The sequence below is a fragment of the Xenopus tropicalis genome, chromosome 5 (assembly GCF_000004195.4).
Source record: "Xenopus tropicalis strain Nigerian chromosome 5, UCB_Xtro_10.0, whole genome shotgun sequence".
Taxonomy (NCBI): domain Eukaryota; kingdom Metazoa; phylum Chordata; class Amphibia; order Anura; family Pipidae; genus Xenopus; species Xenopus tropicalis.
The window spans coordinates 142,085,050-142,157,138 of NC_030681.2; positions in this window are offsets into that span (position 1 = coordinate 142,085,050).

Consider the following 72,089-nt stretch of genomic DNA (forward strand, 5'->3'; position numbering starts at 1 on the left):
AGGCAGGGAAATAGGATGATAGCAGAGCAAGGGGGCGGTAGTAGGTATAATGTGGCCATTCAGTATATGTCCCTTCCACCATTATACAGCCATGAGTTTTATCTTCTGTAACAGAAACTGCCACAAATCTGGGCCTGTGCCTGGATCAGCAGCTTGGAAATACTGTAAGTCAACTACCTTATGCAGTTTGCTCATGTCTACAAAAAACCTTTGGACATTCCCTCTTCTCCAGTCCTAGAGATTGCTGCCACCTAATGACCAAAGTGAAAACTACACTTTACTGTATACAAAATATACCTCCTTACCGGTGCACTAAATATGTCTTTTTGTGTTTTATTCCCTTATACATGATGCAAAGTTTTTGTTTGCCCAGGGGGACCAAAAAAATCTCTTGGATGGGTACATCTCTGGAGCGCGTGCACTTCTGAGTAACCTGAGCTTTACCACCCCCCAGCTGTCATTACCAGGCTCCCTGTTGACTGGTCCCTTGGTCATGGGGGCTCTGTTCCCCCTATAGTTACCGCAGTAGTTAAACTGCATGCTCTACCTTTTGACAAAATGCTTAATCTATTAATCTATTATTAAAATGTAGGGGACCCAAGGCTAACTTTCCCCTAGTGCTCAGGATGCCCCTGGTTATTAAAGGGGATGTCAACTCAAAACATAATTATTGCCTAATAAAACAAAATTCAAGGAAACTTTGCCTTATACATTCATTACAAATTTGTAATGGTTTTTGAGTTTTTTGTATGTATTATTGCAATTAAAAGCTGTGTTTCTCTGTCCTCTTCTAATCCCTGCCCTGGGCGCTATGACTGTTGAAACAGACCTGCCTTGCTGGAGGAGACTGATCTTTGCAACATTGTTTAAGAAGTAACAAGCAGGAGTTCAGCAAATGCTGCTTTCAATAGCAATTACATTTACAAATAACTAATTTTTTTAAAAATTTATATTGATTCATATTGAAAAGTTGCCTTTCGTTTCCTGCTTCATTTGCATATCTTTGATACCATTGGCTGGCAAGATTCAGCCAGTCAGATTAAGGCAGTGCCAATGAAGCAGGAGAGGGAAGCCATGAGCAGTGACCAGTGACCAGTTCAGTGTCAGCGTCCTGGTTTGGGCAGAAGGCAAGATGGAGTCGGCGATCCCTTCAGAAGACAGAGCCTGTTAGCAGCACTGATCCGGGTCTGTAGTTTCAAAAAGATGATTTCTAAAAAATTTTTTTCTCACAGGGGACCTCACAGACCCCCCCTCCCAACCTTTTTCTCTCTGTGTAGGGATAAAGCTTTAGAAAACAATAAACCTACTGGATAAACCTAAAGGACTCCTTCCTGGGTATCAAACCTTGCACCAGAGGAGCGGGTCTTCTATGATAATTTCTGCACCCCCTCATAGGCTAAAAACAGAGAGCTTGTAAGGTGGGGATCACCTTTCCTCCTTAGAGTCAATATATAAAAGAAATACCCATTATCCAGACCCAAGTATTCCTGATATTAGATCCCTTACCTATATATATATATATATATATATATATATTTGTTCTTTCCATCTTCTGAACCCAGGATGATTTGGGTGTTCTATTTTATTAATTATTTTATTTTATTATTAGAACTCTATTCCCCATATGTAATAAAAGTCACTAAGCTTGCCCAGTAGCGGTAGCCAATAAGATTTTTGCCAGTAAATTCTACCTGCCGATTGATTGCCATTGGCTACTGATCCTGGACGAACTTAGTGCCTTTCATTACATAACCCCCTTTGAGTATAAACTTTACTTAGAACCATATTTCTATTTATTTGTACTTATATGTAGGGTTATACTACAATACCTGATGAGATGCATGGTCTTCAATAACTAGCAGAATCTAATATAAGGTTCTATAATATCTGTGTGAATGCATGAATGGAATGCAAGGAGTAGAGATTATTTCCCTTAGGGCTGTTGGTATCAGCACAATAAGTCTCTGCCCGTGGGTCTGGCCATTACTTATTGCTTCTGTTATAGACAATTTACTCTAACATGGTCACTATTGATTCTTCAAACTCTGCTGATACGGAGCAAAAAAGAAAAAAAATATGTGTCTGTGTATATATATATATATATAATATATATCAAACCCAGTTTTTATCTCGGGTGCAGGGTAAATGATTTAAATATTGAAAAAAAGACCAGCGACACCGAGTTTATTCAAAAAAAATCAAGCGGGTATTAAAAAATGCATAAACAGCCAACGTTACGTTTCGGTTCTCAAGATGGGAAAGGTCCCGATGGGGACTGAAACGTAACGTTGGTTGTTCATGCATTTTTTAATACCCGATTGATTTTTTTGGAATAAACTCGGTGTCGCTGGTCTTTTTTTCGATATATATATATATATGTGTGTGTGTGCTGATATCATGAAACATAATGGTTTAATGAGGTGTAAGAGTAAGAGGGACGGCAATAAAGCAGCAAACACAATGGGAAGCAGAGAGGCTGGGATGTAGAATGAGACTAGAGGTAAGTGCACTTATTTGGGTAACTTTGTACTTCCATTCTATGAAGTGTGACTCAGTGTTCAATCTTGAAAATGAAACACATCGTGGTACCATCGAACCCAATGATTTGAATTGATTCACACTCACTTGGGATTCAACATTTATCTTTGTTCCTTTTGTTCTTACATTGTGTCTCTTCATCATCTCAGTTTTTCCACGATTCCCCTTTTCTCTCAGCCCTTATACCAGTGGACCCCAACCAGTGGCTCTCAAATAACATGTTGCTCCTCAACCCCTTTGGATGTTGCTCTCAGTGGCCTCAAAGCAGGGGCTTATTTTTAAATATCTGGTAAGGAGACAAGTTTTGGTTGCAAAAAAACCCAGTGTAATTGCCAAACAGAGCCTCCTGTAGGCTTTCAGTCAACATAGGGGCAATTAAGTAGCCAATTATAGCTCTCCGGCACCATCAGGAACTTCTTTCATGCTTGTGTTGCTTCCCAACACTTTTTCCATTTGAATGTGGCTCACAGGTATAAAAGGTTGGAGTACCCTGCTTTTTACTATTCCTACCATAACCCTCCCCTGGCACCGTGTGACATCACTTCCGTACGATTTACATCACATGTGCCGTGTCGCACAGCCTAACCCCTTCTCCCAACAAGCTCCAGCACCTGATTTTCTGGCAGGCCTGGGGGGATTTTTAATTAAAAAAAGAAAGAAAATCTATAATATAGGCTGCCTCCAAAAGCTGCCACCCTAGGCACAGGCCCTTGGGTGCCTATATATATACTGTATATATATGTATATGTATATCTTTATTTATAAAGTGCTACTTATGTACGCAGCGCTGTATAGTAGAATACATTAGTACAAACAGGGGGTTATTAAGATAATAATAGATAAATACAAAGTATTACAATAAATATACAATACAATAAATATATAAATATGAGATAGCATTTACAACTTTACTAGTCCTGGTCAGTGTTGGACTCCGGTAAGTGACAGCAGCACAGAGAATGTGATGGGAAAGAGCAGAAAAGACAAAGGGGTGCTTATGGGGGGCAACTTGTGAGGCACAAATCAGCAACTGATTTCAGCCCTTTTTATGCCCTGATGAAGCTGAACGATATCAGTTTTATGCATAACAATCAGAAGGGTTAAATTCTACTTGAATTAACAACTGTTTTAGAATATTGAGTATTCCCAACAAATACAGGCCTGACAAAAGTCAATTCAAATTAAAGCAATTCTAATTGCACAGTTTTTGTGCTTCCCAGTTATTTATGCTCCCTGCTAAGAACCCTGTTCCGTTACCGTGATATAAATCCACAGAACTGCATAATGAATGTGTTACACGACATATTTATTAGCACATTAACTGCAGAGGGGACCGGCTAAGCGAATCTCTATCATCAGCACAACTGTCACACGTTACAATTTGCAGCCCCTTAAAAAGTCTATTGGCGGATGAGCTGCAAATCTCTCCCCCCGGCCGATAACTTTTTCTTATTTTAAAGAGATTTTACTTCTGTGAAATGAAGTGAATACTGTGCGGCAATGAGGAATCCCAGGCAGCGCAGTTACTGAAATAATTAGGAGGAGAACAGACAGGAATAAATTGGGTCTCTTGCCCATTTTGCCTTCTCTTGTGCAGCTTTGGGTCTATCGTTGAGTTTTGAGCCCATAGATCACTGGACTGGTGTTGCTGTCTGTTCCCTGTAGGCTTGAAGGGGCTCGAACCGGTGCGGAAAGAGACCCAGATATTTAGAGGGTCATACAGACCAGCCCTTTCTTGACAGGATGCACATTTTGGGGTACGTTAAATTACTTCTCTCAGTTGATTCAAATGAACCAAAGTACACTGTACAGGTATGGGACCCGTTATCCAGAATGCTCGGGACCAAAGTTATTCTGGATGAGGGGTCTTTCAGTAATTTGGATCTCCATATCTTAAGTCTACTAAAAAAACAATAAAATATTAATTAAACCCAATAGGATTGTTTTACCTCCAATAAGGGGTAATTATATCTTAGTTGGGATCAAGTACAGGTACTGTTTTATTATTACAGAGAAAAGGGAATCATTTAACCATTAAATAAACCCAATAGGGCTGTTCTGCCCCCAATAAGGGGTAATTATATCTTAGTTGGGATCAAGTACAGGTACTGTTTTATTATTACAGAGAAAAGGGAATCATTTAACCATGAAATAAACCCAATAGGACTGTTCTGCCCCCAATAAGGGGTAATTATATCTTAGTTGGGATCAAGTACAGGTACTGTTTTATTATTACAGAGAAAAGAGAATCATTTAACCATGAAATAAACCCAATAGGACTGTTCTGCCCCCAATAAGGGGTAATTATATCTTAGTTGGGCTCAAGTACAGGTACTGTTTTATTATTACAGAGAAAAGGGAATCATTTAACCATGAAATAAACCCAATAGGGCTGTTCTGCCCCCAATAAGGGGTAATTATATCTTAGTTGGGATCAAGTACAGGTACTGTTTTATTATTACAGAGAAAAGGGAATCATTTAACCATGAAATAAACCCAATAGGACTGTTCTGCCCCCAATAAGGGGTAATTATATCTTAGTTGGGATCAAGTACAGGTACTATTTTATTATTACAGAGAAAAGGGAATCATTTAACCATGAAATAAACCCAATAGGGCTGTTCTGCCCCCAATAAGGGGTAATTATATCTTAGTTGGGATCAAGTACAGGTACTATTTTATTATTACAGAGAAAAGGGAATCATTTAACCATGAAATAAACCCAATAGGACTGTTCTGCCCCCAATAAGGGGTAATTATATCTTAGTTGGGATCAAGTACAGGTACTGTTTTATTATTACAGAGAAAAGGGAATCATTTAACCATTAAATAAACCCAGTAGGGCTGTTCTTCCCCCAATAAGGGGTAATTATATCTTAGTTGGGATCAAGTACAGGTACTGTTTTATTATTACAGAGAAAAGGGAAAGGGTAAATGGGTGAAGTGGGTGGGGAAATAGGTGGGGCAGAGGTGGGCCTGTGATTGTAAAGGCTGATTGTCAGTGGAGAAGGTGAGGGAAGGGAGGGATTTATAGGGCAATTACATTGCCAATAAATTTGTAATACTGGTTCCGGCCCTAGCTGGTTAAATACCGACCAGGTGGCAACTCTATACAGAACTAAAAGTGCAATAAAATTACCAAATTTGATGAAAATGCATGCTTTGTTATCAAAGGGGGATCTTCTGCCACAAAATATCCCATTTAGAGACCCTAACCAATCCCCTTGTGTCCTTGTGTATGAGCGGAGCTACAATCAGCAGGGTACCATAACAAACAATGTTGAGATAAAGTAACATGAACAGAACTGTCATGCTTTAAACCCAGTCATCTGCAATAAAGTGTTTTTTGTAGGGATATAAATAGGCAATTTCACTGTATTTGTATTTTCTGATAATATATTACGCTGGGCCTGTTTGACTCAGCGTGTTCTGCGGCATCACTGGAGCTGAAATGATTAAGTACGGTGACAGGAAGGATATTTTGGGAAATACAAGCTCCTATTGATTTGCTCTTCACAGATTTCCGAGTGATGAGTTTCGCAGGGGCATGACATTTACTATATTTTCTATATTTTATTTCTATTTGCTTTAGTGTTTTTCTTGGGGGGAAAAGAGAAAAGGATTTTTTTAGTTCATTTTGGAAAAACCAAGACATTGTGGCCCCTATTGACTGGCATGGTGAAACGGAGAATAAATACATATGCAACCTATGGCCTTCCAGCTGCTGTTAAACCAGTCACCCCTTCCCATTTGATGCCATGGTTATACCAGGATGTGAATGGGAACCTATTGCAGGGGTAAAACAGTACAAGCCAGGGGCGGGCCAAGCTGACCGGGCGCCCTAGGCAACCCGGTCGGCCAACTCCGCCCACCTCCCCCCCCCCGTCCTGCCTGGTGCCCCTCAATCGTTGCGCCCTAGGCAGCTGCCTCTTCTGCCTACCCCTAGTTCCGGCCCTGTTACAAGCTCCAAGGATAATGGAACGATTGGGTGCCTAATATACAGCAAATGTACCGCAAATCAGGGCCCTCCAGGGGGGGCCATTTATTAGCGTACTGGTCAACTGGTTCCCCTTGCTGATGAGTCCTGCCAACAAGTAAAATGGGGTCCCAATTAAAAAAAAATGCCCCTCACATGTATGGCCATGCCACTTATCTGCCCTCGCCATTACCAACTGTGCCATAACTCCACCCAAAGTCCAACAAACCCCACACACTCCATTGCAAGCCTATTTTGTGCTTTTCCATCTCAGGGCCCCCCTCTGCCATAAGGCCCCTGACTGCAGTACCCCCCTTATGGCGACCCTGTGCCTTGGTTAGGGATAGGGTTGGCACATTTGTTGGGGCCAGGACTCATGAAAGGGGTGGGACAAGGACATCAGTGGCAACATCTGTAAAGGGCAAAGTAAATTGTTTCATTACTACAAGTCATCCCCTGGCTTTTCAGCATGTTGGCTGTGATTGCCACCGAGATGGCTGCATGAGAATCTAAGGAGATAAAGTGCCCTATAAATCAAAATATTATTTGTACTGTATATATATGAGATAAAGGAGTTGGGGCGCCAGCAAATGTACCAGGCTGGATGATTAACCGGCAATTTATGCCTGAGATGCCTTGGAGCATAGACTTGCTATTTATTTTTATTGCTTAATTTTCAGCATCAACCATGTTATGGTCACTGCGCCTCCCCTATCCAAACACACACAGTAAATTACTCCCAAGCACTAAACTGAACAGAAATGTGAAGAAATATAGAGAATATGTGTGAGCCAATCTCCAGGTAGTCACTAAAGAAAGAAGTGTGTTCTTAGCAGGAATGAAATGCTCATGGGCGCAGGGCTTTGTGGTTTGGCTCCCGGGCTATAAATTGATATTGACCACGAGACAACTGACAATTTACAATTTACTTAAAGTGCCGTCATGCAACATTAACGCTGACGCTCATTGATGGGAGGGCAAATGATGGGGGGTGAGCTAGCGAGAGAGCAATAGTGAGCAGTGCTAATCTGTCTCTTTGGTCTGAACATTGTCTATTAATAACAGCATTCATTAATATTAATAGTATAATATAGTGTAGTAATAATAATAATAACTATTAAAATGTATAATAAATAAACACATAAAATAAATAGAAAACAAACATACAAATTATTATTATTAATAACCTGGGGTTTTCCGGATAAGGGATCTTTCCGTAATATGGATGTCCATACCTTACGTCTGCTAAAAACAGGTACAGGTACTTTATTATTACAGAGTAAAGGGAATCATTTAACCATGAAATAAACCCAATAGGGCTGTTCTGCCCCCAATAAGGGGTAATTATATCTTAGTTGGGATCAAGTACAGGTACTGTTTTATTATTACAGAGAAAAGGGAATCATTTAACCATTAAATAAACCCAATAGGGCTGTTCTGCCCCAATAAGGGGTAATTATATCTTAGTTGGGATCAAGTACAGGTACTGTTTTATTATTACAGAGAAAAGGGAATCATTTAACCATTAAATAAACCCAATAGGACTGTTCTGCCCCCAATAAGGGGTAATTATATCTTAGTTGGGATCAAGTACAGGTACTGTTTTATTATTACAGAGAAAAGGGAATAATTTAACCATTAAATAAACCCAATAGGGCTGTTCTGCCCCCAATAAGGGGTAATTATATCTTAGTTGGGATCAAGTACAGGCACTGTTTTATTATTACAGAGAAAAGGGAATCATTTAACCATTAAATAAACCCAATAGGGCTGTTCTGCCCCCAATAAGGGGTAATTATATCTTAGTTGGGATCAAGTACAGGTACTGTTTTATTATTACAGAGAAAAGGGAATCATTTAACCATTAAATAAACCCAATAGGGCTGTTCTGCCCCAATAAGGGGTAATTATATCTTAGTTGGGATCAAGTACAGGTACTGTTTTATTAAAAAAAAAAGTAAATTAACAAAATTAGAATTATTTGCATATAATAGACTCTATAGGAGATGGTCTTTCCGCAATTCGGAACTTTCTGGATAACGGGTTTCCGGATAAGGGATCCCATACCTGTACTATAATTACTTTTATACAGTTTCATTTTTTGACTGTTACTGTTCCTTTAGCAGTATCTACGCTAGGGGGCTGATTTACTAAGACACGAATTCCGACCGAATTGGAAAAATTCCGATTGGAAAACGAACATTTTGCGACTTTTTCGTATTTTTTGCGATTTTTTCGGCGCCTTTACGACTTTTCGGAAATTATCGCAACTTTTTCGTTACCAATACGATTTGCGCGAAAAAACGCGAGTTTTTCGTAGCCATTCCGAAAGTTGCGATTTTTTCGTAGCGTTAAAACTTGCGCGAAAAGTTGCGCTTTTTTCGTAGCGTTAAAACTTAAAAGGCGCGACGTTTTGCGCAAGTTTTAACACTACGAAAAAATCGCAACTTTTTGCGCATGTTTTAACGCTACGAAAAAATCGCAACTTTCGGAATGGCTACGAAAAAGTCGCGTTTTTCCGCAAAAATCGTATTGGTAACGAAAAAGTCGCGATAATTTTCCGAAAAAAAATCGCAAAATACCGATCATTACGAAAAAAACGCAATCGGACGCATTCGGCCCGTTCGTGAGTAAGTAAATGGGCCCCTAGGTCTGTGAACAATTATAATCCTTCATTTAAAAAAACAGCATTTATACCAACAAAGGCACAATTTTACAGTTTACACAATATTCAAATTGAAATAATTGGAAATTGTATTTTTTTGTTGCACCCATGAAAAACACTAACAACTTTGAGAGGACGGAGATGGAAATACGAAGACAGGGCAGAAGGCCGGGGTGGTGGGACTGCAATGCAGACAGTTATGACAGAGATAGATGGAAGGAGATAGCAGCTTGTTCAGCAGATCCATAGTCTGGTCCCATATCTCTGTAAAACTCAATATTAATTTCCCCAGTGCTGTGCAGTCAGATCCTGCGCCGAAGCAGCTAGAGACACGACCAGATACAAGTAGTGATGAGGCATGGGTTCGCGGCAAATTTCTGCATTTTCCCATTGGCAGATTGTTTAGTGAAACGGGCGCAAAAATTTGCCATGGAAAAATTGGCTGCGCAACAAAAAAAGTCGCTCGCAACAAAAAAAAATTGTCGAAATGTTGAAAAGATTTGCAAAGCAGCGAAGAATTTTCGAAATGCAAAAAATGATGCATGCAGCAATTTTTTTATTCATGTTTTTACCGAGTTTTTCACATTTTTTACTGCTTTGCGAATCTTTTTAAAGTTTCGGCAAATTTTTCGGTGAAGCGAAATGGGACGGATTTGTGATAGTTAAAAAAAGAAAAATCCGCCAGCCACTGTAAACTTAGGGGCAGATTTATCAAAACACGAGTTCGAATCCCAAATGGGAAAAATTTGGTTTGGAAACGAAAATTTCTGAAGATCGCAAATATCACGAAAATGCTTACGAAAAAATTGTATTAGTCACGATAATATCGTATTGCCGAACCATTGTAAACAGCGAACCATTGTAAATAGAGATGTAGCGAACTGTTCGCCGGAGAACTAATTCGCACGAAAATCGGGTGTTCGCAGGTTCACAAGTTCGCGAACTTTTAGCGAAGTTCGCAATTTTGGGTTCGCCTTAGCTGGAGCCAAATTATGACCTCTCACCCCAGAGCCAGCAGATACATGGCAGCCAATCAGGCAGCTCTCCCTCCTGGACCACCCCAGGACCACTCCCTTCCATATATAAACCGAAGCCCAGCAGCCATTTTACATTCTGCCTGTGTGTGCTTGATGAGTTAGCATAGGGAGAGAGCTGTGCAGGGGTTTGAGGGACAGTTTAGGTAGCTTTGCTGACTAGTAATCTACTTTCTACTGCTCTGTATGTAGCTGCTGTGGACAGCTGTCCTGCTGATCTCATCTGCTGTAACCCAATAGTCCTTGTAAGGACTGCTTTTATTTTCTGATTACTGTTACTCTTCTTTTCATTGTGTACTGCAGCTTCGTCTGTGTGTGTTGGAGACAGGTGTGCTGCTCATAGTAGTGCACTAAGCACCAACCACACATTCACATCATTTTTTTTTATTTGTGTTTTTTTACTTTACTACTGTAATTTATGTAGATGCCAGACGTTATAAAGCAGTTTATTACACAAGTTTAGAAATGTAGTGTGATTTCTGCCCTTTACAGCACAAAACGCAACACTGTGTCAACAACGTATTTTTCAGAGAAATTTTTGCCCTTGATCCCCCTCCTGCATGCCCCTGTCCAGGTCGTGGCACCCTTTAAACAACTTTAAAATCAGTTTTCTGGCCAGAAATGGCTTTTCTTGGTTTTAAAGTTCGCCTTCCCATTGAAGTCTATGGGGTTCGCAAAGTTCGCAAAAGTTCGCAAACGGGTTCGCAAACTTTTTTTGTGAGGTTCGCTACATCTCTAATTGTAAACATCGCCAGAGCCTTTCCGAATTTTTCGCGCGAGCACTAAAAAATCGGCCAGAATACGCTCGGAGTGTTCGCATGAACGCTCCGAGCATTCGGTTCTTGGTAAATCTCCCCCTTAGGGTTAAATCCAGCGGCTTAGCAACGGAGGACAGGGGTAACTATTCATTTGACACATGCGCCAATCTCCAACGGAAAGGGCAGTCTGATCCATCCTTGATACCGGACAAAGAAAAGCAAACTAGAAGAGGAACAATATAAGTTTAAAGGAGAAGTAAAGCTAAAAACTAAGTAAGCTTAGAAAGGTCAGAAAGGTAAATGTAAATACAGCCATAAGCACTCACAGTAATGCTGCACTGAGTCCTCTATCAAAAGAAACACAGGATTTCTTGTCTCATTTTTTGTAAACATGTTCTTCGGTAGCAGACTTCCTCTCAGAAAAATCCTTTATTCCTGGAGTCTGCACAGCTCTCTCCTGCTTCCCCCTCCCATAAGAATTCATAAAACTCACCCCCTCCCTTAGTAATGTGTAATCTGAGCTATCAAGGGCTAGAGATGGAAGCTACTGAGACCAAGCTAAAATGGCAGACTTTGAACTCTGCCCATTCATTGGCTGATGGGGCCTAGCATGTATGTGTGCCTTGGTTTGTTTGTGTGCACTGTGAATCCTATGATCCCAGGGGGCGGCCCTTAGTACTTAAAATGGCAGTTTCCTATTTAGGATTACCCAATGGCACATACTGATAAAAAAGTATATTTTATGAAAATGGTTTATTTAGATGAAGCAGGGTTTTACATATGAGCTGTTTATGCAATATATTTTTATAGAGACCTACATTGTTTGGGGGTATAGTTTTCTTACTGAGAAGCTTGTGAAATTCTGCAACAATATAATAAAAAACAACTAAATATGCCGTTCTAAAGAGCTGACAATCTGTTAAGGACATCCAATAATACTGTAATAGCAGGAGCCTTAATTAAAAGGTAAATTGAATGCTGGGAATTGCATCAGATATGGCAAAGGATGATAAATAAATTAAGAGTAGCACAATTTATAGTGGGACATAAAGTGATTGGGGGAATCTCTTACCCTACTGCTCTTGTTTTATTTCTTTGGTTTTATACATTTCTTGGTTGAGTGGGGAAGGAACTGTGGGAGATAACTACCCTATAAATCACATGTAACTGCGTTTGAGGTAAGTATTTTGTTCCTCTGATTAAGTTAAGTGAGAGATGAGCATAATGGAAATCGGAAAATCCATCCCGGTAGGAGGACGTTAACCGAGTCAACTCAATAAACAATAAAATGGTTTATGAGGCGTTCCTGCAGTGTCATAACACTGAGCTTTGTATAAATGGAGCCGTGGATTCACCAAGACACATCTGTACATTTCTATATAATCTCAGCTGCTTGAAAGGTAAGATTAATAATGTATGGGTAATGTCCCATGGGGCAAATTTCCTGCCAAACGCAACCAGGGCCAGGGCTACAGGGTAGGCAAAAGAGGAATGTGTCAAGGGCACTAAAGCTAGGGGGCGTTAGGCCAACCCTGAGTTACATAGTAACATAGTAAGTTAGGTTGAAAAAAGACATACGTCCATCACGTTCAGCCATAATGCCTATATATAACCTGCCTAACTGCTAGTTGATCCAGAGGAAGGCAAAAACCCCATCTGAAGCCTCTCTAATTTGCCGCAGAGGGGAAAAATTCCTTCCTAACTCCGAGATGGCAATCGGACCAGTCCCTGGGGCAACTTGTACTAAGAGCTATCTCCCATACCCCTGTATTCCCTCACTTGTACTGAGAGCTATCCCCCCTACCCCTGTATTCCCTCACTTGTACTGAGAGCTATCCCCCATACCCCTGTATTCCCTCACTTGTACTGAGAGCTATCTCCCATACCCCTGTATTCCCTCACTTGTACTGAGAGCTATCCCCCCTACCCCTGTATTCCCTCACTTGTACTGAGAGCTATCCCCCCATACCCCTGTATTCCCTCACTTGTACTGAGAGCTATCTCCCATAACCCTGTATTCCCTCACTTGTACTGAGAGCTATCTCCCCTACCCCTGTATTCCCTCACTTGTACTGAGAGCTACCCCCCCTACCCCTGTATTCCCTCACTTGTACTGAGAGCTATCTCCCATAACCCTGTATTCCCTCACTTGTACTGAGAGCTATCCCCCCTACCCCTGTATTCCCTCACTTGTACTGAGAGCTATCTCCCATAACCCTGTATTCCCTCACTTGTACTGAGAGCTATCTCCCCTACCCCTGTATTCCCTCACTTGTACTGAGAGCTATCTCCCCTACCCCTGTATTCCCTCACTTGTACTGAGAGCTATCTCCCCTACCCCTGTATTTCCTCACTTGTACTGAGAGCTATCTCCCCTACCCCTGTATTCCCTCACTTGTACTGAGAGCTATCTCCCCTACCCCTGTATTCCCTCACTTGTACTGAGAGCTATCTCCCCTACCCCTGTATTCCCTCACTTGTACTGAGAGCTATCTCCCATACCCCTGTATTCCCTCACTTGTACTGAGAGCTATCTCCCCTACCCCTGTATTCCCTCACTTGTACTGAGAGCTATCTCCCATACCCCTGTATTCCCTCACTTGTACTGAGAGCTATCTCCCATACCCCTGTATTCCCTCACTTGTACTGAGAGCTATCTCCCCTACCCCTGTATTCCCTCACTTGTACTGAGAGCTATCTCCCCTACCCCTGTATTCCCTCACTTGTACTGAGAGCTATCTCCCCTACCCCTGTATTCCCTCACTTGTACTGAGAGCTATCTCCCATACCCCTGTATTCCCTCACTTGTACTGAGAGCTATCTCCCCTACCCTTGTATTCCCTCACTTGTACTGAGAGCTATCTCCCATACCCCTGTATTCCCTCACTTGTACTGAGAGCTATCTCCCATACCCCTGTATTCCCTCACTTGTACTGAGAGCTATCTCCCATAACCCTGTATTCCCTCACTTGTACTGAGAGCTATCTCCCATACCCCTGTATTCCCTCACTTGTACTGAGAGCTATCTCCCCTACCCCTGTATTCCCTCACTTGTACTGAGAGCTATCTCCCATACCCCTGTATTCCCTCACTTGTACTGAGAGCTATCTCCCCTACCCCTGTATTCCCTCACTTGTACTGAGAGCTATCTCCCCTACCCCTGTATTCCCTCACTTGTACTGAGAGCTATCTCCCCTACCCCTGTATTCCCTCACTTGTACTGAGAGCTATCTCCCCTACCCCTGTATTCCCTCACTTGTACTGAGAGCTATCCCCCCTACCCCTGTATTCCCTCACTTGTACTGAGAGCTATCTCCCCTACCCCTGTATTCCCTCACTTGTACTGAGAGCTATCCCCCCTACCCCTGTATTCCCTCACTTGTACTGAGAGCTATCTCCCCTACCCCTGTATTCCCTCACTTGTACTGAGAGCTATCCCCCCTACCCCTGTATTCCCTCACTTGTACTGAGAGCTATCTCCCCTACCCCTGTATTCCCTCACTTGTACTGAGAGCTATCTCCCCTACCCCTGTATTCCCTCACTTGTACTGAGAGCTATCTCCCCTACCCCTGTATTCCCTCACTTGTACTGAGAGCTATCTCCCCTACCCCTGTATTCCCTCACTTGTACTGAGAGCTATCTCCCCTACCCCTGTATTCCCTCACTTGTACTGAGAGCTATCTCCCCTACCCCTGTATTCCCTCACTTGTACTGAGAGCTATCTCCCATACCCCTGTATTCCCTCACTTGTACTGAGAGCTATCTCCCCTACCCTTGTATTCCCTCACTTGTACTGAGAGCTATCTCCCCTACCCCTGTATTCCCTCACTTGTACTGAGAGCTATCTCCCATACCCCTGTATTCCCTCACTTGTACTGAGAGCTATCTCCCATAACCCTGTATTCCCTCACTTGTACTGAGAGCTATCTCCCCTACCCCTGTATTCCCTCACTTGTACTGAGAGCTATCTCCCATACCCCTGTATTCCCTCACTTGTACTGAGAGCTATCTCCCCTACCCCTGTATTCCCTCACTTGTACTGAGAGCTATCTCCCCTACCCCTGTATTCCCTCACTTGTACTGAGAGCTATCTCCCCTACCCCTGTATTCCCTCACTTGTACTGAGAGCTATCTCCCCTACCCCTGTATTCCCTCACTTGTACTGAGAGCTATCTCCCCTACCCCTGTATTCCCTCACTTGTACTGAGAGCTATCTCCCCTACCCCTGTATTCCCTCACTTGTACTGAGAGCTATCTCCCATACCCCTGTATTCCCTCACTTGTACTGAGAGCTATCTCCCCTACCCCTGTATTCCCTCACTTGTACTGAGAGCTATCTACCATACCCCTGTATTCCCTCACTTGTACTGAGAGCTATCCCCCCTACCCCTGTATTCCCTCACTTGTACTAAGAGCTATCTCCCATACCCCTGTATTCCCTCACTTGTACTGAGAGCTATCCCCCCTACCCCTGTATTCCCTCACTTGTACTGAGAGCTATCTCCCCTACCCCTGTATTCCCTCACTTGTACTGAGAGCTATCTCCCCTACCCCTGTATTCCCTCACTTGTACTGAGAGCTATCTCCCCTACCCCTGTATTCCCTCACTTGTACTGAGAGCTATCTCCCATAACCCTGTATTCCCTCACTTGTACTGAGAGCTATCTCCCATACCCCTGTATTCCCTCACTTGTACTGAGAGCTATCCCCCCTACCCCTGTATTCCCTCACTTGTACTGAGAGCTATCCCCCCTACCCCTGTATTCCCTCACTTGTACTGAGAGCTATCCCCCCTACCCCTGTATTCCCTCACTTGTACTGAGAGCTATCCCCCTACCCCTGTATTCCCTCACTTGTACTGAGAGCTATCTCCCATACCCCTGTATTCCCTCACTTGTACTGAGAGCTATCTCCCCTACCCCTGTATTCCCTCACTTGTACTGAGAGCTATCTCCCCTACCCCTGTATTCCCTCACTTGTACTGAGAGCTATCTCCCATAACCCTGTATTCCCTCACTTGTACTGAGAGCTATCTCCCATAACCCTGTATTCCCTCACTTGTACTGAGAGCTATCCCCCCTACCCCTGTATTCCCTCACTTGTACTGAGAGCTATCTCCCCTACCCCTGTATTCCCTCACTTGTACTGAGAGCTATCTCCCATAACCCTGTATTCCCTCACTTGTACTGAGAGCTATCTCCCATACCCCTGTATTCCCTCACTTGTACTGAGAGCTATCCCCCCTACCCCTGTATTCCCTCACTTGTACTGAGAGCTATCTCCCCTACCCCTGTATTCCCTCACTTGTACTGAGAGCTATCTCCCCTACCCCTGTATTCCCTCACTTGTACTGAGAGCTATCTCCCCTACCCCTGTATTCCCTCACTTGTACTGAGAGCTATCTCCCCTACCCCTGTATTCCCTCACTTGTACTGAGAGCTATCTCCCATAACCCTGTATTCCCTCACTTGTACTGAGAGCTATCTCCCCTACCCCTGTATTCCCTCACTTGTACTGAGAGCTATCTCCCCTACCCCTGTATTCCCTCACTTGTACTGAGAGCTATCTCCCCTACCCCTGTATTCCCTCACTTGTACTGAGAGCTATCTCCCATAACCCTGTATTCCCTCACTTGTACTGAGAGCTATCCCCCCTACCCCTGTATTCCCTCACTTGTACTGAGAGCTATCTCCCCTACCCCTGTATTCCCTCACTTGTACTGAGAGCTATCTCCCATAACCCTGTATTCACAGCCATCCAGACCCTTCTTAAAGCTAAATAATGTATCAGCCTTCTGGTACTTCAGTTCTGACTGACTTCTTCCCTGGTCCCCAATCCGTGGTTGCTATGTAGTGTGGGTAAGGAGGATATTGGAGGGATGTCAAGCACCGTTAGAGGAGAGGAACATGAGGGAGGATGAAGACGGGGGCGTAAGAATCTGGGTCCTACCCTCTACATTTGAAAAGTTTGGCCCAGTGCTGAATGCAACAATGTACCTGGTACAGAGTGAGGAACCGACAGTTGGCCATACTCTCACAGATATAAACATAAAAACAAACTTTCATTCAATTTTATGTGCATGTACGGTGGCCCACTGATACCAAACGTTAGTCATGTACTATGAATGGCATTTGGTTCAAGAATCAGGCAGGTTTGAAAACCTCATCTGCGCCGTTGGCCATGGGGCATGGGGCATGGACAGGCGAGGAAGTGAAAAGAAGCCACGGCTCCTCTTTACTCATTGTGTCTCTTTGCACAAATGTTTGGAACAACAGAATGGTGGTCTTGGCCTGTGTGGCATCTAACGCTCTTCCTCAACTGGGGTTCAACTGGGGTTTCATTTAGATACATGGCCCCAAAGGAAAACGTATTAGTAATCAGCCCTGCAGCATGTGTATATGAAATGAATGTGTTGCAAACCATAAGTTGCACAGAGGAGAAGGTTCCACCTGTTTATTAGTAAAGAACCAAGCGCTGCACTTTATTCCTTCAGCTCAGACTGATGTGGCCTTCACTACATAACGCTTGTCTTTTATTTGCTTTAGTTTTTGAGTTATTGTCCTTCTTCTTCTGACTCTTTAAAGCTTTCAAATAAGGGTCACTGATCCCGGCAGCCAAAACCTATTGTTCTTTGAGGCTACAATTATATTACTTTTTATTTATTATCTTTCTGTTCAGGCCTCTCCTATTCATCTCCCAGTCTCTTATTCACACCACTACCTGGTTTCTAGGGTACCTTGGACTCTAAATACATGACCAAGTACAGGTATGGGACCTATTATCCAGAATGCTCGGGACCTGGGGTTTTCCAGATAAGGGATCTTTTCGTAATTTGGATCTCCATAACTTACATCTGCTAAAAATCATTTAAATATTGAATAAACCAAATAGGACTGTTCTGCCCCCAATAAGGGGTAATTATATCTTAGTTGGGATCAAGTACAGGTACTGTTTTATTATTACAGAGAAAAGGGAATCATTTAACCATGAAATAAACCCAATAGGGCTGTTCTGCCCCCAATAAGGGGTAATTATATCTTAGTTGGGATCAAGTACAGGTACTGTTTTATTATTACAGAGAAAAGGGAATCATTTAACCATGAAATAAACCCAATAGGGCTGTTCTGCCCCCAATAAGGGGTAATTATATCTTAGTTGGGATCAAGTACAGGCACTGTTTTATTATTACAGAGAAAAGGGAATCATTTAACCATTAAATAAACCCAATAGGGCTGTTCTGCCCCCAATAAGGGGTAATTATATCTTAGTTGGGATCAAGTACAGGTACTGTTTTATTATTACAGAGAAAAGGGAATCATTTAACCATTAAATAAACCCAATAGGGCTGTTCTGCCCCAATAAGGGGTAATTATATCTTAGTTGGGATCAAGTACAGGTACTGTTTTATTAAAAAAAAAAGTAAATTAACAAAATTAGAATTATTTGCATATAATAGACTCTATAGGAGATGGTCTTTCCGGAATTCGGAACTTTCTGGATAACGGGTTTCCGGATAAGGGATCCCATACCTGTACTATAATTACTTTTATACAGTTTCATTTTTTGACTGTTACTGTTCCTTTAGCAGTATCTACGCTAGGGGGCTGATTTACTAAGACACGAATTCCGACCGAATTGGAAAAATTCCGATTGGAAAACGAACATTTTGCGACTTTTTCGTATTTTTTGCGATTTTTTCGGCGCCTTTACGACTTTTCGGAAATTATCGCAGTTGGGATCAAGTACAGGTACTGTTTTATTATTACAGAGAAAAGGGAATCATTTAACCATGAAATAAACCCAATAGGGCTGTTCTGCCCCCAATAAGGGGTAATTATATCTTAGTTGGGATCAAGTACAGGTACTGTTTTATTATTACAGAGAAAAGGCAATCATTTAACCATTAAATAAACCCAATAGGGCTGTTCTGCCCCCAATAAGGGGTAATTATATCTTAGTTGGGATCAGGTACAGGTACTGTTTTATAATTACAGAGAAAAGGGAATCATTTAACCATTAAATAAACCCAATAGGGCTGTTCTGCCCCCAATAAGGGGTAATTATATCTTAGTTGGGATCAAGTACAGGTACTGTTTTATTATTACAGAGAAAAGGGAATCATTTAACCATGAAATAAACCCAATAGGGTTGTTCTGCCCCCAATAAGGGGTAATTATATCTTAGTTGGGATCAAGTACAGGTACTGTTTTATTATTACAGAGAAAAGGGAATCATTTAACCATTGAATAAACCCAATAGGATTCATTATATCTTAGATGAAATCATCACTGATTTATTATTCCAAAACAAAGTACTTCACAAATCAGAAAAACAAGGCTGGCACTATAAAAGACTGGACCAATTAGCCAAACGTGGTGCAGCTCTATGCAGCCTATGATTAAGTGCCTGCTTTTGGCATGAAACGCGTCAGGCTGTCTATGCTTGTTTAAATAAAAAACAAACGTGTTTTGACGGCACCACTTTTTTCTAATTGGTCGAGTCTTTTCTAGTGCCAGCCTTGTGTTTCTCATTTTTGAGATATTTTGTTTTGCAGTTTTCCTGTGGGCTGAAGGTTTTGGAGGTTTGAGCACTTGGACCCCAAATACTAAAGGGTGAATATACCCCTAAACTAGTCCAGTCGGAATTTTTCTTTATTAATTTGATACTGTTTTATTATTGCAACTTTCTGGATAACGGATCCCATACCTACATATCCCTAACCTACTTAACAGCACAGCAGATTGTCACTGAGCCAGATTAGCTGCACAATAAGCAAGAATCTGAATTCTAATTAGATTCCATAATTAAAGTAATCAAACACAGAGATGCGCGGATCAATACTCTACTGCACGGAAATGGGTTTAATAATTTATGCCATGATGTAAGGGGACATAGAACCTGAGACACTTCTATTGTATCCAAACTTCCAGCCGCTTCAGCGGAGAGAATTGATTTTCGAAACCAATTATTTATACGAATAGAATGTAAGGGAATCAACGCATCCCTTTACATTTACTAATAAATCACTTTGCAAGATTTTGTCCGAATTCCTTCAGGAATATCTCTTTGCTTTGATGTATCAGTGAATAGAGCTCATTTTTTATCATTTGTCTCTTCCGTGTGTCCTTGGTCATTGTGATTCCTGGTGCCTTGGAGGTCTTGTTTGTAAGGTTCATTGGCAATAAGGGTAAAGACACATGGAGCTACTAGTAGCAGCTACTTGTTGTAGCTACTAAAATACTGTAGACAATGCTAATCATTTACTGATAATTGTCTCTATGTGATTCCCTGTATTGTCTATGGCAGGGGATTTTCTGGTGTCTAGTAGCCGTGACAAGTAGTTGCAACTAAGTAGCTCCGTGTGTCTTTGCCTTAAAGGTATGGAATGGTCACCTTAGACTGAAACAATACTAGTGTCTAAAAAAAATTATTTGCATGGCAATAGTGGTTCCCAGGTTTGGACTGGGGGGTGCAGGGCCCACCAGGGCTACCACCCCAAGGGCCCCGCACCCCTAAGGTACCTCTGCCAGACGCGTCCCCTACAGGGGCCCCCGCTGCGCACCCCTACCCCCCCCCGCAGGGGTCCCCACCTGAGGTCCTCCCCTGAATGCGCGTATGTGAAACGCATCAGGGGAGGACACCAGTGGCCAGGGGAAGTGGCAACAGGGTCGGGTCTGGGCCGCTGGGGCCCACTAGGGTAATGTCCCGGCAGCCCAGTCCGACCCTGGTTGTTCCAAAACAGTAGGGCTGGCCATTAAGGAAGAGCCTTGAGAAGTAGGTAGGGGGCTCAGTCTAATAAGATAAGGAGTTTGACTTCCAAGGAGTGCTTGAACCAAAAAAGTCTCAAGTCCAACCGCTGCCTTATAGGGGCAAAAGGGACAGTTCTGCCCTCAACAGGGGGTTATAAAACTAGTTTATTCCCGAGCAGAGTGAAGCCTCCTGGTTAAAATATTCCCGGGAGAATGTAATCACAGCCTGTATACGGCCAGTAGGCACGTTGTACAGCTGGTGGAAAAGTCAACAATTTGCAGTCATTGTTCTTCTCATTAGGCCAGCCTCCCAACCTATTATACAACTGAGATTTCAAGTGTGGCCAGAAAGCGTTAAGGCTAATGTCCCACGGGGCAAGTTAGTCGCCGGCGATAGCATTGTTTCGGCTTTCCAAAGTTGCGTGAAGTTGCCTGCAGAAAGAAACTTTGTGTGACTTCGGAAACCTGAAGTGCTGTGTAGGCCTTTCCACCAGTGACTCCGATTGTTGGCGGTGGAAAGGCATTTTGGAGCGGTTAGTCGCCCGCGGTAGCAGAGATCTATAACTGGTAACTAATACGCTCCATGGGACATTAGCCTTAGAGAGACTGGGTACGTGGGGGCAAAACCATGAAAATCATGTAATTTTCTATAATGTTATTCATTTACAGTTTAAAGTTACAAGTTTAAGTCACACTACACTATAAAAGTGTCTTTATATTCCCTGATAATTCTTGTTTAATATTCACGAGCTTCATCCAATAGGGAGAAACACTTATTATCCCCCTCTGTGTTTTATTTCAGATGTTTTTTTTCCCACAGAGAACTCTGCTAATGTGACAGTGACAAATGACATTCCCCCCAATCCTGCCCAGCCGCACTCTTATTACCAATACCCAATGGGGCTCATTTTATCAGAGCCTGGTCTTGCTTCTTACAGGTATAGAAGGAGGTGGCATAAAACGCGGACGGTGGAATAGATCTATCCCCGGGTCTTGAAAAGTTCACCACTCATTTCTGCAGGCTGCTAACAAAAAATGGGCAATATTTTCTTTGCTCCAAATCTGTCATAAATAAATTTGTCAAACGACAGCTTTTGCATACACATTAGACACTGCCGGAGGAACAGCAATGAGAGTTATTGTACTATATTTCCCATAATCCTTAGCTACTCTTCAATGGCAGCTGGGCGTATTCATTATATGAAGATGTTAAATTATTTTGTTATTATTTAGTTAATGTAACTTCCATGTAGTCGGGACCAGCAGTGCAGAGAATACCAAGGGGTTGAAAATCACTGCTGTGGCTGTAAGAGATACTTACTGTTTATCCGCGCAGTCCCTAAAGGATGTGACTGGATAGCAAATTGTGCTATGGCAGCAGATCCATCATACAGAAGAACCCTATGAAACCTGTCAGGGGCTCGGCAGCACATCAAGAAACCATCTTCAGCTTTAAAGATGTTTCCCAGATAGGAAATCCAGAAACCTGTTATCTAGAAAGATCCGAATTATGGGAAGGCGATCTCCAATAGACTCCATTTTAGTCAAACAAATCAATTTTTAAAATGCGTTTACTTTTTTCTTTGTAATAATTAAACAATATCTTGTACTTGATCCCACTAAGATATAATTACCCCTTATTGGGGGCAGAACAGCCCTATTGGGTTTATTTAATGGTTAAATGATTCCCTTTTCTCTGTAATAATAAAACAGTACCTGTACTTGATCCCAACTAAGATATAATTACCCCTTATTGGGGGCAGAACAGCCCTATTGGGTTTATTTAATGGTTAAATGATTCCCTTTTCTCTGTAATAATAAAACAGTACCTGTACTTGATCCCAACTAAGATATAATGACCCCTTATTGGGGGCAGAACAGCCCTATTGGGTTTATTTAATGGTTAAATGATTCCCTTTTCTCTGTAATAATAAAACAGTACCTGTACTTGATCCCAACTAAGATATAATTACCCCTTATTGGGGGCAGAACAGCCCTATTGGGTTTATTTCATGGATAAATGATTCCCTTTTCTCTGTAATAATAAAACAGTACCTGTACTTGATCCCAACTAAGATATAATTACCCCTTATTGGGGGCAGAACAGTCCTATTGGGTTTATTTAATGGTTAAATGATTCCCTTTTCTCTGTAATAATAAAACAGTACCTGTACTTGATCCCAACTAAGATATAATTACCCCTTATTGGGGGCAGAACAGCCCTATTGGGTTTATTTAATGGTTAAATGATTCCCTTTTCTCTGTAATAATAAAACAGTACCTGTACTTGATCCCAACTAAGATATAATTACCCCTTATTGGGGGCAGAACATCCCTACTGAGTGTATTTAATGGTTAAATGATTCCCTTTTCTCTGTAATAATAAAACAGTACCTGTACTTGATCCCAACTAAGATATAATTACCCCTTATTGGGGCAGAACAGCCCTATTGGGTTTATTTAATGGTTAAATGATTCCCTTTTCTCTGTAATAATAAAACAGTACCTGTACTTGATCCCAACTAAGATATAATTACCCCTTATTGGGGGCACAAGGCCCCTGCCTCTGTGCCTGTCTCAGAGGGGAGAGATTTCACAGGATGGGGAAATGCCCTGGTCTAAGGCATCAGGGTGTTAAAAACTCACAATAACTTTATGGAAGGCTCCAGCACAATTTCAGGGGGCTGCACTCTATGTAAGTGGCTGAAGGAGTATCCAGACCTACTGTCTCTCTCCCTAAGAGAAGATGCTTCTTACCCTGTCACTTACACTGCCAGAATGGCCAACCCTCTCCGTTTCTGCTTCCCATTCATTGCCTTCTCTTTTCAATGAACTTTCTTGTTGTTTCTCATTAGAAATCTTATCCCACTAAGCAGCCTTATGCAACGCTGCCACCTACTGGCCACACTGATTATAATGGAACTATTAACACAATGAAATGACATTTCTCCACATTACAAGGGCGCAGGAAATAGGCAGGTCAGGGAGAATGTAAATAGTTTAAGAGGGGAGGGAGGGTTTAAAAGGCAGACTTTAGTGGCAGAAAGCTTTAGGGCCCGGCCCTGGCTCTAGCTGGTAATTATCAGGCAAAGGCTGATTGGCTGAGTGACAACCCTAGTTGGGGTTATGCACCTTTCTATATAAGCCCATCAACTTTAAGTTAACTTTTAGTATGTTACATAAAGGCTAATTCTAAGCAAGTTTTCAACTGGTCTTCTTCTTTTTTATAGTTTTTTTTCAGTTATTTGCCTTCTTCTTCTGCCTCGTTCTAGCTGTCAGATGGGGGGGGGTCACTGACCCCGGCAGCCAAAAACTATTTCTCTGTGAAGCTACAATTTTATAGTTACTGTTACTTTTTATTATTTATGTTTGTAATCAGGTCCTCACCTATTCATATTGCTAAGGTTATTTGGCCAACCCTAGCAACCAGATAGCTGCTGAAATGCCAAACTGGAGAGTCGCTACATAAAAAGCTAAAAACTACAGATAATAAAAAATCAAAACCAATTGCAAATTGTCTCTCTACGTCACACTACGTTCATTTAAAGGTGAACAACCCCTTTAACAGTTTCAGGGGATGTTACTGTTTCTAAAAGTATCTGTTTTGGGGCCCTTGAGGGCCCTGTGATTGTGATACTAGGAATGGCCTATCAGACTCTCCCCTTCACAAGCTCCCTAAGGGCAGGTTCCTGCAGTTCTACAACATGGGCAACATGTGCAATAGGGAGACAAGGCCACTTCAACTGTTCTGAACTACAGCTATGAGTATCCCGCTGGCAGCAGGATTCTGGGAAATGTAGTTCCATATTTGCTGCATTTTTCATGTTGTCTGCACCAGAGTAAAAAAAAAAAAAAAAAAGTAAAATATTATTATATTAAAAGAAAATGTCAACAAAAAAATAAAGAATTTCAAACCAATTTTTATTTTTTATTTGGCCTCCATAACCATTTATTTTTCATCTTCTGGGGAGGGAATGGAGATGTTATACTGCCATCTAGTGTGGAACACTGGTAAAGCCCCATAAATACAAGAATAAACTGCAATGGGGACATAAATATATTTCTTGCTCTTTGCAGAATATATATATACAGGTCAGGAACAGAGCAAACCCAGGGCTCAGCTATAAGTTTATTTCATTTATGGCCAGAGAGTATGAGGCCAATATGTCCCATGGGAATTCTGATGCCGTTACATTAGTGACATGTTCTTGCCCAGTGAATGTAATAACTGCATAAACAGATTTTCAGAAATTAAGTCAGGTTATATGTGGTTATAGTAAAGTTAAAGAAGAACTAATAAACCCTGAAAATGAACATGGCAAACATTGTGACATTAATGCGGGCACTAATGCCCAGTAGGGGCTCTTCCATTACAGACTGGGCTTTTAGTGGGCTAAACAGTTCAATGTTAATGGATGAACTATATCTCCATAGAGTCGGCAGTTGCATTAAAACCCATAAAGGGCTTTGAGACCCTCAGTAACTCACAGCAGCCAATCTAATGTTTACAATCAAAGAGCTGACCAATAAATAAGCTCTGATGATGGGTTGCTATGGGTTACTAGACTGGAACAAATGCTGCACATGTTCTTACCTGTGAGAAATGATCAGGTACTGAAAAAATGTGAGTCCAGTATTGGTTAGAAGTGCTGGTTACCGCCCATCTACCTTCCCAAGTCTAGTGGTTGGTGACCCTGGCCCATGGGCTGTGAGGGTCTCTCAGTAGAACAAATGGAGCTAAGGAAACAGGGGCTTCACTTTACTACCTCTCATCTGTCCTTAAAGGGGAACTCCACCCAAACACAACTTTTTGAAAATTAAACATACAGTAATTTCAAACAACTTTGCCATATACATCAATTAAAAAATATGTAATAATATGGTTTGGAACAGTTCCCTAAGCCCCGCCCCCTGTTCCCCTGCTGATCTGGCTGACTACTTTGTGACTCAAATAAAATGTAACAGTAGTCACCTATCCTCAGCCTGCCTTCAGCCTGCATCCTCCCAATCCCACAATTCCCTGCACACGTGATGTCAATAAGGAAAGGAATATCACAGTGCAATGCATTGTGGGTTATGTAGTTCCTGCATGCTGTCTGTAAGCTGTGGAGAAGTTGTTACAATTTGTAACATCAGTGTTTTAGTCCCTCCTCCCCTGCCAGGATATCAAATGATGCAGAAAGAGTAGAACTGATTTGCAGCTGGATTTCAGCATATAAAAATGGTATTTATTCCTACTTTTTGAAGGAACAGATTACAGTGAAAGGTAAAAGTTCCCCTTTAACAACCACCTTTCCATTTGGATGCTCTTTCTTTAAGTCTGATGCTGCCAGAATTTGGCATAGGCTCAGTCGTGTCCCACGGGCCATTTCCCAGAAGGATATCAGAAACTTGAGCGACATCCAAATAACTGGTATGTACCATATCTGTATCTGTAAGTGCAGTGTGCAAAGTGCAATTTCAGATGCAAATTACAAGGAAGGAAAGATTAATCAGGGAAAAAGATAATATTATGATCTGATTTGCGCTCGCTGCCTGGGTGGAACAGAAGGATCTGCTCTCATTGTATTTGTAAGAGAAAATACATTTGTAAAAATCAGAATACACGTCTCCTAATTACTGGAATGCACAAATGAATAATGAACAATGTATGAAACCCACCTATTGTACAGCGCTGCGGGATATGTTGGCACTTTATAAATAAATGTTAATAATAATAATAATAATGAACATAGAGCATGATATCTCCCTTTTTGATGAATATGAGTGTTTTGAAAGAATGCGCTTCAAACAATCACCACTAGATGTCACTCTTATTATGCACCAATGAACACCCCGGTGGCAGTGAAGACACAATACACAGAATTACTGGAGTAATACAAAAAACACTTCCTATATATACTGTATATAAAGATGAGTGCCAGTTTGCTTGTGGGCCCTGTGTTCACTGTCCCGGTATATTTTGGGCCCCATATTATTATTTATCATTCATTTGGATACGGAATGCAACCAATTTCTTGAGAGAGAGCATCCTCTTATCCAGGCAAAGGTTAAAGGCTACTCTTTGATAAAAAAACCTCCGTTCCCCCACCCAGATCACTGCGTTGAACCAGTTTTCAAAACCCGACAAACACCATTGGTCCACAACCCGCGTCCTGACCTGAACCTGCATTTTAACTTGCTTGGACCTGCAACTGCCATATTGGCAACCTGATCTGCGACCCACTGACTGCCATTAAACAGACTGGGGTAGAAAAAAATGTTTAAAGAAGTAATATAGATAATATAATATAAGAAATATAGATGAGACCCACAGCCCCACCTGCAACCCGTGTCCATTCCCACATCCAAAAATCCTACCTGCACCCTGCAAGGCCCCCCTTTTTGGTGGGGGGGGAGTAACTGGAGGTTACCCAACCCGATGCAGGACTCTATCCCCACCCACAGCAGGGTCCTTTTATATCTGACCAATCAGATATCAGCATTCCACAGGGTAGGACCAAATGCAACAATACATGCACCTAGGGGTTTTCAAATGGGCTGAGCCCAACCTGCCCAGAAGCTAAGTGCCAGAATGATGAGGTCCCAACACTCTGGAAGACAGAAGGGTAGCTGAATAGTGGAGGGGGTCAATAGATATATAAGCAACAAACCCCCCCAATAACACTGAAGCCTCACAGTCAGTGACCCTGACAAAGCAGTTTCAATTGCACCCAGGAATGAGGAACACCAGAAAGGCTAATCGTTAAAAAATGATATACATTTTTAAAAGATATAATAAATAAGGTAAAAAAAAATGTCAAAATAGGTAAGTTGTTCCTTATTCAACTTTAAAGGTGAACCTCCCCTTTAAAGCAGCGAGACCGGCGCAGCTCCGTAAGCATAGAGAAACATAAATGTGGTGGATTGTAGTGTGTGTCGCATAGTCAGCAGGGACACAGCAGCGCTTACGGGAAAGGTAAATGCTCCACACGAATGAATGTAAAATTGCTCAGAGCACTTTTGTAGTTTACCTTCATTATTTTTTATTTCTAGTTTTCAAAATATTAGCAGTCTAATTAATTGGAAACAACAGTGCCACCTGCTGTTTATTTTGGAAATAGCTGGTAGGAAATGACAGGGCTAATATACTCCTGCAGCTGCAGCTGTGGGCAGCAAAAATGATGCAGTTGGTGCCAATACTGAAGGTGCTTGTGTCCAAAACCGTCCTAGCACTTCCGTATAGTGGCACCAGTGTGTCTGTCTCACCTCCTGCTCTGAATGGCACATCACTGTGTATATTAGGGCTCATTCACTTACCCTGACACCCTGAGCACGGGGCAATTTCAGACACAATTGCCTTGTTTTTTTTCTGACAATGCGCCAGGCTTCCCTAAAATTCAAGCATCACCGTACGTGCGATGCAGGAGCTGGATCTGACTGCTCTGTGTCTCATTCTTGAGCTCTGCGCTGGTGCAACTGCGCGCGGGGGGGCACTTCACCATAAATCGGACACAGCCAGGCCCGGATTTGTGGAAAGGCCACAAAGGCCTGGGCCTAGGGCGGCACAAATTTGGAGGAGGCATGCCGCCCCGCCACACAAAAATGTTAAACTTTTCCTCCCATACGGAGCAATGGGGACCTCTCCCCCACTGCTCCGTATGCGAGTATAAAGGGCATGCGCGCGGGGGGGGGGGTGACGGATAGGGGGCGCCTATTGATGTAGGACGCTGAGGGAACCCTGGAGCTACTGCCTGATTAGGAGGTGATGGTTCCAGGATTCACACAGTTCTGTGCGTCTATAGGCGCAGCAGCGCTTAATTCAGAATGGAAGGCAGGAATGACTGATCGCGGCTGAGCTAGGGTTGCCATTATTTGACCAGCCCAGTCAGTAATTCACCAGCTAGGGCCGGGGACGGAACTACAAATTTATGTAATTGCTGATAAATTTGTAATACCCTACAAATACCTCCCTTCCCTGACTCTCTCCACTAAAGGATTACTCCTTACAAGTGCAGACCTGCCTATAACCCACCCATTGCTCCACCCACTCTCCACATACCCCACCCATTTCCACACCCTGTGACATCATTGCCCTGCCCCATGTCACGCCCCTACCTACTCCTCCGACCCAAGAAAAAAAAGGAGGCAACCTTGCGTTGAGCACAACTATAGAGAAGGGCACAAAGCACATTTGGATGTAATTACCTTAAAGAAAGTGGTTTCAGATGCAACTCACTGCTTGGAAAGGTACTCACTGCACCCCTAAATGTGAGTAAGCTATAATGACTTAGGGCAGGGGTCCCCAAACTTTATTATTCATAAGCAACTTTTAAATATAAAAAAGTTGGGGAGCAAGCATGAAAAAAGTTCCTAAGGGATGACCAGTAAGGGTTGTGATTGGTTCTTTGGTAGCCCAACCAGGACTGGCAGCCTACAGGAGGTTCTGTTTGGCAGTACATCTGTTTTTTATTCCTCCAAAACTTGCCTCCAAGTCAGAAATTGAAAAATGGGCACCTGTTTGAGGCCACTGGGATCAAAAAGGTTTGTGAGCAACATGTCGCTCGCGAGCCACTGGTTGGAGATCACTGACTTGTGATGTTGTTCTTCTTAGAACCATAGAGACACCCGATGACTCTTCTTTGCTCACTAACTTCATTTATGAATAGAGGCTTTGTTAGTATGGGACCAACAAATGGAACAAACGTTGTTTCCACATCACACAATGCACCTCTGGAGAATAGGCAACGGTCTCCATCTAGATAGAAGGATCTATTTAAATGGTGTGCCATGTGGGGATATATGAGGCATCTGAGCTGAATGCCTGAAGTTTGTCCCATCTGTGGCACCATAGAACCCATCAGAAGTCCCATAGGGGTAGGAGGTGGAGGCACTATATGTGATATCATGGAATAAAGGCTTCTTGAGGACTGTGATATATGAACCTCTAAGTTCTTTCTCTAGTTGTAATAAAAGAAAACCTTACCCCCCCCTGTTCTAAGTTGAATGAAAGATTTATACTTACATAAAAAAGGGCCGAGCACATAAATCACAGACTTGAAAACCAAAATAAATCCAGGACCCCGGGCTAAAAGCAACTTGAAAGTTAGCACATCGAAAACAGAAGCTGAGAACAGAAAGCCTTATAAATCAGTGGCTGTAGGCTTCTCCGGCCCCAGAGACCAAGGGGAGATACTCCCACTGCCCCTTGCGCACACACACTTCTGTTTTCAATACGGAATGATGCATTTAGGCATGAAAAAAAAAAGAAAATATTAAAAAAAAACAACTTTTGGGGTGAACATCGAGCAAGAGGCATGAAATTCTGAAGCTACTGATGCAGAAAGGCGTTCACATGACATAGTTTAACAGTCTGATAACTAGAGAGAATGCTTGGGAAAACAGGAGAGAGCGTTTGGGACTCCTTCGTCTGCTATAAATCATGGCGCCATGTTTCTAGACTGAAAATGGAAAGGCAATAAAGCAGTTTTTACTTTTGTTCTTTATTTCCCCATTGTTCTGTTTCTTTCAAGCTTCCTTTTGTGGTTTAAAGGAGAAAGAAAGGTAAAAACTAAGTAAGCTTTATCTATGTAAATAGAGCCATAAGCACTCACAGAAACGCTGCACTGAGTCCTCTGAAAAAAGATTCCTTGTGTCTGTAATTCCTGTGCCAGAGACACGAAGCTCTCTGCTATCTCCTCTCTCCTGCTCCCCCCTCCCTCAAAAATGCTAAGAACTCACCCCCCCCCCCTTAGGAATGTGGATCTAAAACAATCATCAGGAAGCTGACTCATAAGAGCACATTTACTAATCCACGAATCCAAATCCCGAATGGGAAAAAAAATCGAAAATTTCGCGACTTTTTCGTATTTTGCCCAATTTTTCGTCGCCTTTATGACTTTATCATATTTTGTGCGACTTTTTCGTCGCCGTCGCGACTTTTTAGTATTGAGCAATTGTAAATGGCGGAAAAAACAATCCGATTTTTTAGCGACGGCAACTAAAAAGTCGCGGAAAATATACGATAAAGTCTTACTAACTGAGCATGTTCACTTGGTCTGGGTGTCTGTACAGGAGTGAGGCATTATGGGAACTTTCTTTACACAGCTCAGCATTTTTTCTTCCTGTTTGGCTTCTGATCATCTGAACGGGAGAAAAATGGGGAGACTTAAGGGCACTATTGAGAGAACTGAAGGTATGCCTGCAGCTTGATATTAACTCTTTATTAGCCTTTCCTTCTCCTTTAAAGGATAAGTAAGCCTTTTATTTCTCCCTGCATGCATATTTACTTTGTTTCTCTGTTGCAAGCAGCTGAACAGTATCTCTTTTACTGACTTCCATGTCTAGCGCGAACTCCGCCCCTTTTTGCTTTCTGAGCCCTCCTTCTGTCTCTGACTATGAAGACCTCAAAGTGGTGCCTACTGTGCATGTTTAATGCCTCCACTCCAATTAAAATCAATCGGTAGGCAATCGGTCTTCATAGTTGGAGAGAGAAGGAGGGCTCAGAAAGTAAAAAGGGGTGGAGTTCACTCTAGACAGGGAAGACAGTAAAAGAGATATGCCTTAGCTGCTTGTAATAGAGAAACAAGATAAATCTGGATACAGGGAGAAATGTAAGATATTCTGGGGGCTGTAGAGAATAATTTAAGAGATTTTTAAGTAAAAAAGGTTTACTTACTGACAGTTGTTCAGGCTCTTAAGGTCCTACCAAGCCCACAGCCACACCAAAATATTATGTATGTATGTATATATTTATTTATAAAGCGCTACTTATGTACGCAGCGCTGCACAGTAGAATTCATTAATACAAACGGGGTTAAGATAATAATAGATAAATACAAAGTATAACAATAAATACAAATAAATACAAGATACAGTTGCAATAAGTTAAGAGTCAAAGAAACAAGAGGATGGAGGTCCCTGCCCCGTAGAGCTTACAATCTATATGGGAGGGTAACTTACAGACACAAATAGGCAAATGCAGGTTACATATATATATATATATATATATATATAAAACGTGCATGATGGTAACTCTGCTGTCATTCCAGGAACATCATGGTAAATCGTCCAAAACATGTGAGGTGCTAAGCATTCTTTACATTAGATTCCATACCTGGGCAGAAACCTGCATACCCATAAGGGAGCAAAGAATGAAAGAATCAGTGGATATTTACCCAGCAGGTATTTCACAAGTCTAGCTGGTAATATACCAGCCAGGGCCAGGGCCAGTATTACAAACTTACCGGCCCAACCCTGATCCTTCCCAATTCCACCCCCTCAACCTCTATCCCCCCCATTACCTCTTTCACCCTGCCTCCTAGCTGATTCTCCCATCTTTTTGTCCAACAGTGTAGCAGCTCTGTCCCCTGATTTGGAGACATGCTGAGCAAAATTGGACTGATCTGACTGTTGGGCCAACGATCAGATTATGGAAGAGGCCTGCGCCGGCTCATCAGGAGAGGGCCGCATCAACCATACTTGTCCCATGGGATTTTTAAACCTGCACCATAGATATTTAGCCGACCTTTAGGGAGTCAGGAAAGGCCCATACATGGGCAGATAAGGTGCCGAGCATTGTGCTTTTGTGCAAGGTGTACTGGGCAACTCTTAGATGCCACTGCTGGGGCAGGTTCACAGAAATAAGAGTTGATTGACCATTTAACCCAAATTAATTTATCAAAGTTTTGCAAATTGTACCCAGCCTTTTATATCTAACAGTTTATTTTCCAAGATTGAACAAATTAATAATTCTGCAAATGGGACACGCATCGAAAGCAAGGGTTTGCACAGGCAATAATGCTCAGTGACAACACCAAGATCCCCCATAGAGGAGGATGCCGTCGGGATGCTGAAAGCACTCAGACACATTCTATCCAATAAGAACATGAATCCAGTTTGATAAATGTCTCAATGCATGAAAAACGTCAGGAAAGTTTTGACATATGGGAAAAATATTCTCAATTACTGGGAATCCCTCCAGTTCAATATCTAAATCTACCCTACGAGAAAGTAAATATGTAACTATAAATTCTATTTACACATACTGTTCCTTATTAACAAAACTCATCAACTCTAAAATCCTTGGCATAGGAGCAATGGCTCCAAATATCACAGACACCAGCCATCTACAACACCTTGTAGAAGCCTGCCACCATAGTCAGAAGGGACTAGTTACACCAGTGGTCCCCAACCAGTAGCTCGTGAGACCACACCCTTTGACACAGGGTTTAAGATGTCACAAAGGTGTTTATTGGCAGACTAACCTTTTGACTGGGTCCCGAGCCTTTGTCAAAGACTTGGATAACTTCCATTATGAACTGCACCCAGGCCTCCTGTGTCCACATATACAGAAGGGCCTCCACTGGCTAAAGGTTCTATACTGTGTATATGTTACAACATTTAAAGTTTGTTCATCCAGCACCTACATACAGTATACACAATTTGTTGACAACTGGTCCTTTGTGTCCCAAATGAGTTTATGGCGGTAGAGTGAAGATAAGTGAGACCTGGCTTCTGTATTTATAGAGATCTAGCTCTACTGCTTAGGAAAGGCCCATCTTTGCCGTTATAGCCAAGTTTTTGCTTTTTCTGACTTTATCCACAGAGGCTTTAAAAATGTTTCTCTTCTAAAAGCTCCAGTCAAACTACAAGGTTAATCATACATATATTTGTGCCTTGTCAGGAGAGGGGAATTAAGCAAACCAGCTGAGTCGGAGAAACCTGTGGAGACCTCAGCAGGAGAGCACTCCTGTGATAATGATACGCATGCTTCTGGTTTGGGGGAAGAAAGAAAGGGAAAAGGACAATGCCCCAGTATCATTTATCACTGCTTAATTTCAGTTTAGGAGACTGCCAGTATAATCTCAACAACTGTAAAAGGGGTAGGGGGGGGAAATGTTATTTTTTTAATGTTTGACTACTGGTGTGATATGACGAGTACAAATCTGCCCTTGGAGCATTCGGTGGGACGTTGTGATAACAAATCATGGGCTCAGGTATTGCTTGCGTTACATCTTCAGGCTCTGTTACTGCTCCCGACACGCCGAGTCATTTACGGCTCCTATGGGAGACTTTTCATGTCATTTAGCACTCACCCAAAAAACAGCATTCCCACTGTTCTCCAGAAATAGCTAGATTAGGAAAATGTGTGTCGTATGAGTTTCGCTGACACGCTGTTTGTTCAGGTTTCAATGCTCGGCGCAAGAGTTTAATCCTTCAAGAACTCAAAGGTGGGAAAGAGCAGCAGGCGTTGGGTTACACCTCAAACAAACAGGGAGTTGCTGTTAGATCATCATATAATGTGCTCACTAGAGGAACTCATCACATGCTTGCTGGCTATTGGTTGGTTTGAGCAGTGATAAAAAAGTAAATTAAATAAATGATTGCCCTGGACAGAATGGTCTATTCTGCAGTTGTTGGGTACTGTGTTTACTAAGGCAAAATGGTACCAGGGGAAGTAACAGTGGAGTGTGTAGAGTAAAGCAAGATGGTGTCCAGGGAAGTGTGGGTAGAGTAGGTATAGTAATTAAAGTTGTGGGTCAAACCAAGAGCCTCCTACCAACTAAAACAGACACTAGATCAGGGGTCCCCAGTCTTTTTTTTTTTTTTTTACCAGTGAGCCACATTTAAATGGGAAAAAAGTTAGGGAGCAACACAAGAAGGCAGGACCAGTCGTGCCTGGTCCTGTTCCTGTCTTGCCGCAGTCCTGCCTGGTCCTGTTCATACACCAGTCCTGTTTCTGCTCCAGTCCTGTTCCTGTCTTGCCGCAGTCCTGCCTGGTCCTGTTCATACACCAGTCCTGTTTCTGCTCCAGTCCTGTTCCTGTCTTGCCTCAGTCCTTCCTGGTCCTGTTCCTGCTCCAGTCCCGTTTCTGCCTTGCCTTGGTCCTGTTCATGCTCCAGTCTTCTGCTCCAGTCCTGTTTCTGCCTTGCCTCAGTCCTGCCTGGCCCTGTTCCTGCTCCAGTCCTGTTCCTGTCTTGCCTCAGTCCTTCCTGGTCCTGTTCCTGCTCCAGTCCTGTTTCTGCCTTGCCTTGGTCCTGTTCATGCTCCAGTCTTCTGCTCCAGTCCTGTTCCTGTCTTGCCTCAGTCCTTCCTGGTCCTGTTCCTGCTCCAGTCCTGTTTCTGCCTTGCCTCAGTCCTGCCTGGTCCTGTTCCTGCTCCAGTCCTGTTCCTGTCTTGCCTCAGTCCTTCCTGGTCCTGTTCCTGCTCCAGTCCTGTTTCTGCCTTGCCTTGGTCCTGTTCATGCTCCAGTCTTCTGCTCCAGTCCTGTTCCTGTCTTGCCTCAGTCCTTCCTGGTCCTGTTCCTGCTCCAGTCCTGTTTCTGCCTTGCCTCAGTCCTGCCTGGTCCTGTTCCTGCTCCAGTCCTGTTCCAGCCTTGCCTCAGTCCTGCTTTGTTCTGTTCATGATCCAGTCCTGTTTCTGCTCCAGTCCTGTTCCTGCCTTGCCTCAGTCCTGCTTTGTTCTGTTCATGATCCAGTCCTGTTTCTGCTCCAGTCCTGTTCCTGCCTTGCCTCAGTCCTGCTTTGTTCTGTTCATGATCCAGTCCTGTTTCTGCTCCAGTCCTGTTCCTGCCTTGCCTCAGTCCTGCTTTGTTCTGTTCATGATCCAGTCCTGTTTCTGCTCCAGTCCTGTTCCTGCCTTGCCTCAGTCCTGCTTTGTTCTGTTCATGATCCAGTCCTGTTTCTGCTCCAGTCCTGTTCCTGCCTTGCCTCAGTCCTGCTTTGTTCTGTTCATGATCCAGTCCTGTTTCTGCTCCAGTCCTGTTCCTGCCTTGCCTCAGTCCTGCTTTGTTCTGTTCATGATCCAGTCCTGTTTCTGCTCCAGTCCTGTTCCTGCCTTGCCTCAGTCCTGCTTTGTTCTGTTCATGATCCAGTCCTGTTTCTGCTCCAGTCCTGTTCCTGACTTGCCTCAGTTCTGCCTGGTCCTGTTCATGCTCCAGTCCTGTTACATACCTGCCTGTTCCTGTGCTGAGTCTGTTGTGTCTCTATACCTGCCTGTCCTGTTTCTGATATGTCACAATAACTGCCCTCTTGTCTGAAGGACTCACTACCTTCAGTGAGAATATTCCCCAAATCCCTTACAGACCCTCACAGTCCCCTCACTTCCTCTCTTAAACATCACTATAAATCTATAGGTAGCTGTTACACATGCAGGACGACCCGAGGAGACCTGGGAAGTAGAAGTGATCTACAAAGAAGAGAAATGCAAAATCTCTACAAAACCTTTTGCATATGTAACAATCACTTCTTTTCGTTTCTATGATGTTGAAATGTAATGTAACTAAGCAATAACATGTGCAAATATGTTGTGTTTTAACCCAGCGATTTTCATGAAATAGTCCCTTGGTGGGGGAGTGGTGGTGGCAGAAACAAGGGGAATGTTTCTATAGGCCAATGTAAGCGCGGGTGCGAGCAGGTTTGACGGTACCAAGGCGCTTATTGTACCTGCGCGTTTCCTGTTGCTCAGACAATTCCTTCCCTTCTGGGACTGCTCCCCAATGGGCTTTGGTGGCTGCTGTCGGAGTGCAGGAGAGTAACATTACCTAGGCCAGATGGTAGTTAAAATGCTATTTGCAAACCTTCGTTTAACCTTTGTGGAATTCCTGCCAGCGAATATACGCAAGTGTCTCCCAGCGCCGCGCAAGATGCAACACTCTGTAAACTCGTTTTAATGGACTTTTAAGGATTCCCGTCTATTAATTCTGCTGCCCCGACCGAAAACACTGCGAGTCTGTAACCAACAAACACTGCAGCGAGGATATTGTGTTTTCTAATGGAAAGCCAATAAAAGGTGTCACTGTAAACCTTGTTTTTTTAATAAGCCTTTGCTTGGAATAATAAAAAATATTCATTTAAAAGTCAATACTTTAAGGTATCGAGGAGCAGGAGGATATTCCTGCTTTGCTGTAATGCTGGAGAGGCGGAGAGATTAGATAGAATCCCGTAATATCCGACAATGTGCTCAACATACACGTAATATGGATGCAGAAAAAATCATTTAAAGAGGAACAATAATAATTTTTTTTTTTTTAATAAATACTTTTTTAGTAATCCTAAATAGAAAATTGCCATTTTAAGTACTAAGGGCCGCCCCCTGGGATCATAGGATTCACAGTGCACACAAACAAGCCAAGGCACACATACATGCTAGGCCCCATCAGCCAATGAATGGGCAGAGTTCTGCCTTTTACTCCCACACTACTTCCTGTTACAGTTAGAGCTGCATCACTTCCTGTCAGCTGATCTCTGAGGGAACACACAGCCCATCACTAAATGGCGGCTCAAGGGAAAGGATGTAAAAGGGCAATATTTACTGATATATATATTGCAGTTTGGCGAGATTCTTTAATTTCTATTTAGGATTAGCCAATGGCACATACTACTAAAAAAGTATATATTTATGAAAATGGTTTATTTAGATGAAGCAGGGTTTTACATATGAGCTGTTTATACAATATATTTTTATACAGACCTACATTGTTTGGGGGTATAGTTTTCCTTTGAGTATTCATTCAGGGGATATAAGTTTACCCACATGTATAGCAGCCAATCAGATGTTTGTGTACAAACAGTTGACCAGAGGACACTAAGGGGTTGATTTATCAACGTTCGAGTTTGATTTTTTTTTCACGATCTCCATGCCACAGTCATGCACTGGGTCCCACCAAAAATGCATTATGCTACAGTGAGAAAGTAAATGTCATCTGTACTTAGCCAACATTCAGTCTTGATTTTCCCTTGGGAAAACATATATTTCATTCCAGTATTAGAATATTAGTTGCCTTGATGTGCTTTTCAAATTCATTGTTCACCTACGGGTGGGGTATATTGAATGAATCCAGGCTAATTCGGTCGTTTGGCCCTGGGGCCAAACGATCAAATTAGAATGACGGGTATAGGCGGAGTTGGATTGGGACCCTATGAACGAGCCAATGCGGTCCCCAATCCGACTAAATTTTTTAACCTGCCTGATCGATATCTGCCCGATTTCAGGCCAGATGTCGGTCGGGCAGGCCAGTGGTTGTTGCCCCTACATGGGCCAATTAGCTGCCGAATCGGTCTAAGGGACTGATATCGGCAGTTAGAATTGGCCCATGTATGGCCACCTTAACAAAGACCTTCAAAAGCATGGAGCAACCAAGCGAGTAAATGTAAGGAAAGGGCAGATCATACCCATTGTTTTAGCATCTTCAATTGTCTTCTGACCAATTAAGAGAGATTGTACAGATTCAATTCCCTTCTTTATCCCTCACCAACCGTCACTCAGCTTTCTACACTCTCCGCAGGACTTTGCAGATCCCTGGCCTACAGACATATATTGGCCTTACACTGGCCTATCAAAGCTGCTGACTCCACTCCAGACCAAGTCGGCAACTTATCAGGCCCTTATCAGGTCAGGTATGGGGTGCTATGGACAACCTGTCTAACAGATATCTATTGGGCATGGATCTTGTTGTCCTGCATTTTCATTGGCACCTGGGCTGACCAGATCAGCCCAACTTGGCATAAGGCACAAAGGTTTCACCAGCTTTAGGGACCTTCTTTCTAGTGTGATTGTTTTAAACTTTTGACTGAAAGTCCCTCAGCTTCTTTTTTCTTCCCTACCCACAATTTGTTCCCTATACCCCATGTACTCATTATCACTCTGCTCCTGTTCCTGTCCTTACTCCAGCTCTTGCCCATGAATTCAGTTTTTCTCTAGTATTGAGCATATTTAGTCCAGCCAAGCCAAGATTTATGGTGATACAGTCATTGGACTGTATTCTTCGCCCACGGTTTTTCACCTTTAGGCCAAAACCACAGCCACATACAAAATACCATTAGATAAATACAGCATTAGGCCAAATAACCAAATTTTCTCCTAACAAACTGCCCAATGCTCAAAACCTTAAATAAATAACAAAATATTTGTTTATGAATCAAGGGGGATCATACTACAAACATATTTTCCCCCCAGCACCACAACCAGAACAACTTTATGCAGAACATAGATTTTTTTTTTCATAAATTGCTTTTGCTCAAGAAAAAAAAGCAAATCTTATCTGGGAAAGTTTGAGAGTTTATGTTCCTGAACGCTATCCAACTGAAATGTTGTGTTCCTTACAAGTAGTCATTTCTTCTCTTTATGTCTCAGCAGAGCATTAAATTGCAGACATCTCTCTGTTGCGCAGATGCGAGAGTGCAGGGAAGGTGCCAGGTTTATTTATGGAAGAAAGAATTTCGCCAATATGAAATAGGAACCCAGAAAAACAGGAAATGAGAGCAGATTCATTTTATCACCGTATCAGCTGCTCGGAGCGAGGAATCCTTCCTCCAAGGTATTATTTATTTTCATACTACTGAACCAGAACATTTGACCATTAGTTGCACCAGCACAGACTCTTCGCTGCTTTCCCAGCTTGAAACATGTGTTGCTTTGATATGGTCTCGTAACCTATTCAGCTTCTCACAGCAACACAGGGACGCGCTCCATCATGCTGATGTCATTCTATGGCATTAAAAATAGATAACACAAAAAAAAATCCATGTATGGCGAAATAAACATTCTCTACAGAAATATTACTTTTCTATTATATTATTAATTAGCAATTGTTAATTTTTTAAAATTATTTATTTATTTTTTTACTTGTCGGCTAAAAGGTGAAGAAGGGCAGTCCCATAGAAACAAAGAGTGGAATGTCACTGTGGCGACAAAGTGGTAGTTGCAGTTCTGTGTTACATATATACATATAAGTGGCTGGATGACAGTTACATAGGGTGGGAAATATTAATAAGTGAAAGATCAGTGTAAGGCATTAAAATTGCTGTAGGAGACATGTTCTTAGGGCTCATTTACATCTACAAACACAGTGGGCACCTTGCGCTTTTTCCCACAGTCAGTTGTGCCTAAAACCAAAACCAAACATTGAAGTTACTTGTGTGAAAATGGGCTTTTTGCAATATAGTTGCTCCGCTCAGTCCTACTGGCCTTCTGTCCTGAATCGGACGCTGCACCTACTGACACAGGGGAACCCTGGAGCTACCGACACCCCCTGAACAGAAGGTACATTCAGGGTTCCCATAGTGCATCAGTAGACACAGCACATATACGTCTAAAGAATAAGGTACAGGCCTCATTCACAAACCAAAGATAAAGCCAGCAAACACCAGAAATGAGACCAGGTTGACAAAACTATTCAGCGCAACTGTGCCCAATATGTGACAAATCATACATGCAGTTGTATCCATTTTGGTGGATCAGATGCAACTACAGTAAGGGCAGCATTATTGCATTAAGACAGGGATCCCCAACCTTGTATGTATGTATATCTTTATTTATAAAGCGCTACTTATGTACGCAGCACTGTACAGTAGAATATATTAATACAAACAGGGTGTTAATAAGATAATAGATAAATACAAAGTATAATAATAAATACAAATAAATACAGCAGAAATAAGTTAAGAGTCGAGGACACAAGAGGAAGGAGGTCCCTGCCCCGTAGAGCTTACAATCTATATGGGAGGGGTAACTTACAGACACAAATAGGCAAATGTAAGTGCTGTAGGTCACAGTGGGTGACACTACAATATAAGTGCCAGTTCCCAGATTAGGTGCTGGGTGAGTGCTCCAAAAGGTAGTCTTTAACCTTAGTTTTAAAAAGACTGGGGGAGGATTCTCTCCGGAGGAAATCAGGGAGGGCATTCCAAATGTAAGGGGCAGCAAGGCAGAAAGGTTTAAGGCGGGAAACAGCAGTAGGAGTGGGGGGCACAACCAAATGATTGCTCTGCGAGGAACGAAGGAGTCGGCCGGGAACATACGGAGACACAAGGGAAGAGATGTAGTGAGGGGCAGAGGAATGGAGGGCTTTGAAGGTTAGGAGAAGAAGTTTGTAAGAAATTCTTTGTTTGATAGGAAGCCACGATAAGGACTTTAGCAGGGGAAGGGCCTGAACTCTCCTGGATGAGAGGAGGAGAATTCTGGCAGCAGTGTTTAATATAGACTGTAGGGGGGAAAGATGGGAGTTAGGGAGGCCGGTTAGCAGCAGGTTGCAGTAGTCCAGTCGTGACAGGAAGAGAGCATGCATGAGCAGCTTAGCTCATGCATGCTCTCATCCTGTCACGACTGGACTACTGCAAACTACTGAAACCTTTCTTACTCGTGAGCCACAGTGAAATGTAAAAAGACTTGGGCAGCAACACAAGCACCATAAAAGTCATGGAGGTGCCAAATAAGGGCTGTGATTGGCTATTAGGCAGCCTCTATGCAGCCTATCAGCTTACAGGGGATTTATTTGGTAGGAAATCTTGTTTTTATTCAACCAAAACTTGCCCCCAAATCAGGAATTCAAAAATAACTCCCTGGTTTGGGGGCACTGAGAGCAACACCCAAGGGGTTGGGGAGCAACACGTTGCCCCTGAGCCACTGGTTGGGGATCACTGCATTAAGAGAATTGCCTGTTTGTGTCTGGAATGACAGAAATGCTGGCAAAAAATTGGTGCATCATGGGAAAAACATGGTGATTATGTTTGAAATTGCAGTTTGCGCACTGTATCTAGGGAAGTGAATGCATCCTTTTATCTGTCCCACAGATTTACTAATCCACGAATCCGAATCCCGAAATGGAAAAAATCGAAACGAAAATTTTGCGACTTTTTCGTTGCTGTCACGATTTTTTGTATTTGTCGCGACTTTTTCATTGCCGCCGCGACTGTATCGTATTTTGCATGACTATTTTATCGCCGTCGCGATTTTTTCGTTTAGAGCAATTGTAAACGGCGGAAAAACCGATCCGATTTTTTCGCGACGGCGACGGAAAATATACGAAAATGTCGCGACGGCGACAAAATAGTCGCGGAACATACAAAAAAGCCGCGACGGCGACGCAAAAGTTGCAAAAATACCGATCATTGCGAAAAAACGCATTCGGACGCTTTCGGTCCGTCCGTGGATTAGTAAATCTCCCCCTTATAGTATATTACTGTGGCAGCTAATTTATTGGCTGCCTTATCTATATATCTGCCCCAGGACCAAAGGACTTGTCTGGGGAGCAAAAAGCCAAATACAGTAGGACTCACTAGAAATACTATACTGTCTACATACCCAGCCCTATACTGTACAAGCTACAAGTGATAAATGAGGAAAGACTGTGCTGCTAGTATGTATGTGAGCCCTTGGTTTGTGTGTGTGCACCATTAATCATATGATCCCAGAAGGGGGCAATTTTCTATTTAGGATTACCCAATAGCACATACTACTAAAAAAGTATATTTTATGGAAATGGTTTATTTAGATGAAGCAGGGCTTAATATATTAGTTGCTTTATGCAATAAATATTTATAGAGACCTATTGATTGGGGGGTATATTTCCTGCTCCTCTTCATAAATCAGACAAGTGTTACAGTGAAGAACAAGATGAGACAGAATCAAACTCCATGTCAGGCCAAAGTGTTAGGGCAGGGGGCAAAGTTAAAAATCATGTCAGAGAAGGGTCAATAACCAAGTAAACCTACAGTACAGTAATAGTAGGCTTGAGCAGAATCTGATAAAACAGATGCCAGATTGGGCAATGGTAACAGAAAACGGAATTTGAAGGGGACTCCAAGGGGACAGGAATCAACACTGAAGCAACCAATAGAGCACCCCAGCATCATTACGTGAACCCATGGTGAGTTGTATTTACATACTCTGCTTTGTGGTTGGGTATGCCATTATAAAATAACTCTCAGGCAACTAACAGAGGAGAGTACCGATTGGCTGGCACCAGTGGGGCGCCTAACACAAGCCATCTTACAGGATCTGAGAATCCTCTTTTCACACTCCAAATATTTAGGGATTGTGTAATATATTATTAATATTATTATTAACATTTATTTAAAAAGTGCCAACATATTCCGCAGCGCTGTACAATAAGTGGGTTTCATACATTGGACATACAGAGTAACATATAAAGCAATCAATAACCGATACAAGAGGTGAAGAGAACCCTGCCCAAAAGAGCTTACAATCTACAAGGAGACATACAGAGTAACATATAAAGCAATCAATAACCGATACAAGAGGGGAAGAGGGCCCTGCCCAAAAGAGCTTACAATCTACAAGGAGACATACAGAGTAACATATAAAGCAATCAATAACCGATACAAGAGGGGAAGAGAGCCCTGCCCAAAAGAGCTTACAATCTACAAGGAGACATACAGAGTAACATATAAAGCAATCAATAACCGATACAAGAGGTGAAGAGAGCCCTGCCCAAAAGAGCTTACAATCTACAAGGAGACATACAGAGTAACATATAAAGCAATCAATAACAGATACAAGAGGGGAAGAGAGCCCTGCCCAAAAGAGCTTACAATCTACAAGGAGACATACAGAGTAACATATAAAGCAACCAATAACCGATACAAGAGGTGAAAAGAGCCCTGCCCAAAAGAGCTTACAATCTACAAGGAGACATACAGAGTAACATATAAAGCAACCAATAACCGATACAAGAGGTGAAGAGAGCCCTGCCCAAAAGAGCTTACAATCTACAAGGAGACATACAGAGTAACATATAAAGCAACCAATAACCGATACAAGAGGTGAAGAGAGCCCTGCCCAAAAGAGCTTACAATCTACAAGGAGACATACAGAGTAACATATAAAGCAACCAATAACCGATACAAGAGGTGAAGAGAGCCCTGCCCAAAAGAGCTTACAATCTACAAGGAGACATACAGAGTAACATATAAAGCAATCAATAACAGATACAAGAGGGGAAGAGAGCCCTGCCCAAAAGAGCTTACAATCTACAAGGAGACATACAGAGTAACATATAAAGCAACCAATAACCGATACAAGAGGTGAAAAGAGCCCTGCCCAAAAGAGCTTACAATCTACAAGGAGACATACAGAGTAACATATAAAGCAACCAATAACCGATACAAGAGGTGAAGAGGGCCCTGCCCAAAAGAGCTTACAATGTATGTATGTATGTATGTATGTATAACTTTATTTATAAAGCGCCACAAGGGTACGCAGCGCTGTACAGTCTTACAGAATACAAAATTACACACAGGGAGGACAAGTGATATAATAAATAAATACAATAAATACATATATGTATATATATATATAAGTGCCATGTGGTATGAGACACAGTAGGAAGGAGGTCCCTGCCCCGTAGAGCTTACAATCTGAGTGGTTGGGTAACATACAGGCACAAACTGGAAGGTAAGAGTGCATCAGGTATGGGCATTTGCCCTTAAGCGCAGGACTGGGCAAAATAATGTCTTAGTGCTCCAGAAGGTAACAGCTGAGTTTTTTCTTAAAGAGAGTGGGTGAGTGTTCCCTACGGAGGGATTCAGGGATGGAGTTCCAGAGGGAAGGAGCAGCGAGATAGAAAGGTTTAAGACGAGAGAGCGCAGTGGGTGTGGATGGTGTAAAGAGATGGAGGCTCTGAGAGGAGCGGAGGAGACGACCAGGGACATGTAGGGAGACCAGTGAAGAAATGTAGTGAGGAGCAGAGGAGTGAAGGGCTTTGAATGTCAGCAGAAGGATTTTGTAAGCTATCCTTTGCTTGACAGACAGCCATGCTAGTGAGCTTAATTGAGGCTGAGCAGGATCCCTCTTAGGAGAGAGCAGGAGGATCCTGGCAGCAGAGTTTAAGACTGATTGCAGGGGAGAGAGGTGGGAGTCCGGGAGGCCGGTTAGTAGGAGATTGCAGTAATCTAAGCGGGAAAGGATAAGGGCATAGATTAGTGTTTTAGCTGTTGCTTGTGAAAGAAAGGGGCGTATCTTGGCAATATTGCGGAGGAAAAAGCGGCAGGTTTTGGCAGTGTTATTAATATGGTTAGAGAAGGAGAGAGACTGGTCAAAGATAACCCCAAGGCAGCGTGCAGAATTTACAGGGTTGATGGTCATGCCATCAATAGTAATGGGGAAAGGAGGAGGAGGGCCAGGTTTGGGCGGGAAGACCATGAGTTCGGTTTTAGCTAGGTTAAGTTTGAGCTGGCGTCGGTTCATCCAGGAGGAGATAGCCAGGAGGCAGTTACCAATCTGGGTTTGGACATCAGCAGTTAGTGCAGGGGTGTCTAAATATATCTGGATGTCATCTGCATATAGGTGGTATTTAAGACCAAAAGAAGAAATAAGGTCTCCTAGAGAGAGAGTGTACAGGGAGAACAGCAGGGGACCAAGCACAGAGCCCTGAGGCACCCCCACACTAAGCGGAACCGGGGTAGAGGATTTGTTAGCAAGAGCGACAGAGAAGGAGCGGTTAGAGAGATAGGAAGAGAACCAGGATGCTGCTTGATCCCGGATACCCAGAGAATGGAGAATTTGCATAAGAATAGAATGGTCGACAGTTTCAAAAGCAGAGGAAAGGTCTAGGAGAATGAGGACCGAGTAGCGTCCTTTGGCCTTGGCAGTCTGGAGATCATTTACATAAGGCCGTCTCAGTGGAGTGCGCAGGCCAAAAACCAGACTGCATAGTGTCCAGCAGATTATGGGTGCAGAGGAAGTTAGTTACACGAGAAAAGACAAGACGTTCCAGGAGTTTAGAGGCTAGGGGCAGGAGAGAGATGGGACGGTAGTTAGAAAGGCAGGATGGGTCCAGTGTAGCCTTTTTAAGAATGGGTTTGACACATGCTTGTTTGAAGAGAGAGGGAAAAGTACCAGAAGCCAGAGAGGAATTGAATCTACAGGGAGAAAGGATTGAGACACAAGGTGTGGGAATGGGCATAACCAGAGTTGTGAAATGTTAGCACCGGTGCCTGCTCCTGACATATAGGCACTAAGTTGCTACAATTTTTACTACAAAGTCTTGTTTTCAGAGACAAAGTACTAGACTGAACCTCAAAACCTATTTAAAGTCTACAGGTTCCACAATTTAGTATCTTCTGGTGGATTCAGAGCCATGACTGGCTGAAGACCATAGATAAATACATAAACAGAGTTTAAGCCACAGGGTTTGTCTCTAAATAGTGAAATAAGAGAGCACCGTAGGTAATTCAAAGGTTATTCAATAAAATCCCGGACCGGGAGTCCGACTTTAATATGTGCTGTGATGGAGTCCGGCCAGGGGAGGAGCTAAAGCCTCCTAATTCAACAAGAAAAAAAAATCTCTTATTTTGTAAGTCTTTTCAAAACCATGGTATTACACTTGACAAACCTATAACAGTGCCAGGAAGCCAAAAGAATATTAAGATGAATTAACATTGGTAAAGTAGTAACACACAGCTTTAGTTTGTCAAATATGCTTATGCTCCTCTGACCACATTTCCAGTCTTAATTTGTGACCTTAGGAAGTCCAATAATGTGAGAGCCATTTATTAGCAATTGTCCAGTTAAACTGTGGATCCCACAGCTCTTTAGGTTTCTCGTTGGTGGGAAGAGGGCATTCTAAGACATTGGACACCTTATGGGAAGACTATTAATATTCCACGAGTCAAAATAATGAATTCTAGGAATGCAACAGAATCCTTTTAAATTCGCATTTACTGGCTTTGGCATAAACGTTATAATCCAAAAGGCATTTAAGGACTCTCATGGGCCCATGGGCAGCCAGAGAAACAGAGAAAATAGAATAAAAAAGAAAAGGATCCAGATTCGCAACGCCACCACCATCAAGTAAATTCCTAGGAATTCAGGAAATGTTGAAATGTTTGAGGGGCATTGAAATACCAAATTATACTGACAGGGTAATGTAATAAAGTTGCAAAGTTCACACTAGGCCTGGTAACTCATAGCAATCAGTCGACAAGTAGCAGTTACTGGTCCCCAGTAATAATCTGATTGCTATGGGTTACTAGATCTGGAGCAAAGCGAGCAACTGTTATTACATTAGCCCATTTAAAGTGGAAAGAGAAAGATAAGATCTTCCATGTTACACAGAAGGGAGGTTGAAAGCACAATATTTAGTGTAAGCCAAGTACATTGTAGAAAAGGGAGAACCTTTCAGACGCAGTGTTTTTTCCTTCTTCATGGTTTTCTTCTTCATGGTTTGGGAACCAGGGACGCCACTGCTGCCAGTTACACTGCGTAATACAGGACAAAGGGTGTGCCGGTTACAGCTACTCTGCTCTGTATATTCAGTTGGACCATATCAGTAATGGGAGATGTTTCTCATTCCTTCACAACAATGCCATCCATAATATAAACTTATCTTACAGAACTGCTTTGGCAAATATCTTAGTTGTGGCGATCAGAATTGATTAGATTGAAGAGATGGTGTGAGTTTTGGGTGCCCGTCAAGAGCTACTCATACTGCTTCCAGTTGTTTTCACTGGGACATAAAGGTCCCCATACACGGGCCGATTGTAGTTGCCGATATCGGCAGCTTATCGGCCCGTGTAGGGGCAGAAACGACAGCCATACACATTCCCCGATATCACCCACCCGTAGGTGGGGATATCGGGTGAAGATCCAAATCTTCCCATGTATGGGGACCTTTACTTAGAGCCATTCTAGACAACTAATGACTAAAAGTCATTATAGACCTCTTCCTATAGAGAAAAGATAGTTGCCAAGTGCTAGTCCCAGTGTTGTAAGTGGAAAGTAACCCAGACCAATACCCAACAACTACACATGCCCTCAAATGAATCTATAGAGAGGACAATTCAAAAGCAACAACAAACCAAGTCACTGCCATGGTTGCTGACAGATGGGGCAATCATTAATGTAAGGTGTGTATTGTTCCCTTCTGCCAATAACGTTCCTTATATATATATATATATATATATATATATACTCACATTAGAGATATACTTTGGCAAACATCACACACCTGGCAATTTTGGGTGATGATTTGTTGTCATGGGCTACTCCCAGTGCTGTCTGTTGTTGTCAGGGGGGCATAACCCAGAGCCATCGTTCATATAGACCCTCTTAAAGGAGAAAAGGAGTGTTGTCAGTGGGAAGTAACCCAGAGCAATACCCTATAACTACACATGCCCTAGCTCTTATAGACGTTCTATGAAAGAAAAGCCTATACAGAGGACAATATAAAGCAGGGGCCTCCAACATTTCTTACGTGTGAGCCACAATCAAATGTAAAAAGACTTGGAGAGCAACACAAGCACCATAAAAGTTCATGGAGGAGCCAAATAAGGGCTGTGATTGGCTATTAGGCAGCCTCTATGAACCTTATCAGCTTACAGGGGCTTTATTTGGTAGGAAATCTTGTTTTTATTCAACCAAAACTTGCCCCCAAGTCAGGAATTCAAAAATAACTCCCTGGTTTGGGGGCACTGAGAGCAACATCCAAGGGGTTGGGGAGCAACATGTTGCCCCGAGCCAATGGTTGGGGATCACTGATATAAAGTGAACACATCAAGCAACAGCCATGGTTGCTGAGAGATGGGGAAATCATTAAAGGGAGTTGTGTATAATTCTCTCCTGCCACTGCTGTCCATTATAGATGTTTATTATAGCGATCTGTTTGGGCAAAAATCTCTCTAGGGGCAATCACAATGTAGAACGTGCATATTTTTGGGGGGGGTGAAAATTGGTTATCAAGGGCTACTCACAGTGCTGTCAGTGGGATGTAACCCAGAGCAATCCCCAAGAAGTAAAGATACTTGAGTGAGACACTGTTTAGAAAGAAGTCTATAAAGAGAACAACAAGCCAAGCCACTGCCATGTTTGCTATTAGATGGGAAATGATTCATAAGGAAGAGCTTCTTCCATGCTACTGTCCCGGCTGCTTGGCCGCAATTACAGTCTATGCTTCAGGAACACATCTTTAAAACATTTTTTGTTATAAGCAAGAGCCTATGCATCTACTACAATGTTCCCTGCTAGAAGTCTCCTAAGGTAACGACTCCTCCGGCCAAAACTTAGATGAATTTCCCTCAATAACTGGACTAACTTCAAAAGAACCCGTGTCACCATTTCCACGAGAAGCTGTCTAAACATCTTTGTCCCAAATCATATTCAACGAACTTCACAAATAATGAAAATATATTGGTCTTTCATATTAATATCACTTATGAAATGTTTGTCTTTTTTTTTTTTTTCCAGGGTTGGACGTCTCCGACGTATAACAATTACCCTTGTTTTACATCGATCATTGAAACTGTGTAATTGTTTCAGTGTTTGCCTTCAGAGAGACCTAAGAAGTACAAGAAGGTTACGACTAAGAAGCAGTGAAGTCATGCATTATTTTTCCCTGCTGGGGAACCATAATGGGAACCAACGTGATGAAGCAAATAGCATATTTTAACAATTACTGATCTGTGAGCTGCTTACAAATCAGCGGAGGATTGCTCTGCCATAATAATGCATCTCGAATTTCATTTTATGGCTTCATTGTTATAATTTTGAGCCATAAAATATCCTGCCAGTAATTTATGTCTATTGTTAATTTATATTCTTTGGAGTGATCCAGCCCTAGCTGGGAACGTTTTCTATATAGTTTTGTTCTCAGCAAATGAGCTATTATTCCATCTGTTTTCTGCCGTGTCCTATAATGGAATGGAATGCATTGCAACGGTGCACAAAACACGTACAGGAATCCATTGCCGTTGACAACGGCAGAGAAAACAAAAATCACGGGGTATTTGTAATTTAAAATGAAGCAGTATACAAAGTGATTTCCATGGTATTTGGTCAGTAGGTCATATATTCTATCACTTGTATCAATGGAAAGTAGAGCTGGTATTATGTTTAAAAAGATCAGCTACAATCCAAAGGGATTTCAGGACCAGCATGGCAGCCTGCCTGTTATAAGGCCCCAGAATTAGTCAGTATGAGGTGTTATAACAAACATTGGGAAGTGAGATATTTACAGTAGCAGTTGTTAATAGTAAAATGGGCAACAATAGTTACGGTAAGGAATTATTCCCTGTCTTGGCCTCTGCTGGGTTTGAACCTGTTACCCAGTACATTATGGCCTTTTGCCTTTACTTCTACTCAGCACAGGCGGCTAGAGGAATAGGCTATCCCTGTATGGAGGTTTTCCTACATCAGTCTCTATCCCTGGTTCTCGTAATTGCTCCCAGTTACTCTGCATTAATTGATAGTTGCAGATTATAATTAAAAATCTCTCAGCATAGATTACCTTATATATACCGTGCATTATCACTTGCCAGTCCTACTTACTTGCTAGTCTCCCCGCACTCCTGAACTTAGTACAGGTATGAAACCCATTATCCAGAATGCCTGGGACCTGTGGTTTTCCGGATAAGGGATCCTTCCGTAATTTAGATCTCCATACCTTAAGTCTACTAATAAACAGTAATTAAAACCAATAGGCTTGTTTTGCTTCCAAAGCATTCATTTTATCTTAGTTGGAATTAATTACAAGGTACTGTTTTATTATTACAGAGAAAAGGGAATCATTTAACCATTAAATAAACCCAATAGGGCTGTTCTGCCCCCAATAAGGGGTAATTATATCTTAGTTGGGATCAAGTACAGGTACTGTTTTATTATTACAGAGAAAAGGGAATCATTTAACCATGAAATAAACCCAATAGGGCTGTTCTGCCCCCAATAAGGGGTAATTATATCTTAGTTGGGATCAAGTACAGGTACTGTTTTATTATTACAGAGAAAAGGGAATCATTTAACCATGAAATAAACCCAATAGGGCTGTTCTGCCCCAATAAGGGGTAATTATATCGTAGTTGGGATCAAGTACAGGTACTGTTTTATTATTACAGAGAAAAGGGAATCATTTAACCATTAAATAAACCCAATAGGGCTGTTCTGCCCCCAATAAGGGGTAATTATATCTTAGTTGGGATCAAGTACAGGTACTGTTTTATTATTACAGAGAAAAGGGAATCATTTAACCATTAAATAAACCCAATAGTGCTGTTCTGCCCCAATAAGGGGTAATTATATCTTAGTTGGGATCAAGTACAGGTACTGTTTTATTATTACAGAGAAAAGGGAATCATTTAACCATGAAATAAACCCAATAGGGCTGTTCTGCCCCCAATAAGGGGTAATTATATCTTAGTTGGGATCAAGTACAGGTACTGTTTTATTATTACAGAGAAAAGGGAATCATTTAACCATTAAATAAACCCAATAGGGCTGTTCTGCCCCCAATAAGGGGTAATTATATCTTAGTTGGGATCAAGTACAGGTACTGTTTTATTATTACAGAGAAAAGGGAATCATTTAACCATTAAATAAACCCAATAGGGCTGTTCTGCCCCCAATAAGGGGTAATTATATCTTAGTTGGGATCAAGTACAGGTACTGTTTTATTATTACAGAGAAAAGGGAATCATTTAACCATTAAATAAACCCAATAGGGCTGTTGTGCCCCCAATAAGGGGTAATTATATCTTAGTTGGGATCAAGTACAGGTACTGTTTTATTATTACAGAGAAAAGGGAATCATTTAACCATGAAATAAACCCAATAGGGCTGTTCTGCCCCCAATAAGGGGTAATTATATCTTAGTTGGGATCAAGTACAGGTACTGTTTTATTATTACAGAGAAAAAGGAAATCATTTTTAAAATTAGAATTATTTGCTTATAATGGAGTCTATGGGACATGGCCTTCCAGTAATTTGGAACTTTCTGGATAACGGATCCCATACCTGTACATAGTTTTTCGTTGAGCTCTGCCAACCTGGAACTTTGCCTGTACTTTGGACTATGTTTACCCCTTCTGTTCTTGGACTTTTTCCTGCTGTGCTACTAAGCCTAAATTTTGCCTTGTTTTGTTCATCCTGCCTATACTTAATGAAAGTATTACTGTGCCAAGCACAAGCTCTGCCAACTCCCTCTTAATTCCCTTCTACAAACACTAGACCTGTAATCCCTTGAGACTCTGATTTGGCCCATTGGTGGTCATTCTGAGTCAGTTTTTGGCCACTGTATGTGACATTTATTTACAGTTTCAAATACTACGTAAGGTGGCCATACGTAGGCAGATTTCAGCTGCTGATTTGGGTCCTTCAGATACGGTCCTTGGTCCGACGGCACCTATGCCCACCGTTGTAATGGCCACCTTAAGTCATCTTATCATTCTAACTGCTCTAGACTAGTAAAGGCTAACATTTATGGGTTACATACAGGAACAAAGCTACTTTACTTATTCTACTGCCCAATGTTTGGTTTTGCCAAGAAAATGCCAGACCTCTGGGAAAACAAGACAATTCAAATGCTTAAAACTCCTAAGACCACTGTCATGCCTCCATGTTTAGCACAGTGATACTTACACTAACCATCTAATCCACCCTACTAAATAACATATCTGTCCAACTACACCCCTTTCAATGACCCCCCATTTCGCAGTTTGAAGCCATGACTACATGTTCTACCTATTTGAGTCAGCACTTTAGTGCCCATAATAGAATTAGTAAGTGTGGAAAGAGTTTGAATATATAATGACAGAAACAAGAGGTCTCAGGGTTGAAGAAAGGGGGTTTGTTAACAGCAGAATGCTTACACCCCGGGGTTTGAACTATTTATATTGTTTATGTTTTCCTAAATACAGAATGAGCACAGATTTTCTGACTTCTGGCACACAAACCTGGACCAGCCTAAGGCCTTCATTTCTGTTATTGATTTTGATCTGACTTCAACAGAAACTTTTTAAAGCTCTCTGAACAGCCATTGTTAACATTATGAGAAGCTGACATAATAATTTAATACCTTATAAATGGGGTCCTCCAATTTTTTTTTTCTTTTTTCTTTTTGAAATTTGCAGGTTTCCATTGTTAACAGAGAGGTAATCCCAATAAATGTATAAAGATGTTTGGTGCTACCTCAGAGTTCCATGTCCTGTACAAAATCGTATCTATCTATCTATCTATTGTATCTATCCATCTATCTATCGCATCTATCTATCTATCTATCATCTATCTATCATCTATCTATCTATCTATCTATCTATCATATCTATCTATCTATCTATCTATCATCTATCTATCTATCTATCTATCTATCATCTATCTATCTATCTATCTATCATATCTATCTATCTATCTATCTATCTATCTATCATCTATCTATCGTATCTATCCATCTATCTATCATCTATCTATCTATCTATCTATCTATCTATCTATCATCTATTTATCTATCTGTCGTATCTATCTATCTATCTATCTATCCATCTATCTATCTATCTATCTATCTATCATCTATCTATCTATCTATCTATCTATCTATCATCTATCTATCTATCTATCATATCTATCTATCTATCTATCTATCTATCTATCTATCTATCATCTATCTATCGTATCTATCAATCTATCTATCATCTATCTATCATATCTATCTATCTATCTATCTATCTATCTACCTATCTATCTATCTATCTATCTATCTATCTATCTATCTATCTGTCTATCATCTATTTATCTATCTGTCATATCTATCTATCTATCTATCTATCTTTCTATCTATCTATCGTATCTATTGTATCTATCTATCGTATCTATCTATCTATCTATCTATCATCATCTATATATCTGTATTTAAATATCTGAGCTGTCAATCATATATTTCCTGTTTAAGGGAAATAGGCGGGGCAGACAATTACTTTCACTTTCCATTCAGCACTTAGATGTCACTCCACTGCTCACATTCCTCCTTTCTTCTAAAAGAGATACTGACACCAGAATTAATAGCCCCCCCCCCCCCATTCTGGCACATACAAAAGACTTTTGGTTGATACAACACCTGCCTTAAAAACAGAGCCCACAAAATGGCGCCTACCTGCTTGCTTCAGACCAAAGAAAACAGTATTTAAATAATTTCTATACTATACGTCAAGATTATTTTTCTCACTTAACAATACAAAAGGATTTGGAATTATTTCTTAGGGTGACAGGCCCCCTTTAGATCGATTTTATTTTGCCATTGAGTAATGAATAAATGAATCTGCCGCTGTATCATAGTAAATCCCATTTAGGTGGCAGGAGAGCAGGTTAGCAACAGAAACTAAACTTTACAAACATCTGCTTTAATATAACCGACCCATATGTTAAATACAGATCAGCGCAAGTTTTACATATACCTCCAAGCCACAACTATGCACACTCAGCAGGGCATGTTTGTATAAAAGTCCACAATAATACAAGCCCCATTTTTTCAATAAAATTGTAGAAAAAAAACATATATATATATATATAATCTAAAGAAACTGATATAAATAATATTTTGACGCTGGTAAAATCTGCCTGTGTAAAAAAAAAAAGGAAAGTGAAGTCCAGGGAAAATCCGCTATTATCATTGGTAGCGTTTCAGGAACAATATTTTACTTTGTGTCATGCAAGGATAATTCACATAGGTAGCCTTGGCACTGCAATCTGCTTTGCTATATAATTCAATAATTTTAATGTGACAGCATCATGGGACTTAGTGTGCTTAACTAAACCACACGTCTCAGGAAAGAATTCTCAGTTTCGTGCAATAGTGTGTGCTACTACATGTACGGAAAGGGGCTGCGTTACGTGGCAATAATGCTTACCCCGCAACACGGGGATGTGGCTGAACTGCACGCTTCAGCAGCGCGCAGGGGATGATGGGGGCATTCTGGTTCTGCATCATTATTTGACTAATAATTGGCAATTGGCCTTGGGTACAAGTATGGTGAGTCCCAAGAAAACTATGCCTTGTGGGTCCCTTATATTTATTTGGAAAAAGGTAAATAAGTTGAGCAAGGTGAATATTAGAAAAAAAATTAACTATAGAATGTACACTTATAAATGAATCCGCCAATGGCGAAACGCGGAAATTCGCAGCAAATCCATGCCTGGGGTAAAATTTCACTCACCACTAGTCATGAAGACAGACAGGAACCTAGTTCAGTACAGGTATGGGACCCATTATCCAGAATGCTTGGGACCTGGGGTTTTCCAGATAAGGGGTCTTTCGGATCTTCTAACTTAAGTCTGCTAAAAAATTATTTAAACAGTAATTAAGCCAAATAGGATTGTTTTGGCTCGAATAAGGATTAATTATATCTTAGTTGGGATCAAGTACAGGTACTGTTTTATTATTACAGAGAAAAGGGATTCATTTAACCATTAAATAAACCCAATAGGGCTGTTCTGCCCCAATAAGGGGTAATTATATCTTAGTTGGGATCAAGTACAGGTACTGTTTTATTATTACAGAGAAAAGGAAATCATTTAACCATTAAATAAACCCAATAGGGCTGTTCTGCCCCCAATAAGGGGTAATTATATCTTAGTTGGGATCAAGTACAGGTAATGTTTTATTATTACAGAGAAAAGGGAATTATTTAACCATTAAAAAACCCAATAGGGCTGTTCTGCCCCCAATAAGGGGTAATTATATCTTAGTTGGGATCAAGTACAGGTACTGTTTTATTATTACAGAGAAAAGGGAATCATTTAACCATGAAATAAACCCAATAGGGCTGTTCTGCCCCCAATAAGGGGTAATTATATCTTAGTTGGGATCAAGTACAGGTACTGTTTTATTATTACAGAGAAAGGGGAATCATTTAACCATTAAATAAACCCAATAGGGCTGTTCTGCCCCCAATAAGGGGTAATTATATCTTAGTTGGGATCAAGTACACGTGCTGTTTTATTATTACAGAGAAAAGGGAATAATTTAACCATGAAATAAACCCAATAGGGCTGTTCTGCCCCCAATAAGGGGTAATTATATCTTAGTTGGGATCAAGTACAGATACTGTTTTATTACTACAGAGAAAAAGGGGACTATTTTTAAAAATGTGAATTATTTGCTTAAAATGGAGTCTATGGGAGATGGCCAAGGGGTCTGATACCTGTACCAGACAGTGGTCCAGTCAGACAGCAGGAAATATCTGATTCAGTAACATGCTGAGGTCACTGCAGGACAGGCAGCAGATAGAGGTCCAGAGTTCAGTCCAGTCAGTAGAATCCAGTAGTCAAACAGATGTCAGGATACTTGGCAGGCAAAGGGGTCTAATAGCCGGCTGAGAACAAGGCTGGCAGCATGCAAAGGCAGAATCCAAAAATCAGGCAGTTGTCAGACAAAGGCAGAGTCCATTAATCAGGCATAAGTCAAAAACCGTGAAATGAAACGGAAAAAACAGAGGAACCAAGCAGGAATTTTGAGAATCAGGAACAACAGAAGCTTCAGGAAATCGCAGGTAGTCTGGATCACAGCTATACGGCTAAATGACCAAGGAACTGGGAACAAACCCATCACTTAACAGACCTTCTCCAGCAGAATTCTGCATTGTAATCTGGTTTTCAGATCTTTTTATATTTAATTTTGAATTTTACATGGGGCTAGCCATATTCTTCATTTCCCAGGGTGCCACAGCCATGTGACCTGTGCTCTGATAAACTTCAGTCACACTTTACTGCTGCGCTGCAAGTTGGAGTGGTATCCCCCACCTCCCATCAGCCGATCAGCAGAACAATGGGAAGGGAGCAAGATAGCAGCTCCCAGTAGGTATCAGAATAACACTCAATAGTAAGAAATCCAAGTCCGGCTTGGGACTCCTCCAGTTACATGGGAGTAGGAGAAACAATAGGTTAGCTGAAAGCAGTTCTAATGTGTAGCGCTGGCTGAAAGCTCAGACTCAGGCACAATGCACTGAGATGGCACCTACACACCAATATTACAGCTACAAATACATTTGTTGGTTCAAGAATACAGTTTTAAATGGCAGAGGGAATTATTTGCTATGTAAACAGTGTCATTTAGAAATAAAAAGTACCCCATAAAAATCATGACAGTATCTCTTTAACACATGGTTATGCACTATGACAAGAAAAGTTTGCCCATATCCCATATTAACCAATCAGCATTTACAATAAATGATCAAATGTCTAATTGGTTGCTATGAAATATTTTCCACCAAATCTCAGGAAAGTTGCTAAGCCAACTTGGATTTCATGTGGGAGAAAAGCATGGGTATATACTTATACACGCATCATACACAGCAGGTACAGGTATGGGACCTGTTAACCAGAATACTCGTGACCGGATAAGGGATCTTTCCGTAATTTGGATCTCCATAACTTAAGTCTGCTACAAATCATTTAAATATTGAATAAACCCAGTAGGATTGTTTCTGCCTCCAATAAGGGGTAATTATATCTTAGTTGGGATCAAGTACAGGTACTGTTTTATTATTACAGAGAAAAGGGAATCATTTAACCATTAAATAAACCCAATAGGGCTGTTCTGCCCCCAATAAGGGGTAATTATATCTTAGTTGGGATCAAGTACAGGTACTGTTTTATTATTACAGAGAAAAGGGAATCATTTAACCATGAAATAAACCCAATAGGGCTGTTCTGCCCCCAATAAGGGGTAATTATATCTTAGTTGGGATCAAGTACAGGTACTGTTTTATTATTACAGAGAAAAGGGAATCATTTAACCATGAAATAAACCCAATAGGGCTGTTCTGCCCCCAATAAGGGGTAATTATATCTTAGTTGGGATCAAGTACAGGTACTGTTTTATTATTACAGAGAAAAGGGAATCATTTAAACATGAAATAAACCCAATAGGGCTGTTCTGCCCCAATAAGGGGTAATTATATCTTAGTTGGGATCAAGTACAGGTACTGTTTTATTACTACAGAGAAAAGGGAATCATTTAACCATGAAATAAACCCAATAGGGCTGTTCTGCCCCAATAAGGGGTAATTATATCTTAGTTGGGATCAAGTACAGGTACTGTTTTATTATTACAGAGTAAAGGGAATCATTTAACCATGAAATAAACCCAATAGGGCTGTTCTGCCCCCAATAAGGGGTAATTATATCTTAGTTGGGATCAAGTACAGGTACTGTTTTATTATTACAGAGAAAAAGGTAATTCGGAACTTTCTGGATAATGGGTTTCCAGATAAGGTATCCCATACCTGTACTATGTGGAAATGGAACTCTGTAATTCATTCCTGGTTAATGGCAGATGTAAATGATAGATCTCCATTGTACCTTTGTATCCATACCTTGCTATTCATCCACATTAGTAGGAGCAGATTGGAGATACAGACAAGGAAACATAGACACATATCTGTTTGTGCACCTTTGTACATGAGTAAATGAGCCCCACTGAGTATAAGAATGCTTACACACGGGGCTGTTGTATTGATACAGTTCCGAATGACTAATTTACAAATATTATGTGGAAAAGATGAATATGCAGTTGTTTATTTTTCTTTATATTAACAATGGGAGTTCTAATCTCACCAGTACTAATCCCCTAGCTAGCCAGTGTAGTCTTCAACACATTATTCCAATGGAAGAAACTCTGTACTTATAAAGGGGGGTCCTAGACACAAGGTAAATGCTTGAGCGTGGGAAACTGCCATCTGCACAAACACAATGACCAACATTCCTTTGCTTGTGGAACTTCAGGAGCCAAAATGTATGTTTTTGCTCGAGGTTTGGCAAAGATCCATCATGAATGTATATTCTTTGCTGGCCATTGACTTGCACCACCTGTGCAAATGGAAGGTAAAATGGGGCAGTGGTGGGGCCAAAATGGGCTGCGCAAATCTGCCACAGCAGCAGAATGACCGGGACCACCACTAATTATTATTATTATGCTTTAATGTCATGGAAGGAGAAATCTCATCCCTCATCCGTTTCGTGTTATTATTACTTGAAAACTTTATGCAGTCGTGAATCCAATAGCCTAACCCCAGTCAGTGCAATATGGAGGGCTTGGCAGACTAAGCCCCAGAATAACTGCAGCTGGTTTTCATTCCTAGAACACTTTCTTGGGGCAGAATTTTCTTTATTAGCCACAAACATAAGATCCCACCATGATGCACCTAGGAAGACGTCATTTGAGTGCTTCACTCTATATCATGTCACACCAAAACAGATGTTTCCATTTCTACTTTCTGGTTCCCTAACAGTGAGTCTGGTCAGGCTGAAAACCATTTAGAGAGAAATTTTAGGATAATCTCTATTTGCTTTTCCTTGATATACGTCATATATACATTATATATGCTCAGCTGGAAGGACAGATAGACTTGGGGTTGAGCATTTCTCTACTGGCCTAATTATTTGTAAAGGGGACCTGTAACCCTAAGAAATAATTCCAAATTCCTTTCAATTGTGTTTGTCAAGCAAAATAAACTTCACTTACACTATATAAATCAGTGATCCCCAACATGTTGCTCCCCAACCCCTTGGATGTTGCTCTCAGTGCCCCCAAACCAGGGAGTTATTTTTGAATTCCTGACTTGGGGGCAAGTTTTGGTTGATTAAAAACAAGATTTCCTACCAAATAAAGCCCCTGTAAGCTGATGGGGTGCATAGAGGCTCCCTAATAGCCAATCACAGCCCTTATTTGGCTCCTCCATGAACTTTTATGGTGCTTGTGTTGCTCTCCAAGTCTTGGAAAGTAAGAAGGGTTGGGGATCCCTGATATAAATAATATCAACTGTGTTTCCTTCAGTCTTGGAATTGCACAATCATAGTAAGCGGGCCGGCGCCATTTTGCAAGCCCCTATGTGGACTGGCAGCCTATAGAAGGCTTTGTTTGGCTTTACACTGGTTTTTATGCAACCAAACTTGCCCCCAAGCCAGGAATTCAAAAATAAGCACCTACTTTGAGGCCACTGGGAGCAACATCCAAGGGGTTGGGGAGCAACATTTTACTCCTGAGCCACTGGTTGGGGATCACTGCATTAGGCAATAGATGAGTGACAGCTGGGATGTTTAAACGCCTTTATAATGGCTATATTAATAAAAAGGAATTTTTGGTTTCATATTTAATTTGAAAAGGACTTTTATTATACAGTTTTTTATGTCTGGGTGACAAGCCCCCTTTAAAACAAAGGCTGAATGCTTTGGTCTGTAACCCTGTTATAAGCTTAAGGGATTCTAGACCAATAATAGTTCTAAAACAAGGTTTGGAGCATACAGTGGAGGAAATAATTATTTGACCCCTCACTGATTTTGTAAGTTTGCCCAATGACAAAGAAATGAAAAGTCTCAGAACAGTATCATTTCAATGGTAGGTTTATTTTAACAGTGGCAGATAGCACATCAAAAGGAAAATCGAAAAAATTACTTTAAATAAAAGATAGCAACTGATTTGCATTTCATTGAGTGAAATAAGTTTTTGAACCCTCTAACAAAAAAAGACTTAATACTTAGTGGAAAAACCCTTGTTTGCAAGCACAGAGGTCAAACGTTTCTTGTAATTGATGACCAAGTTTGCGCACATTTTAGGAGGAATGTTGGTCCCACTCCTCTTTGCAGATCATCTCTAAATCCCTAAGGTTTCGAGGCTGTCTCTGTGCAACTCTGAGCTTGAGCTCCCTCCATAGGTTTTCTATTGGATTAAGGTCCGGAGACTGACTAGGCCACTCCATGACCTTAATGTGCTTCTTCTTGAGCCACTCCTTTGTTGCCTTTGCTGTATGTTTTGGGTCATTGTCGTGCTGGAACACCCATCCACGACCCATTTTCAGTTTCCTGGCAGAGGGAAGGAGGTTGTCATTCAGGATTTCACGATACATGGCTCCGTCCATTTTCCCGTTAATGCGAATAAGTTGTCCTGTGCCCTTAGCAGAAAAACACCCCCAAAGCAAAATGTTTCCACCCCCATGCTTGACGGTGGGGACGGTGTTTTGGGGGTCATAGGCAGCATTTTTCTTCCTCCAAACACAGCGAGTTGAGTTAATGCCAAAGAGCTCTATTTTGGTCTCATCAGACCACAGCACCTTCTCCCAGTCACTCACAGAATCATTCAGGTGTTCATTGGCAAACTTCAGACGGGCCTGCACTTGTGCCTTCTTGAGCAGGGGGACCTTGCGAGCCCTGCAGGATTTTAATCCATTGCGATGTAATGTGTTTCCAATGGTTTTCTTGGTGACTGTGGTCCCTGCTAATTTGAGGTCATTAACTAACTCCTCCCGTGTAGTTCTAGGATGCTTTTTCACCTTTCTCAGAATCATTGACACCCCACGAGGTGAGATCTTGCGTGGAGCCCCAGAGCGAGGTCGATTGATGGTCATTTTGTGCTCCTTCCATTTTCGAACAATCGCACCAACAGTTGTCACCTTCTCTCCCAGCTTCTTGCTAATGGTTTTGTAGCCCATTCCAGCCTTGTGCAGGTCTACAATTTTGTCTCTGACATCCTTGGACAGCTCTTTGGTCTTTCCCATGTTGGAGAGTTTGGAGTCTGCTTGATTGATTGATTCTGTGGACAGGTGTCTTTTATACAGGTGACTAGTTAAGACAGGTGTCCTTAATGAGGTTGACTAATTGAGTAGAAGTGTCTAACCACTCTGTGGGAGCCAGAACTCTTAATGGTTGGTAGGGGTTCAAAAACTTATTTCACTCAATGAAATGCAAATCAGTTGCTATCTTTTATTTAAAGTAATTTTTTCGATTTTCCTTTTGATGTGCTATCTGCCACTGTTAAAATAAACCTACCATTGAAATGATACTGTTCTGAGACTTTTCATTTCTTTGTCATTGGACAAACTTACAAAATCAGTGAGGGGTCAAATAATTATTTCCTCCACTGTATATGTCCAAAAACACCCACACTACTTGGTCTTGGAATGACTTGCTACATTTTAGGGAATAGAAATGAACAATGTTTGTACTTGCACAGTAAATAGCAATATAGAATTGTTATTCTTGTGATATTTGCTATATAGCCATGGATTCCCTGTAAAATATATCATTCAAGCAAAACTAAACCCAACTCCTCCCTAATTGAGCTAGTATCCTCTGTAGAAAGGACAAGTTCTTCCAATACATCTGCATGGATTATTTTGCTGAAAGGTAGAGACAGATTTTAATATGCCGCAGCAATGATCTCCCTTACCCCCATCACTGCAGCCTGTGATGTGGGCATTAGCACAGGGGGAACTTCAGAAATTACTTTTGAACAATTGGAGTAGGGTTATGGTGCCCTTTAAGCTTGTTTAATTTGGGTACATTGGATTATTATGCTGGGAGCTGTTTTCCACCCCTCAGTCAAACCAGGATAGCCAAGAACACGCTCTCAACAAAGACAGGTCTTTTCTGCCCAATTGCCTACCACAGGCCAGAGAATGGAGCAAGATATGATGAAGCCCCACGCCATATGAATGAAGATCTCAGGACAGGTAAAATAGAGAAAAGGCTGTTACTATTGCAGGTATGAAGAAATTTATTTTGGCTGCCAACACAGTGGGTTAGAGGTTTAGGACAGGGTTTAGTATTTATTTAAAAAAAGGAGCTTAATGATATCATCACTTATAATTGGTTCTTAGTGATGTCACTTATGTCATGTGGTGTGTGTCATACAAGAAAGAATTATCAATAGTTTATCTGGTCATGTGACTTAATTTCATTGTATTGCACAATAGGGCTGCTGACTTGGACTTATGGGCCGTGTATGGGGCTCCCCAACGGGCTTGCCTGACCCATATCCAACTGAAAATCAGGCAGATATCAACTGGACAAGTGTAAAAAACCCACTGGATGGTGCATTGATGCAGACTTCGCTAATAAGCTCGAAAGGGGGTAACAATTGGATTAGTCCAATTTGGCCCTGCATGTGGGTGACCAGATTGGTCCTAGTTAGGCTTGTTTGGCAAACGGGCCAAAAGAGCGGATCTGGCAGTATATAGCCACCTTTATTCTTATTTAGGCAAATCCCTCTTCATTTCTAAGCCAATGACTGTATATTTATATAAAAGGGGGTTATTACGAATTAACTGTGGTTTCTTCCGGAAAAATTTTATTCCAGTATTTTGATTTACTACTAAATGTAAATAATCCTAAAATAAAGTTTATTGTTCCTACATATCGGTTGTCAGTCTGTCTCACTTGCTGCCCTTCCAAACTCTATATTATTATTTTTATTATTATTATTATTATTATAAATATTAACATGTATTTATAAAGCGCCAACATATCCCGCAGCTCTGTACAATAAGTGGGTTTCATACATTGGACATACAGAGTAACATATAAAGCAATCAATAACCGATACAAGAGGTGAAGAGAGCCCTGCCCAAAAGAGCTTACAATCTACAAGGAGACATACAGAGTAACATATAAAGCAATCAATAACCGATACAAGAGGTGAAGGGAGCCCTGCCCAAAAGAGCTTACAATCTACAAGGAGACATACAGAGTAACATATAAAGCAACCAATAACCGATACAAGAGGTGAAGAGAGCCCTGCCCAAAAGAGCTTACAATCTACAAGGAGACATACAGAGTAACATATAAAGCAACCAATAACCGATACAAGAGGGGAAGAGAGCCCTGCCCAAAAGAGCTTACAATCTACAAGGAGACATACAGAGTAACATATAAAGCAATCAATAACCGATACAAGAGGTGAAGGGAGCCCTGCCCAAAAGAGCTTACACTCTACAAGGAGACATACAGAGTAACATATAAAGCAACCAATAACCGATACAAGAGATGAAGAGAGCCCTGCCCAAAAGAGCTTACAATCTACAAGGAGACATACAGAGTAACATATAAAGCAATCAATAACCGATACAAGAGGTGAAGGGAGCTCTGCCCAAAAGAGCTTACACTCTACAAGGAGACATACAGAGTAACATATAAAGCAACCAATAACCGATACAAGAGATGAAGAGAGCCCTGCCCAAAAGAGCTTACAATCTACAAGGAGACATACAGAGTAACATATAAAGCAATCAATAACCGATACAAGAGGTGAAGAGAGCCCTGCCCAAAAGAGCTTACAATCTACAAGGAGACATACAGAGTAACATATAAAGCAACCAATAACTGATACAGGAGGTGAAGAGAGCCCTGCCATAAAGAGCTTACAATCTACAAGGAGATAAACTAACAGGAACATGTACCTAATGGATCACCAGGGTCCATCTTTTAGACACAAATAAATGTTTCTGTCCTTCACAAACACCAAAATACATAACATTGTGTATAATAAGTGTGTGAGTTTATTTATGCGGCCCTACTTGTGACTTGCCCAAATGAATTAAGCTTTACATTTATCAAGGGGGAAAAAAAAACTGGAGACCACAGTGAATAATGTTACTCCAACGGTTAAATCCCCATTTAGATTTGCAGCCCTTTGATTTATTTGAAGAAACCTGCTGGGTAGAGCATACTGCAGAGCTGATTAATGTCTCATTCTTTCATCAGTTTCCACTTATATTCTTGGCCAGTCGTGACATCTATCCCCCGAAGACTCCCCAAGAATTCGGCGACGGATCCAAATTCTTACTGGCATGGGATTTGGAGAATGTGGTGCTAGCAAAATAAGGAAGATGGATGTAAGTAGAATTTCATGTTCTGCAGTGAACTTGTTGCCGTTAGCCCGTTTCTCCAGAAGTCCAGCCCAGTTCCAAGACCACACCAGCCAGGGAAACAAATCAATAACATGTTCACTGGGTTTGTTACAGATGTCTTGCATTTCCTCTGCTGCTTTATATGTTTCTTTCCAGTTTGTTTGTCTAGGGGGATTAATGCTGCGTTAATATGGATTCCTGCATTTACATGGGCTTTATTTTAACATTATGCTAACATTTAATAGAGGACTCTTTAATGCCAATTTGATCCAGGTACCAGGCAACTACCTTTTCTAACTCAATATTGACCTCATTCAAAGTGCCAGAGAGTTGCGTCAGGGAGGCATGACTCCAGGGCCATAATAATAATAATAAGGTCATTATTAACTCCGCCATTTTGAATGACTTACTTTTCCTTAAAAGTTAAAGACCAACAAAGAAATAGGTCAAAAAATGATCTATGGCACTTTTTGAAAAGCGTCACACAGAGCTTCTTAAACTAGGAAAAGGTTGTCAGAATGTTTCAGTTCATGCCCCCCTTAGGGTGAAGACACATGGAGCTACTAGTAGCAGCTACTTGTTATGGCTACTAAAATAGACAATGCTGATCTTTTACTGATAATTGTCTCTACTTGTGTTTTACCAGAGGCATTTCTTAGTATTGTCTATGGCAGGAGATGTTCTGGAGTTTAGTAGCTGTGAAAAAGTAGCTGCTACTAGTAGCCCAGTGTGTCTTCACCCTTAAGAAGTCCAGCTATTGGTCAGAGCATTTCTAATCTAATAACAAGCATACACAAATAGGAACACAGTGATTCCACCATAGTTGAATATGAATATCTAGGACAGCAAATATTACTCAAAGGGGCACATTTACTAATCCACGAATCCGAATCACGAATGGGAAAAAATTGTATTGGAAACGAAAATTTCGGAAGATCGCAAATATCACGAAAATGCTTACGAAAAAATCGTATTAGTCACGATAATATCGTATTGCCAATTCAAAAGTCACGAAATTTTCGTACCGAACAATTGTAAACAGCGGTAAAACCTTTCCGATTTTTCCGTGCAAACGCCCGAAAAAGTCGTGCAGTGTACGAAAAAGTTGTGCGCCGTACGAAAAAGTCGTGGTGACGCCCGAAAAGAATCGGCGAAAATACACTCGGAGCATTCGCATGAATGCTCGAGTGTTCGTGCTTTTGTAAATGTGCCCCAAAGAGTTATCAAGCAATCTCACCCCAAGGGTAATGCCAAGGGTAATACACTTGGGCCCAGATTTAGAGAGTTTGCCTAATTACTCTTACCAAATCTCACCCCCAAAGATATCGCCAAGAGTATACTTAGATGCTATTGCAATTATAATAACACTTACATTTTCCTATATGTGTAAAGGATAATCTTGGCTTGTTGAATAGTATTGTAATTGCTGTTTCACTCGAAAATGCAGCAGTAAGTATTTTTGAGCAATAATGTACTCCTATCAGTTTGCCCTTCTGTAATTCTGTACCTAACTGGCCTTTGGGCTGAGCCTCCCCTTCACTACTCCTATCACAGTTTAGGAACCAGCAGCAGCCCCAGCAGGACATATGGAGGCCCATTTATCAACATTCAGATTTTCGTGCTAGAGTTTTTTGAAACCACAAAACAAATGTCAGTCATTTAATAAAGATCCAAAAAGCACAAAAAAAAAAAAGACGCGGAAAAAACATGAAAACCGTGACTTTTTCGTATTGTCAAACAAATGCAACCTTCAAAAACCCCCGAAAAAGATCAGTTGCAAAAGTATATTTTGTATATTTTTTCTTTTGGATTTGGCTCAATTTTGTCACATAATAAATCACAAAAACACTTCTTTTAACACAAAAAAAGTTTTACCCCAAATTAACCACAAATCCATGCCTGGCGAAAAAATTCCCTCACCACTATTAGCAAATGCCCCCTTAAGGTTTAGCTTTTGGGTGAATACTGATCTATACAGAACTTTGCTTTTGCAAGTCTTCAGACCCTGGTCAAAGCACCAAACTATAATGTTTTTCAATGGGATATTTTTTGGGGGAAAAATGCAATAGTTTGCCATATATTATATGTCAATTCCTAGAAATCTGAAAACAAAAATATGTAAAAGCTTTCAAGGTCATGGAGTCATGAAGTCAATGGCAGCTGTCCTTATTCAATTGGCTAATCTTTGTTTGCTTCATTATTTCAGAGGTTTTCTGTTTTTCTTTTTTGACTCTTTCATGTGTGACAAAACAAACGATTTGTGGTTTTCACATTCTTTCTTTTATTAAATCACATATTGAATCGATGTTTGTTGTTTTAGAGAAAATGAGTTTATTTGTGGTTTCAAATGGGCCTCCCAGTGTTGCTTGGGCATTGTGTTTACGATCATTTCCTTCCTGAAAGATTCACTTTTGCCCAAGCTTCAGGTTTTTAGCTGTCTGAAACAGTTTCTTGCAACATTTCTTTGGGTATTGCACCATTCATTCTTCTTTCTAGTTTAGATGTCCGTCCCTGCCGATGTACAGAGAGCAGCCCCACAGCATGATATTGTGATGCTTTTTGAGTGTGGGCATAATTAGATTTGCACCAAAAGCTCTTGGTCTAATCACAAATTATTTGGCTATATGAACAAACTACAGACATACAATTGCTTTTGAGTAATAGTTTATTTAGGGCGACTTTCTGATAAAGGCTAATGTTGTGCAGAGTAGTGATGGGCGAAATGTTTCGCCAGGCATGGATTCGCGGCGAATTTCCGCATTTTGCCATTGGCGGATTGTTTCGCGAAACAGATGAAAAAATTTGCAGCGGGAAAATTCGCCGCACGTCCAAAAAATGTCGCCTGCGTCAAAATAATAGTCGCGGGCGACGAAATAATAGCCGGGCGACAAAATAATAGCCACGGGCGACAAATTAATAGCCGCGGACGACAAAATAATAACTGCGCGACGAAAGAATAGCCGAGGAAAACAAAAGAATAGCCGCGTGACGAAAGAATAGCCACGGGTGACAATTTTTTTTGACGTGCAACATTTTCGCTGTTTCGTGAATTTTCTGCCGTTTTGCGAATCTTTTGAAAGATTCGCAAATTTTTCAGCGAAACGGGACAGATTCGCTCATCACTAGTGCAGAGCTCTTGATAGGGCTGATCTATACCTACAGGGATGTTTCTCTATACCTACAGTGTGGGTAAGATGGTGGCTAATGTAAACAACCTGGAGCAAATCTGACTGGAGGAATGGCCAAGAATCATTCCTGAACAGTGTGCAACACTCGTGCAGTAGAACCCCAACTTTATGTCCCTGGATTTTACGTCTTCCCCCAATTTAGGTCATTTTTTCACGGCCCCATATAGGCAAACTGTTTTTATTTTATCTTTCCCAGATCTTACATTTTCCCAGAATTTACACCGTTTGGACACAGTCCCAAAAATTGGTGTTCTTTCATATATACTTACCCCAAATGCTCTAAACATTTGCACCTGCCAATGGTATGTGCTCAGTGTATGTGGCACATTTATGCACCCCCTAGAGCTCCAACACCATGGCTAAATGAGCTTTTAGGGGTGTTATACCCATTCCTCCGTGACACCCCTCTGTTTATTCCCTGTTGCTTAAAATTGATCACCACTTGCAATACATACAGCTTAATGTGCCATTTAGAAAAAGAAAAAATTGCTTCTGAAAACTTCTCCACTGCTTACAGACAGCATGCAGGAACTACATAACCCACAATGCATTGCACTATGATGTTCCTTTCCTTATTGACATCACATGTGCAGGGAATTGTGGGATTGGGAGGATGCAGGCTGAAGGCAGGCTGAGGACAAGTGACTACTGTTACATTTTATTTGAGTCTCAAAGTAGCCAGCCAGATCAGCAGGGGAACAGGGGGTGGGGCTTAGGGAACTGTTCCAACCCATATTATTACATTAAAAAATAATGAAAAGGCTGCATATTTTTTAATTGATGTATATTGCAAAGTTGCTTGAAATTATGTTTGCATTTCAAAAAAGCTTAATGTGTTGGGGTGAAGTTCCCCTTTAATTCTAATTCTTTTTAACACATGCTATGAATAGGCAGTTTATTTAAGTCGTCCTCGACTCGTCCCTTCTATTGAGAAGACAGCATTTAGTTCCCATTCTTACAAGCTAAACTTAGGCTTAATCAACTGGGAATCGCCTGACGGGACTTGGTTTTCTATTGAGTGAAGGAAAGAGAGATTTGGAAAGAGTTTTCTTGTTATTTCTGCACCTTTGTGCCGACAGATGTGAGAGTCATGTTACTGTCATATTTGGCTCCAATGTGCACCTCCCGTTATGTTGCTTAAATAAACAGACACAAGAACAAATGTCAAAGCTGAATTTCAATTTCTTGGCCAATTAAGGTTGTATAATTATTTTATGTTGCACCAAATAATGCTGGGGAACTGTTACTGCACAGAACTCATTATAATGTATATACAGCAAGTTGAAATATCACAAATGGCACACACTGAGAGTTAATGCAACTTTCAACTTGCTGAAGTTACACATCCCATTAGGGGTCAGTTACTGAGACCCCAGGTAGAAGTGCAAGAGCACTAAGGGGATCACAAACACTCCTTTAGTCCTCAGGCAAAGGGCACTTTTGGCTGCGCTCTGCAACTTGTGCCATTTTTTCATCCAGCCAGTAGGCACAGAAAGCCCTGTGCTCACCAACTGCCATAGGGCAGACAGTAAGTAAAGGGCCCTATTGCCTGACACACAAGTTAAGGTGGCCATACACACTAAGGGGCATATTTATTATGCTGTGTAAAACTAACTTGCCGAAAAAAACGGAGTAAAAAGCTGTGTAAAATAAATGGAAAAGATCGCCGTCTGAAGGCCGGATATAACGCTGGATAGTATACATACATATCTCCCAATATTCGCAATATCAGGCTAATTCGGTCGTTTGGCCTACCTATTTTTTGTTCTTGAATCAAACCTTTTAGCACAAAAATAGTGTATTTAATTAGGCCAAGGGGTATTTGTTCTGTGCCTCTGGATTAAGAGAAGATGTCTTCCCCAAGAATTGCCCATGGTATATATCGGTGATCCCCAGCCAGTGGCTCGGGGGCAACATGTCGCTCCCCAACCCCTTGGGTGTTGCTCTCAGTGCCCCCAAACCAGGGAGTTATTTTTGAATTCCTGACTTGGGGGCAAGTTTTGGTTGAATAAAAACAAGATTTACTACCAAACAAAGCCTCCTGTAAGCTGATAGGGTGCATAGAGGCCCCTAATAGCCAATCTTAGCCCTTATTTGGCTCCTCCATGAACTTTTATGGTGCTTGTGTTGCTCTCCAAGTCTTTTTACATTTGACTGTGGCTCCCGAGTAAGAAAGGTTGGGGATCCCTGGTATATATTAACAGATAGCTACCATACGAGGGGCCTACGCTGCATAGTTCTAACATTCTCCCTACAGTTCATAGATGGTCCTGAAAACTCTATCTGCTCTAATGTACATGCATCACTTGCAGAACGACAAGCCCCCTCATCAGTTCTGCTGCCATATTTGGTTGGGGGGATTGTTTTTTTTACCTTGTGCTTTTTTATTTACCATATAGGCACTCAAGGGCCTCCCCGTAAGGCTACAGAGGCATTGGTGCCTCGCTAGTAAATACAGCCCTGTGTAGGAGCAGAATTAAATGACCCACCTTGTGGCACAACTAGTGTAAACATCGACCCTATGGTGCTTCATTTTGGCCCTGATGGGAACCAACCTGTCTGTGGGCACCTATAGAGAGATCACACAAAAATGTACAAAATGGCAAAATTTCACAGAAATTTCAGCAAATGTATTGGAGTCAATGGAAAGGTGCCTGCATTTGTTTTTCTACCACAACCCCCCCCCAAAAAAATATGTCTTTTTCAGTGAAGCAAAATGCACACAAAATTATAAAGATGTTGTTGATGTTTTTTCTGTTTTTTTTTTCTGGTGCAAAACCTATAACATGGTGAAATTCTAATAATAAAAACAAACCATGAATACGTTTTTTTGGAAATGATAATAATGACACTGTCCTTTTGTCTATGTGCTTTCCAATGCAAAAACTACAGTGTCTGATGGGGACAAATTCTGCCATAAAAACTGTATCAGGCAAAAAAGTCCCATTTACCCTGTATTTATTGCATTCCTGTACGCTAGCACTGTAATGCTGTATGTATGAGATTTTGGGTAGAAATTTGGGTAGAAAACAGCAGATGTTTCAGATGATTCTTTATATTTTCTTTTGCACTGTATTGTTTGAACTCATAAATATCCCAGGGGATTCGTTAGTGACAGAGGTTATGGAGATATTAATAGCTCCTTACTGGTTTATATCAGTAACATTTCCAAAACAAAAGACTTTGAAGCCCATTCGGCCTGGCAGTATGTGTGTGCTTTCCTTTTCTGCATTTGTTTCTCATACAGACAGCACACTTCAAAAACCAAGACATGAATAATTACATTTCATGGTAAGAGAGTGTTAAAAAAGCATCTACATCCTTTGAAATGGAACGTTCCCTCCATTCATTCTGATTAGCTGTAAATTCAAACTGTCTGCAAATGCGAAAAAAATCAAAATAACAGAATAACAGAGAGAACATGTGCCTAGAGGTTGGGAGGCCTCTAGGCCTAAGGGTAAAAACCACCTTGATTTTTCTTTACAAAGTCCGACTCTAAATGCTCCAGCTAGGTTTCTTCTCCTGCATTCCCCTACCATAGAAATCTTTTAGCTCAGTTGACCTTAAGAATCCTGTGTAGGAAATCTGTCCTAGTGATTTTTTTTTTTTAAAAAGGCAGCATGGTATAAAGTAAAGGTGCCCATACATGGGCCGATTCTAGCTGCCGACATGGGTCCCTTAGAACATACCTCCCAACATTTGAAAAATGAAAAGAGGGACAAGAGAGGCAATTTTTTTGGCCACGCCCACTTTTGTGGCCATGCCCAAATTACCACACCCCATTTTTTAAATTCATTTTTTATATAGTTGAAATAGTGCCCCCAATGGCCCAATAGACAGTACCCCCCATACACAGGCCCCCCATAGACAGTGCTCTCAATTGACCCCATAGACAGTGCCCCCAATTGCCCCCATAGGCAGTACCCCCCATACACAGTAGCCCCGAATTGCCCCCATACACAGTAACCCCCAATTGCCCCCATACACAGTACCTCCAATAGACAGTGCCCCCCATAGCTGCTGCTTCTCCTTCTGTGGCTCTGCTTCTTATATGGCTCCTTGTACGGCGGCTACAGGCCCTTTTATAAGGTTGCGCCCCGTGCATAATGACGTCACACGTATGCATGGGCGCAAACAACCGAATTAGCCCGATATCACCCACCCATAGGTGGGAATATTGGGAAAGGATCTGCTCACTTGGCGACCTCCCCTCGGATGTTAGCGTGTATGGCCACCTTTACTCTAGAAGGGAATGATGACAGGGCTGCTTTCAGTGATGTTTGGAGATGTTGTAGCAACTTTTCCCGTAGAAAGTTTACACCCCATACTCACATTAGTTCAACAGCTAACGTATATCAGAGGTGGGGCAGCACTGATATACATTGTTATTGTCACCATCTTGCTTTACTATACCCCACATTCCTCCTACCTAGAAGTGCTGTTATACTGCTACAGGTATAGGACCTGTTATCCAGAATGCTCGGGACCAAGGGTATTCCGGATAAGGGGTCTTTCCGTAATTTGGATCTCCATGCCTTAAGTCTACTAAAAAATTAATACAACATTAATTAAACCCAACAGGATTGGTTTGCATCCAATAAGGATTATTTATATCTTAGTTGGGATCAAGTACAGGTACTGTTTTATTATTACAGAGAAAAGGGAATCATTTAACCATGAAATAAACCCAATAGGGCTGTTCTGCCCCCAATAAGGGGTAATTATATCTTAGTTGGGATCAAGTACAGGTACTGTTTTATTATTACAGAGAAAAGGGAATCATTTAACCATGAAATAAACCCAATAGGGCTGTTCTGCCCCCAATAAGGGGTAATTCTATCTTAGTTGGGATCAAGTACAGGTACTGTTTTATTATTACAGAGAAAAGGGAATCATTTAACCATGAAATAAACCCAATAGGGCTGTTCTGCCCCCAATAAGGGGTAATTATATCTTAGTTGGGATCAAGTACTGTTACTGTTTTATTATTACAGAGAAAAGGGAATCATTTAACCATGAAATA